Raw genomic sequence first — 61283 nt, 5'->3', positions numbered from 1 at the left:
CCCTGGACGGGTCCCTACAGTGCCCTGGGCCTTGGATGCGTCTGCCAGAAAATGAGACATTTGGACTAAATGTCTAAGACCCTTTCTGTTCTTTGGGTTAGGAAGGGAGTTAGCCTCCTTTGGCCATGGGGGAGGCACAGGTGGGCAGCTGGGCGTTAAGGAGTTTGAAGCTCACTCATTTTCAGGTTATAAGAAATGCATGAAGATAACAAGCTCAAAGCACCACCTTTGTCAAACCCCTTCTGAGGAAACAACATACTCGGCTCTCACTTCCTGTGGGAGAGGAAACTGGCTGGACCTCGTCGTGAGCTCTCTTCTGCAGGGGCAGAGAGGCTGCAGTCTACACTGGGCCCTGGGACTGACGGGTGGGGAGTTGAAGCCTTAGCACAAGAAGCCCCTTTTCTTCAGGAACTGCTCACACCAATAGAGGCAGCGATGCCGTGGAGCGTCAAGGCCCTTGTGAACTGCTGGACTTCAGTCCTGGTCAAGCCAAGCTCTCAGGGCATAGCCACCCAAAGGGAGAAACGCCGATAACTCCCAGTCACTAAGGAACACACCGGTGGGCAGCGTGACCTTCACCCAGCACAGATGCAACTGCTCTAGCACAGCGCCTCTGCCCCCTTGGCCTCCACTGGCCCCCTCCTTCCTTTCCAGGCAAGTGGGACAGGCCGCTTGAGTGGTGAGTTTGCAGAGGAGTCGTGTCCCCACTCCTGTTCTCTGTCTCCAGGAAGCACACACCATCTTGACTCCTCCATGCCCTACTTCCAATGAGGCAGGCCTGGGCTCCTGCATGAGACAGGTGTCTGTCAAATTTGGGATTCAGTATTAGAATCTGCCTGCAATGCAGGAGACCTGGATTCGATCCCTGGGTGGAGAAGATCCCCTGGGAAAGGAAATGACAGCCGAGTCCAGTATTCTTGCCTGGAGAATTCCATAGACAGAGGAGCCTGGCGGGCTACAGTCCGTGGGGTCGCAAAGAGTCGGACATGACTGAGAAGCTGACACATTAGGGAGCCCACTTGCCTTAGGCACAAGCCCAGATGAAGGTGATCTTGTGAGTTTCACCTGCTTACTATTTTGCTTTAATTCTCAGTTTCACTCATTGGTTTTACTTTCAACTTTATGAGCATCAGTATCATCTGGAGGGTTTGTGAAACCACAGATGTCCCCCCTACCCGCCCCCTTCCCCCCGGGCGTCTGATTCTTGGTCAGGGATGGGACCCAGGTCTGGGGACCACACATACAGGCTTGGCGGCACTGGACAGAGAGGAATTCTGTTTACTGGTTTTGTCAAACTCCAGAACTAAATGTTCTGGAGGCTGTCTGAGTCAGCTGGGTGCCCTTCACTCAGCTGGGGCCAGAAAACATTCTTGGTCTGTATGAGGAATTCTCCCAGATCAGTGTCCTCTTCTAGTCCACAGCCTTGGGCAGCAACAAATGGTTGTGGATTATGCTCATTTCTGTTCTGAGTAAAACATGAGAGGAATCAATTCTAGCCATACAGCAGCCTGAAGTACTGATTTAAAAACAGAATCCAAGACATGTATGGTTCTCCTTTGATAAAAGAAGGGAAAAAAAGTTGCTGCTGTGCCCGCCACCCCAGAACCACACCGTCTCCCACAGGCTGTCTGTTCCCCTGGCCAGAGAGAGGCTGGGCCCTCCACTGCCTTGGCCACTGGTTCCCTCCACCCAGCTCTCCTTGCTGTTGGGTCTCTGCTTTGCCCCAGGCCCTTGGCAGAGTATTACTGTGAACAAGGTTTTGCTTTACAATCTGAAAGAGCCGATGCCTCTCAAAACCATTTCTTTTCCCCTGGGATGATACAGTTAGCCCCCCAAAATGATGGATCGATCAGAGAGGAGGGCTGTGTGGGCAGAGCTTGCCCGTGGTGACAGGGGGAGGTGGTGCACTTTGACCCCACGCAGAGACGGGGAAATTGTGCTTATGCTTCCCATTCAGCAAAGAAGGCTCAGGAAGGCAGTCTGGTGACACTGCTACCTGTTTCAAAGGACACAGAGACCTGCAAGATGGGCTGCAAGTTAGGAACCACACCCCTGGTGGGTCTCCTCCCCCACCCCCGAAGCCCCCGGGCACTGAGGCCACTAGAGGTCGATCCTGAAATGACTGTGTATCTTAACCACCAAACAAGAGCCTGTGGCTGGATTCAAAGGTTCCGTGAACCTCTGCTTTAACCACTTGGCATTTCCCACTCCCAATCTGGGAAGCGGATTCAAAGGCTATAAATTGTTAGAAAGATGGGGGGAATCTCTGGAAGCCTGTCGCTGTCTTCTTCCCCACAGTCTCAGCCGCGGGCGGACTCTGGCTGGGGTGGTGAAGAGGCGGAGCTGAGACAGCGCCTCGGCAGCGAGACTCGGAAGCGGGAAGAAAGGCTGGGGTGGGGGGCGGCGCGGTGTGAAGCTCTGCGCCCTGACAGGGAGGAGCCTGGGCCCCTCGGGCCCCTCCTGCAGCTCCCCACCTCGCGAGCTCCGCTCAGCCCATGCCGCTGAGCGTGGACTGGGACCCTCACTTCCCTCCGATCGCCTCCCATGTGCCGCCTTTACAACTGCGAAAGGTCCTTTATCCTGAATTTGTTAATCTGGTAACAGACATGGCAAACGGATAAATCTCCTCTGGAGTTTACTCAATAGTATTTCATGTAGTCATAAATTGTATTTGCCATCTCCCTTAATCTTTCCAAAGGCATGTCTGAAAGAATTATTCAAATGAATGAGAATTACATCTTTAGAGTGGAGGGGGAGAGGAGAGCTTTGAAGGCTGAGGTGGCGACAAGGCCAGTTTCCTGGACCCCACTGTCCGGTGCTCGCGGCCCGAGGGCGGAGGCCGCCCGGCGCTCCCAGCCCCGCCGCCCAGACCCGAGGCCGCGGGATGGGAGGGCCGGAAGGCCATCGCAACGTTTTATTTACCTTCTTTCAGCACCGTATTTGGTCCCTCATCCGGCTCTCCTGGGAATTTGTTCGACAACGAATTTAACTTTTCTATTTCTAATCTCATGCTGAATTTGTGCAAATGGAAAATGCAAATGACAGCTGCCTCACACAGAAGCTGCTGTGTGCTCGGAAGGCCTTGAAGGAATCTGAAAGCTAAATGGGGCTTTGAAAAAGACGCCTGAGGGGGACTCTGCGTGTGACAGGAAACATTAGAAATGAGTGAACTGCCTTTTCCTCTCGAGGCCTACAAAGAGCGCCACGGAGTGGAGATGGGAGTCCAGACTGTAAAACCACCTCCATCCACCACAGAACCATTTTGCTCGTCGGAAGGGCTGCGGCCTGGGCCCTGGGCCTAGCAGCTGGGCCAGGGCCTGTCCTCACAGGCCTCCCAACCAGCAGCTCTCTGGGGAAACGTTCCACCCACACAAGAGACGGGCTCCTCATGACTCCACAGGAACCAGCCTGGACGGTGTGCCTCTAGTGAAGTTTTGGTGAAGTTTTCCAGGTCTTGCCCTGTCCCCATGTAAGTTAGCATGTCTAAGAATGTACAGTGGCTACACAATGCCACAGGTGTAGCATTCCTCAGAACTAGACTTTAATAAAATAACACACCTAGGATGATCATGGGTTCATTCCTATTACTGTCTTGCAGCAGAGTAATAAGAAAAAAGGGAGTTTGGAAGCATGTAGAGAGGCGTTTGCTTTTCAGCAAGTGCTTTAAAGTCAGTCTTCTTATTTCTAAAATAAGGATAATGCCTGTTTCATGTGGTTATACTTTACCTATTGTACCAGACCTTCACATGTGAGTGGTCTCCCCACAGCCCTCTCTCTCCAACTGGAGTGGGTAGCCTGTCCCCTTCTCCAGGGGATCTTCCCAACCCAGGGATTGAACCCCCCAGGTCTCCCACATTGCAGGCGGATTCTTTACTGTTTGAGCCACCAGGGAAGCCCTTAAGAGCAGCAGTTAGTTATAAACCACGAAGCACCAGCTCCTCTGTCCAGACTGGCTTTGTAGGTTTTGATGGGTGAAGGGCCAATATCCCCTTCCTACAGGTCAGTGGGGGAGGGGCAGACAGGTCTGCCCAGCCTCATGTTCTGGAATGAAACTGGCGCTCAGCCCACAGCCTACTGAACTATAGCTTCTGGAAGGCTTTCTGTTTTATTACTGTTATTTTTGTTATTCCATCTATTTCCTCATTAAAGTACTATACAAAATCTGTAAGCCAAGAAGGGCCACCCACAGGGATAGCAAGGACATGGGGTGCCAAGAACTCTTCAAAGGGGAAAGTGTCCCTTCTGAAAGGCACATGGGCATGGAATACTCATTACACTAATGACAAGAGTCCAGCTCTTCTGCAACAGAATGGATAGACAGGAAGGCTCTCATAAAAACATCTGAAACAACTGTTTTTAAGCACCTCGCATTCACCTAACAATAGTTGTCATTACATGCACACTATGGATCATCGTGTTCAGAGGGTTTAACTCATTTACTCTAAACAAGCCTAGGGTTTGGGACATTATTACCTCTCTAATGTGCCCGTCTCTATCTGTAGGATATATGCGGCAAGATATTGCCCCCAAAGGCTGTACTCTTAACACAGAAATGCATTTTTAAAAAGGTTAAAGATCTTAGAAGAAAACCTTTAAAACACTGAAAGACTAAAAAAAAAAAAATGCTTGTAACAAGGCTTAAAACACCAAATGAACATCATTAATTTAAAAACAGCATCTGAGGCTGAGGATAAATGATGTTAAGTACATACCCTAACTAATGAGAGGGCCAACTGGAGGTATTTTGTTTAGAATAAGCTACAGTTTCTTTTTACAGTCGCCTCTTCTGGAACATTAATTGATTCATCAGTGTGTGTGAATCTTTTCTCTTTAGACAAAAGTTCTAGGTGGAGGAGAAATGAACTATTAGCCCCAGCCAGCAGTGTAGTCTAACACTCTCTGAGATCCTCAGCTCAGACTCTCCCACCTAATACTGTGGATTTGCTGAGTTCTCTGTCAACCATAGTTTACCATGAAAAATCAACTTTGCTGACAAAGCTGAGACAAGTTACCTAAATACATAAGATCCTAGTTAAAAAGTTTAAGTGGGGTGGGGGGAAAAAAAGAGTATACTTAACAATGGCAAATAGCAACTTAAGGAAAAAAAATAAGAAAAGCAAAAGTCTGAAAAGCAATGATGGGTAAAAGAAATCTGCTATCTGAAATGAAAAATTCCTAGGAGGTCACAAAAGAAGTGAAGTGAACCTACCGGGGGCAGCATTGCTGCTAAGTCGCTTCAGTCGTGTCCGACTCTGTGCGACCCCATAGATGGCAGCCCACCAGGCTCCGCCGTCCCTGGGATTCTCCAGGCAAGAACACTGGAGTGGGTTGCCATTTTCTTCTCCAATGCATGAAAGTGAAAAGTGAAAGTGAAAGTGAAGTCGTGTCCAACTCTGTGCCACCCCATGGACTGCAGCCGACAAGGCTCCTCCATCCATGGGAGTTTCCAGGCAAGAGTACTGGAATGGGGTGCCATTGGGGGCAGCATTAGTAAGGTACTAAACTTGATTCATGCAAACAGAGATGCAGAAAGACCTTTACAGCAAAGATTCACAAGAGGTGATAAGCCTCAAGGCAAAGCCACAAACAGCCTAAGTTAATCAATGATGGAACATTATTAGAACCATAAGGTAGGCCTGACTAGTTGTCTTTGGCATTTAATTCTGATTGTCATATGAATTAATCACAGCTCTAACACACACTGATACTGAATGTGTGCTGACGCTAGAGGACGTGTCTCCTCGGTGCGGCAGGCAGGCAGGCGGGCGGGCCGTGGGGTGAGGGGAGGACGCCTGTACTTAGAGGGCTGCTGTGCTGCTGCATGTCAGTTTCTTCATGAAACAGAAACAAACCACCGTAAGAAAACTGAGTTTTTTAATATATTTTTTTTCTCAGTGGCAGAATCACATAGCTGTTTTGATATGGATTTCCGGTAGGTCTAAAATACTGCCTTTTTTGGAGCTGTCAAAATCCCATTACACAAACACACAGAACAGACACAGAATAAACAGAATCACATGAATTCATCAGATGGTTATTCTAAACATATTTTTTGCCTTGTTTTCTTATAAGTTTGAAGGATCAAATTGGAATTTCTACTCTCAGCAAACGACTCTGATCTGGAAGGATAAAACCTAGAAGGAAAAGGTAAAGTCAGTATCTGGGTTCACTGGCAATGCCATATCCGCACGTTTGTGGAAGTGTGCATGTTGACAGGTGTTCCGTATTAGATGAAATGTTTATAATTTCCCCAAACTGAAGAAAAATCTTCATATTTTTAAAACACTTCATATTTAAAACCATTGTTCTTCAATGTTCTCTTCCCTTGAGGCACAAGTTGCTTCAAGAATGGGGTCAAAAGCTTTAAATGAACAATTTGTTATTCATCTGAAATACCTAGACAGAAAATTGGCAAATTCGGTATATGGTTTAAAAAATGAAATTTTACACTATCTATAAAACTGAATTGAAACATGCACAGAATTTCCTTTTTTACTGCCAAACTGTCAAGTGGTCAAAACCTTAAACTGCTTTTCAATCTGAAAGACTAAGAGCTTTAGGGAAAAAGCCACTCCCAACATAACAAAGTATTATTGTAACAGAAGCAAAAAGCAGGTTAACAGAGGGCATTAAAGAAAAAAAAGAAAAAAAACATTTAAAACAGTAAACACCCGTTAAAACTAGAGTTATATTCCAATCTTAAAAGAAAGTATAGCAACCTAAGGGGATGACAACATTCGAAACTACAGTTCCAACAGATGTGATTTTATGATGTTAACATCATTTACAAAGCACTGTGAATGAACACGCTCAGTGGTGTACTCCAGTGAATTTAAAACCATACATGATCCTGTTAAGAGTATTTCACTGAGGACAGTCCTAAGGTGTCTTAAATCTATACTAAAGGTTTGGATAGAGAAAGCAGGTATACATTTTGTTTCTTATAAAGAGATTCACAATACAACATGTGCACTTACAATTATACTAGTCACAGTTTTTAATTTTACAGAATAAAGTTTACAGCATGTAAACTTACAATATATTGATCTTCTTTAAACCCATTTTTAAAGAAGGGCCAATCTGTCATTTTTTTAGAAATCAAAAACCAGCAGAAAAATGTAACTGATAAATGCAGTCTTTAAAATATTTTATGGCTAATTATATGCTAATTTTCAAAATACCACAGAATTTTTGGTCCATGAGGCCCTTAAAAAACCAAAAGGTAGGTAAGGATTCCCATTTATCAGTACAAAGTTCATGAAAAAATTCCAATATTTATTAAAACATCTTTTTACAGAATGCTTTTTTTGGATGGTTAAACACAGGAAGTTATCTCTACTAAATAATGGGTGTGACCAGGCAGAAAACATAAGTGAATTAAGATGCTTTTAATATGTGACTATCTGAGAAATCTTTTTAAGGTCATCAATAGTGGATTTTCTTTGAATGCGAACTGAAATGTAAGTATGATTTCTTAATGTATATCAGTATTTGCTGCTTAATATGCCTGTTTTTCTCCCTCTAGGGTAGGAATCAGCAAACTATGGCCCCTGGGCCAAATCTGGCCTGCAGCCCCTTTCTGTGAGAGTTTTACTGACATACAGCCACACCCATTCATGTCTGTATTTTCTGTGGCTGCTTCTTTCACTTTAAGGGATGAGGGGAATGGTTTACAGAGACCATATGATTCTCAAAGCCTGGATTATTTACTATCCTATCCTTTACAGAAAGAGTTCGTCAGCCCTTGCCCTGCAGGGTTTCCCAGACCAACATAAAGTAATGCATTTACCTCTCTACTGTTACTGACATTCTGCTTTCTCGGTGTATAACAAGGAAGCTCAGCATACTAGCTGAATTTCTGTGTTTAACATATTTGGAACACAACTGATCTCTCCAGCCATAATCTGTTTGATTTTAGGTCACTCAGAACTTCTCCAGGAGCTGGATGATAATAAAATGCATGAGCCACATCTAAAAGAATGGCCAGGAAACTGTACATCCTATTTATCTTGAATAAGGAAGCCGAGTAGCAACAAGAATAATGAAAAGCAAATATCCCTTAGGGTAATTGCCATTAAGTCAGGGGAAAAACAGCTCGAAAGTTTTCAAAACACACACAGACATATCCAGAGCCATCCATCCTCCCATCTATTATAACAACTACAACATAAAGTATATTTGTTTTATAAATATATTACTGTCTATATACATATAGATACATCCATAAAAGACATGTTAAATAATTATCTGTATAAGCAATACTACTTTAAGTTTCTTGTGTGTTTTAAAATTACACATTCTATTAAATTATTAAAATAATTCTTTAAAAATATCAGGAATAAAGCCAGTAAAGGGTTGCTTTCCATTCAAATGGTTCTAAATCTTATCATTGGTCATCCAGACTCCAGACTTGGTCGTCCACAACTCAAAGAAACAGTTCAATTAAGGAAAAGTTAGCCATCAAAAGCGTAACATTTTTCCATTTTTAATACTTCTTAACAAATGTGTATGCGTGTATGTATATATATATATAACACTCTTTTAGTTATATTACATATTCTCATTAATGAATTTTCATAAAAACACAAAGTTCAAGTTTCTACCAGTATCAAATATTTTATACTGGTGTGCATTTCTTTCAAATGTTTAGGTCAATGACACACTCTATCAGGATACAGGGATCATATAAAGGAGACTGAAAACTTAGGTATCGCATGCAAGAAAGGAGGAAATACTAAGGGCCAGAATTTGGCCAGTTGAATACAACTCCCTCTGTACTAAGACACAGAGACAACAAACCGGCTAGTTACTGTGTAAAGTCCAGTCAACTGTCAATTACTCAGGGCAGAATATTCCAGTCTGAATCCCTCTTCTTCTGTCAGCTGACCACCCCGGCAGTTTCACTACTTACTAGCACACCTCTCTCCGGTTATTTGTTAGTGAGTCTGAAGATATGATTCAAGTGAAAGCTTTGGCTAAAATGAAGTTCTGAGATGAGCTCTGAATTTAATTTAATGATGGATCTTTTTACTTATTGCTTTAGATAATTAAGAAATTGCTGTATCTAAAGTCAGCCAAATTGCTGTATCTCATTCTTAAGCTCCGAAAGCAACATCAGTGCTTCCAAAAAAGGGAGAGGAGTACAGATTGCCTCGACATAAGAAAACTGCTACTTCTTAACTTGCAGTCGATTACACTGAAGGATTTCAGTGTGGCTGCTCAGAGCTATTCACGTCAGGACATGCAGCGGCAAGCTCCACGGTTTTGCCATAGTCTAAAATCCAGGAAGCAATGACAGATGGTTAGCTACAGACATTAGGAGGTCAAATTAAAGGGTGTTCTATACATTTCACCTAAGAGCTCATTTAAAGAAAAGTAATAAAGTTTGGCAAAATCTTCAAACAATTCAAATGCAAAAACTTAAGAAAATGGAAGCAAAACCTACATGTATAATTTAAAAATGATTTCATACTTAAAAAAAAAAAAGCAAGCTTAGAAGAAGACTGAAATGAAAGGTACTCCACGTTTGTAACCCTACTTTTGGCACTGGGTTAGCGTCTACATTAAACTTGTTTACAGAGAGTGACCGAGAAAATCAGGAGAACGATTTCACAAGTGAGCAGGTCGCTCAGAGGACGCTGCAGCAGGTGTGTGCGGCAGCGCCCATATCCTCTGCAGGCGCAGCGAGGGGCACCTCACCTCGCAGGCGGCAGCAGCGACTTGAACCCCACTTTCCTGAATTAGGTTTGCTGAACACGGTTCAGATTATTGGATATGTCAATATGCACAATGCCTTTTAGAAGCATTTACTGTAACCCAAATCCTACTTCATGCGACACACAGTGTCACACGAGTAGTGAAAATGTTGTACTAGTCAAAGGTGCTTGGACGTTATTTTCAGGCAGCATTTTACCTTTATTTTAAGTTCACGCTAGATAAGTTTTAGGAGAAAGAAAATGCCAATAAATCCATTTAATATATTTTAATATATAAAACTATAAGACAGACACTTTTATTTACCTAAATTGTTACTTTTATTTTCTACCCTATTCTAGACTTCAATTTTACTTTAAAAATTTGTATTTAAATAAGGGATAAAATGTTGCCCAAAAGTCTAATCAGAGTTACACATTTGTGTTTTAACTAGATCTACAAATCAAAATAGTTCTTATAGTTAAAAAGATACAATTTGTATCAACAGTAAAAGGTACTTTCTGGTTTTTCAGGGCTTTACTTCAAACTGTAGCACGTAGAATAATCAGGATAACCATGGCATCTAGGCAGACTCCAGAAACAGCTCAGAATGAGTCTGTTAAACTAAGCAAAATTCAAAAACTGGAGGCAACAGTGAAGTCCTCATGTCAGTCACACAACTATCTGCCACGGATTGCAACATCTCTCTTCTAACCAACAACAGAAACGAATCCACACTCAGCAAAACCCATGACTTTGAAACCAGAAATATCCCTTACTAATACAAGAACAGACTTCAGTCTGTATCTAAACTACACTATTTGTGGCAAGAATCTGGCCTTAATAATATGACAGGCCCCCCAAAAAAATTACCTTCAGGAAAATGGAAAATATACAGTATCTTACAAAAATTTTAAGTTGCCATTTACAACTCCTCCATCACCATTTCTATAGTGCAGTATCAACAAATGTTGCATATCCTCAACACATAAAACCACCTTAGGCCAGCCTTGATAAATAGCAGGACAGCTAAAGAGTATGTTAAATATAAAAGTTGCATTGAGAATAATTAGATTCATTAAAAACAGGCAAGTACTGCAAAAGGGTTATTTTATCCAGTATTGTTGTGCCCCCAAACAAAAAGACAAACACATTAAAAAATACAGGTTAATGGAAGTCTAGGAATTCAATTCCATTTCTACTGTCTAGAAGCACATCATAGCTGGATAACAAAGCTCTATACTGTAACAGTTAACGGCTTTTGCCTTTTTTATATAAAAAAATGGAAACAATTTTTTCCATTGATTGCATCTGCTTTCCTTTAAGTCAACCATATTAAATTAACTAATTACTTAACACAAAAAATCCAAACGAAAATAAAACAATGAAAAGTGCCATATTGTAAGTCATTCTAATACATACTGTTACCCATTTCAACATAAACTTGTAACTTACATTTTGTTTAAAATATAAAGTCAGTGCTGTAGTATATCTTTGTTTCTATAAATAATGATTATAGCACAAAGAAGCCCACTTTCCCCAAATAAAAATAACTTAAAAAGCTGTAAAAGATTCCAATTAAGCTTGGCTTGAAAAAATAGTTTGCTAGGTCTAGTCAAATGTTCAACATTCTGAAGGTATTGTTAATTGCTTGCAGTTGATAGACAAACACCAAGTTAATAAAACATGAAACAAAGATAAAAAGTGCTGCATATAAACCCCTGATGCACCAAAGATTAATATCAAAGATCACAGACACATCTAATAAACTGGAAAAATTTCCAGCCAAGGATATATAGCTTTAAAAAGGAAATGTTTAAAAAAAAAAGTTTGAATGTAAAGCAATCCCGTGATACTTCCACTATGTGGGGCTATACATACAGATTCCATGATACAGTATTTCACATAAATGGATACTATATAACCTCCTTGCTGAGAAGGAGATCACATGTGCTATTGTAGCAAACCTCCCTCAGCGTTTAAGCTGAACAAAAAAAAACTACTAAACACCACAAAGATGCATCATCTTTCAATAGCCCAGCTGTGATTTCTCCACTAGAATGGCTGCAGCCAGCTGCTGGGCGTCTGTCATGTGAGGGTTCCTCTTCATGACAAGTCTCACCAGGTCGGGCGGGAAGATGTTGCACAGGTTGACGAAGATCTTTTCTCGGCTGTCCTGGTACCTGGGGGGGTCCGGCGGCGGCGCGCCGCAGTACGGGACGCGCCAGGTGGGCTCGGGCTGCTCGGGGAGGCTCTGGAAGGTGAACTGCTCGTAGCACGGCTGCGTGGGGTTATCGGGCAGGGAGTATGTCTGCCGGTAGCCGTACGCGTCCATCCCGTAGCCCTGCCGGTCCCAGCCGCCCAGGCCTTCCTGGCGGGCGTGGGGCTTCCGCGGCCTGGACGGAGAGCCGTCGTAGAGCCGCGAGTCGGAGATGCTGTCTATCCTTGTGGCCACCAGGGAGCGCCCGAGGTGCGGCGCCTTGGCGTGCGCCGAGCCGGGCGGGGACGGGTAGTCGCCGGGACAGCTGGACCGCGCGCCCACGGCCGGGTGCTGCAGGCGCACGGCCAGGTGCGGGAGCGGAGGCTTGTGATGGTACTTTGGTTCTTCGTGACTGTAACTCTGCACTCTGGTTAAGGGGTCGTGGAAACTCTGCAGGAAGGGCTGGGAGTTAAGGCGGCCGTGAGGGTGCATGTGCGGACACTTGAGGTTCTCTTCCAGCTGCGGGTCGGGGGAGCTGACGTAGGGGCGGTCGTTGTACCCCACGTACGAGTCACTGCTCCCGCAGCTCAGGCTCCCTTCGCTGCTGCAGTCAGAGGCGACAGAGCTGATCCTGTAATCTGTGTCTAAGGAGAAACGCCTTTCAGGGCTCCGTGGGCCTGAGATGCTCAGATTTGAATATGCATTCAACATGGAGTAATATCCAATGTCGACGGGCGAGTCACATTTTGGATACTGTTCATAAGGCATTGGCGTTCCATGATTTTTGGTTGCCATCATCATCGGAGGATATTGCCCCTGTGGTCTTTGATCCTGAGGTGGGAAGTGAACTCCAGATGGTAGGCCATTGCTTAAAGATGTAGTGCTTTGGGGTTTGGCGGTAGAAGTAGCCGGTATACTAACTAAGGAAGGTACAGACCTGGTTTCCAGTTTGTTTTTGGTGGGAAGCTTTTCCTCTAGGTCCTGGTAGACTTGAGTCCTTATGCTTGGGTCTGATTGCCTCTTTGGAGCACCTCGCTTGACATCAGAAGTGCTGTCGGCCTTAGTGCTGCAGGGGACGCTGTTGCTTTTCACCAGTCCTCCTTCATTCGCAGTTTTGACTGCTGTGTTTCTGGACATGGCACGCAGCTCATCAGCCACTGACCGCTGAGGCTGACTGCCCCTTTCCGGATGATAATATTTGCACTTGTGTCCATAGGTACACTTCTTTCCTATGAAGAGTAAAATCAATTAGGCAAAGGAACATTCCGCCAGATCCTGAACACTCACTGTGGCACTTTTAAGAAAGAAGCAAGTGCAGGAATGGGAGCTGTGCTCAGGGCCACTCTGCTCCCTGCTTCTGAGAAATGCCACCTTTCAGTCTTCCCACGTCAGTGCTATCAAGAGCAATAAGCAAGTCAGCTGACTGAGTAATAATTCCTTCCATGTCCTCAACTCCTACCTGCCTCTCCTCTTCCAGTACAACTCTGCAGTCAGGTAGGACATTCTGTTCTGCAGAGCAAAATGTGCTGCTGTGATGTGATAAAGCCACTCTAATCTAACGTGCAGCTAGATGGAAGAACTCCAAGTTTTTATCTACCTGAAAACTAACTTCATGTAGAATTAATCTGAGTTTTTAGAACAGTGCTTTAATTCAGGGGAAATGCATATACACTGAACCCAACTAGGTAAAAAGAATTATTATTTTTTAAGTTTAATTACTTTCAAAAGAACCGCATACTATATGCCATCCAAAATTTTAAATGTTTATTTTAATAACAAACATTTAATATTGTGCTCTAAAGTGAAAAAAAACTGAAAGTGTAGTTACTCAGTTTGTCGGACTCTTTGTGACCCCATAGACTGTAGCCCACTAGGCTCCTTTGTCCATGGCATTCTCCAGGCAAGAATACTGGAGTGGGTGGCCATTCCTTTCTCTGGGAGATCTTCCTGATCCAGGGATTGAACCCGGGTCTCCTGCACTGCAGGCAGATACTTTACCGTTTGAGCTATGAAAGGCATTTATTAGATACTATAAAGAAAGTTACCATACGGACAAGGCTGCTTTTTGTGTTCAGGAACAATAGGTTTCTTCCTTAGAAAATTATCCAGGCTTGGGCCATGTCTGCCAAGAGGGTCATCTGGAGGCATGAACCTGTCATGGACATAATACAAAATTATATCTAAAGTAAAAGGTTGACAATTTAGTTCTAAAGACAGAGTGTAAAGAATATTCACCCTAAGGTATTTATTTTGAGATTTTAATCCAAGTATTTTGATTCAACATTTATAGGATAAAAAAAAATCAGTACAAAAAGTTTTCTTAATGAAAACAAAATTAAAATGTTTCAAGCTGAACTTGCATTTGTTTTAATTCAAACAAGTTTTGGGCCTAGCATGTTCTAATTAAGTCTTCCTTTTCTCATGGGATTTTGTAAGGACTTAAGAAAATGATCACAGTGGCATTTTAGGACAGGCTTTAAGAACATTAATCTTGTGAAACACTATGAGGCAGGTGGGAGTCAGGAAAAGCAGCTGAAGGACAGAAGGGAGAGGTGGGAGAGAGTATCGGGCAGACTGAAACGACCCAGACCCCAGCATGCGTCAGATGCCCTGCACACATGGCTGCATCTCATCCCAGCAATAATCCCTTGAAGAATTAGTTCCATTTCACAGGTGAGTACACTTTTCTAACTTAGGCTTAGATGAACTAAGTACTTTTATCTCAGTTCACATGTTATAACCAAGATTCAATTTTTCCAACTCCACATTCATTCTCTTCCCTCTATAACAAGGTTACTTATTAGCTGAGATAGAAAAGATCTTAAGGAAATAAACTTATTATTTTAGATTGACTGTCCAATGGAAGCAAGAATTCATGGCATGAATACTGTTAAGAGGTTATGACTGAGGAGTTCTATTACTAGTTATGTTATTGAACATGAAATAAACCACGTTTACCTGTAAAATGTGAATAATGTGTCAACTCCTAAGGGAGTGTTAACATGCCTGAGCAATACCATTGAGCAACTATGATGTTTACTATTATTATACGCACAATATGGTAATATTAAAAGGTTAAAAATTGAAGACAAACTCACTCAATCCCACAATCTTAATTATTTTCCATTATGTGTTGCATTTTAGTTATTTTTCTCTACGCACACGGCACTTTACAAGCACAAATGCAATTTTATACTTTGCTTTTTAACAAATATTTTCCCATGTTTCTGAATAGCTGAATAATATTTCACTAGGAGATGTACCGCAATGTAACTGATTTCTGTATTGTACCTTTAGTTGTTTTTGAATTTTTGCAATTATAAATATACAGAAGTGAACATTTTTGATCTTCCTTTTTCCCTCATTATATATTCCAAGAAATGAGACCATTGCTTTGAGAAGGTATTTTTAAGACTTCTGCTAAACCATACCCAAATTTATCAGTTTCATTATGTCTTTAATAGCATAGTGAAGTGAAGTGAAGAGGCTCAGTCATGTCCAACTTTTTGTGACCCTATGGACTGTAGCCTACCAGGCTCCTTTGTCCATGGGATTTTCCAGGCAAGAATACTGGAGTGGGTTGCCATTTCCTTCTCCAGTGATAATAGCATAAGGCATATACAAAAATATGTTTTTTAATTTTGTGAATTAACTGAGTGAAAAATATACTCTTTGTAGATTTAATTTTCATTTTTGATTATCAGCAGGTGAGCTTTTCCCACATATTGGTAAATACAGTTAACCTGACATCTTTGTGCATGTCACGTGTCCATTATCAATTTAATCATGAATAGTCTTACACTGCTACAATATTTTAAAAAAATCATATATTTAAATAAGCTCTCAATGCTCTAAAGTAGATTTTGAAAGGCAGTGTTCTGGTGGTCAGTGTGTTCTGCATTAGCATCCTCCGAAGGTGGCCAGCCTCCGTATGTCAGTCACTCAGGGCAGCGTGCATCTCACACAGGGCCTCCTAAGGCAGGACTCTGCCATTTTCTGACTCCCACTGAGGATGAGTGGGGACATCAATGGTTGGAAGAAACCATTGTCTTATGTCTGGTCAGTGGCAAAAAGACAAGTCTGTAGCCTGCTGCCAGATATACTCAGATTTGCAGGGAAGCAGTGTTACTGTAAGTGGTTTTACTTACTTGTCATTGACAAATGAGTACATTAATAATCGCTCATCTATGAATTTTTTCCATTCTGGTTTCTCATTTGCCAAATCCCTGTAGTTATCATTGGACACAATTATACCATCCGACTCAAAGGCCAGTTTCACGATGAACCTGTCATCATAGCACACCACTCGCCTCCCCTGCACTCGCCGCGAAGGTGTGAACACCAGGATTTTTTCCTTCTCTAATTTACGTAGGATTTCTTGATCTGCAAGAATAATCAGGGTAGGATTTTTAGTAATAAATACATACAAAACACATCTCACAACGTTCATACAAAGTCAGTTTTTATAACATGAACGGGGTGCATGCACCCATTTAATTAGGGATTATGATTTATAGTTTGTAGATGGAGCAAATTTGTAGCTCCCAGTAACAGTTTTCCTTCAGGATTTTCAATTAAAAAAAGGTTTAAAAAAAGCCAAAAAAAGTGAACCTGAAAAACACGAAAAGTAAAACTTAAAAAAAAGCATAAAACTGAAACATGACTGACCAAAGTCTGATTTTCATCACATAAAGCTTTTCTTTGATAGCTGGAGCCACCAGCTCTACACAGTGAACTAGCTTCTCACACCTCCCTAGCACGACACTGTCCTAACAAAGCAGCTGTGGTGGGTTTACGTCTGAGCAACAGATTGTTTCCCCCATGTTTATTTTGTGCTGCTGTTTTTCTAACTAGCGGATGTGATGATGGTGGCGGAGTTTGAGAACTAAAGACATCGAGGTAGCAAAGGGAAGGGTCTTCAGATGCAAAAGTTTCAAAGAGTAAGCAGGCAGTGAAGTCACAAGTGCTGTCCTGGACGAGGCCGTTCTGTGCTCTGTGTCTTTCCTGTTGAGACAGCTACTAACAAAGACCAGCCGTCTTGTGGGGCTGGACTGAGTAAGAAATTAGAAGCGATGACGTGGGGAAAACAGCCATTGATTAAAAATGGACAGGCAGGGGAATGCTCATTTTCTCTTTGGTTAGCACATTCTTTCAGCACTTTCTAACTCTACTGACTGATTAGTGTTTTGGGTTTTTTTTGTTTTTGTTTTTTTAAAGGTAGCAGAGCTCATATTTTGATTAATGATAAAATTGTCTCCTCACCCATGCCTTCTTCCTACTTTAGTTCTTTCAATCCCGGACTTCCTACCATGGTAAGTGCTAGCACAAAGTGCTGGGTATGAGCTGACAGATATCATATATTTTTTAAAAAAGGCTCACTTCTCCTCAGTGCTTACTAACTGGAGTTAGTGATTTCTGAAAAATTTCTCTTCTCAGTGGATAATCACTACATGCCTAATCTGTGGTATGTGCTGTGCTAAGTGTCAATGACGTCCAAAATGAAGAACATTCCCTCCTCAAGGAGGCCTCTGTTACTGGGTTGGGCAAGCATGTAGACTGCGCAAGCCAGGTTTGTAATTGCCACAATGGAAGTATGAGCAGAGTATAGGGGATGGAGAGGTGACATGGGTCAACTTGGCATGTAGATTTCATGATGTCCCAGACAAAATGAGTTCAGGACCAGAACTTTGGTTTAGAAAAGTGGTAGAGAAGTAGAAGTATGAGTGTTCAGAGTTCGGAACTCATGATACATCTCAGGTTCTGCCACTCTATCTAGCAACTGTAGTCTTACTGAGCCTGCTTCTTTACGTTCTCAAATGCTGTTTATAGGCTGTGAGGAATCAATGAGTTATCAGGTGTGAAAGCACCTAGCACAGTGTTTAGCAAGCTCTCACTAAACACTCTGTCCTTCAACTAATCAGTTCAGTTCAGTTCAGTCGCTCAGTAGTATCCGACTCTTTGTGACCCTATGGAATGCAGCACTCCAGGCCTCCCTGTCCATCACCAACTCTTGGAGTTTACTCAAACTCATGTCTACTGAGTCAGTGATGTCATCCAAACATCTCATCCTCTGTCGTCCCCTTCTCTTCCTGCCCCCAATCCCTCCCAGCATCAGAGTCTTTTCCAATAAGTCAACTCTTCGCATGAGGTGGCCAAAGTACTGGAGTTTCAGCTTTAGCATCATTCTTTCCAAAGAACACCCAGGACTGATCTCCTTTAGAATGGACTGGTTGGATTTCCTTGCAGTCCAAGGGACTCTCAAGAGTCTTCTCCAACACCACAGTTCAAAATCATCAATTCTTCGGCGCTCAGCTTTCTTCATAGTCCAACTCTCACATCCATACATGACCACTGGAAAAACCATAGCCTTGACTAGATGGACCTTTGTTGGTAATGTCTCTGCTTTTGAATATGCTGTCTAGGTTGGTCATAACTTTCCTTCCAAGGAGTAAGCGTCTTTTAAATTCATGGCTGCAATCACCATCTGCAGTGATTTTGGGCACTGTTTCTACTGTTTCCCCATCTATTTGCCTGAAGTGATGGGACCGGATGCCATGATCTTAGTTTTCTGAATGTTGAGCTTTAAACCAACTTTTTCACTCTCCTGTTTCACTTTCATTAAGAGGCTCTTTAGTTGTTCTTCACTTTCTGCCGGAAGGGTGGTGTCATCTGACTATCTGAAGTTATTGATGTTTCTCCCGGCAATCTTGATTCCAGCTTGTGCTTCTTCCAGCCCAGAGTTTCTCATAATGTACTCTGCAGATAAGTTAAATAAGCAGGGTGACAATATACAGCCTTGATGTACTCCTTTTCCTATTTGGAACCAGTCTGTTGTTCCATGTCCGGTTCTAACTGTTCCTTCCTGACCTGCACATAGGTTTCTCAAGAGGCAGGTCAGGTGGTCTGGTATTCCCATCTCTTTCAGAATTTTCCAGTTTATTGTGATCCACACAGTCAAAGGCTTTGGCATAGTCAATCAAGCAGAAGTAGATGATTTTCTGGAACTCTCTTGCTTTTTTGATGATCCAGCAGATGGTGGCAATTTGATCTCTGGTTCTTCTGCTTTCTAAATATTCAGCTTGAACATCTGGAAGTTCAGGGTTCACGTATTACTGAAGCCTGGCTGGAGAATTTTAAGCATTACTAGTGTGTGAGATGAGTGCAACTGTGCAATAGTTTGAGCATTCTTTGGCATTGCCTTTCTTTGGGACTAGAATGAAAATTGACCTTTTCCAGTCCTGTGGCCACTACTGAGTTTTCCAAATTTGCTGGCATATTGAGTGCAGCACCTTCACAGCATCATCTTTCAGGATTTGAAATAGCTCAACTGGAATTCTATCACCTCCACTAGCTTTGTTCATAGTTATGCTTCCCAAGGCCCACTTGACTTCACATTCCAGGATGTCTGGCTCTAGGTGAGTGATCACACCATCGTGATGATCTGGGTCGTGAAGATCTTTTTTGTACAGTTCTTCTGTGTATTCCTGCCACCTCTTCTCAATATCTTCTGCTTCTGTTAGGTCCCTCATTTCTGCCCTTTATTGAGTCCATCTTTGCATGAAATGTTCCCTTGATATCTCTAATTTTCTTGACAGATCTCTAGTCTTTCCATTCTATTCTTTTCCTCTATTTCTTAGCACTAATCACTGAGGAAGGCTTTCTTATCTCTCCTTGCTGTTCTTTGGAACTCTGCGTTCAGGTGGGTGTATCTTTCTTTTTCTCCTTTGCTTTTTGCTTCCCTTCTTTTCACAGCTATTTGTAAGGCCTCCTCAGACAGCCATTTTGCTTTTCTGCATTTCTTTTTCTTGGGGATGGTCTTGCTCCCTGTCTCCTATACAACGTCATGAATCTCCATCCATAGTTCATCAGGCACTCTTGTCTATCAGATCTAGTCCTTAATAGATGCATGTAATTTTTGATTTCTTTTGAAAATCATAGAAAACCAAAACAAGATAAAAAGCCCAGCCTCAGCCACAGGATTTGCCATATTATAGTTACTGTGTGTGCCCTCTACAAATATTTTGAGATGCCCCTTGACATCTCGTTTATCAGTGTACCCATCATCAGGACTCAGGTAAGAATACTCAATAAATGACTGTGAAAGGAATATGGAAGCTAGTTAAAGATGTGTATTCTGAAGTCTTCCAGTTTATTCACTGTCCAGTTTATGCACTGTTCATGCATAATCCGTGGCCCTTTATCTGTGGGAGTGTTTACTCATGTACGATATGCCTGGATCCTGGAAGTGACTGGAGGAGTAAGACGGTAGCCTAAAAGTCATCACCATCGTGCTTAATTTGAATTTCTTTACCAGCTAAGATTAAAAGGACACTAATTAGGAAGATAATTAGTGATAATTAATTAGGATAAATAGTCCTAACTGAAATAAATATGAATTCAGTCTAGCTGGTAAATTAATTTAATCTCTAGTTCCTAGCACAGTACTTGATAACAGTCTTGTGCTCATTTGTTTAATATTTGTTCAATCAGTGGAAGCCCAGCTAAAGAGCAAGCTTCAATCTGTATCTGAAAACTTCACAATATTTCTTGCTGTTGTTTCAGCCAGTAAGTCCTGTCCAGTTATTTGTGACCACAGGGACTGCAGCATGCCAGGCTTCCCTCTCCTTCACTTTCTCCCAGAATTTGCTCAAAATCATGTCCATTGAGTCAGTGATGCCATTCAACTATCTCATCCTCTGTCCCCCGCAACTTCTCCCACTGCCCTCAATCTTTCCCACCATCAGGGTCTTTTTCAATGAGTTGGCTCTTTGCAACAGGGGGCCAAAGTATTGGAGCTGCAGCATCAGTCATTCCAATGCATATTCAGGGTTGATTTCCTTTAGGATTGACTAATTTGATCTCCTTTCTGTCTAAGGGACTCTCAGTCGTATTCTCTAGCACCACAATTTGAAAGCATCAATTTTCAGCGCTCAGCCTTCTTTATGGTCTAACTTTCACATCTGTACATGACTACTGGAAAAACTATAGCTTTGACTATATGGACCTTTGTTGGCAAAGTGATGTCTCTGCTTTTTAATACGTTGTCCAGGTTTGTCATAGCTTTTCTTCCAAGGAGCAAGCATCTTTTAATGTCATGGCTGCAGTTACCACCTGCAGTGATTTTGGAGCCCAAGAAAATAAAGTCTGTCACTGTTTCCACTTTTTCCCCATCTTTTTGCCATGAAGTGATAGGACTGGATGCCATGATCTTCGTTTTTTGAATACTGAGTTTTAAGCCAGCTTTTTCACTCTCCTCTTTCACTTTCATCAAGAGGCTCTTCAGTTCCTCTTTGCTTTCTGCCATTAGAGTGGTATCATATGCATATCTGAAGTTGTTGATATTTCCCCTAGAAATCTTTATTCCAGCTTGTGAGTCATCCAACCTGGCATAAATATTTCTTATCAAGTTTCTTATTTTGGTATAGTGAAAAAAGACTGGACTATTCAACTTACCAGTTATTACCTTGTTGACAGTTTTAGTCAAGAGAATTATTACCTGGAGGAGAAAACACCTAACAGCCTCTGACAATAGTGGTACACATTTCACAAAGTAAACTGCATACTGATGAGTTCCAGAGAACTGATGTGCTAGTATCTTAAAGATTAAACTTAGCCACATCTCACACTGAGCATTACAATTTTCCTTTCTTTTGGATCTCATATTCCTTTCACACTCAAGAAGCTTTCATTTACATGTTTAAATATTGCTTTTTCTTTTTCAGTTTATCTTCCCCCTGATTATTAATGCATTATAGTTTCCTGTCAAAAATTGGGAAAGAAAAAGTACTAAGAAGCAGGGAGAAAATAAGACTTCATAAGACATGACCCAGAGGCAATTACTGTTAATATTTTGGTTTATTTCCTTCTAATCATTTTCTATGTATTTTTTCCTTCTATATGTGTGTATTATGTATGTACATATATGTGCACACACCCATAAAATAACAAAACCTGCCTTAAAGTAAAAGAGCATTCCCTGAGATCATTAAAATTTCTGCCTAAATATTCTAATACTACATATTCTATCATATAGATATATATTTATTTACTAAGCCATTTTTCTAATTAATGTATGGTTTATTTCCATTTTTTTTTCTATTATATGTAATATTGCACTGGATGTCTTTGTGGTCAAAAATTCCCCCCGTACCTTTGTTTATTTTCTGGGGCATTATTCCTAGAAGGGGGACTAGTAGATTCAAGTATTAACGTTTTAAGACCAAACTTTTCCAGAAAGGTTGTAACATCTATGTTTCCATAGCAGTGTACAAGTAACTCCCTCCAGGCACTGAGTATTATCAAGTTTTTAATCTCTGCTAATTTGATGGGTTAAAAAAAAAGTCATTTAAATTTGCATTTCTTTATTTACTAATGAGGTTGAACATTTTTCCCCCTCTTATTTGGCATTTGCATTCTTCCAAATATACCGTTTTTAATCAATGTGTACTGTTTTTATCAATGTGTAAGAGTTCTTTTTATGTTATGGATGTGGATTCTTTATTTGTTGTATTTTTCTTGCTTATTTTCAAGAAAATTTCCTGAAATACAGAAGTTTGATCCAATTAAATCTATCTTTCCCATCATAATTTCTTCTAAAACTTTTAAATTTAGGAAGGTCTTACCCAGCCATTCAAAGACTATTTATAATCTCTGATGGAGATTTTTGACAATTAATTCTTCAACCATCTGCAATTTATTGTTATATGGTGTAAGATAAGGATCTAAATATGCATATTTTTTCCAAAGAGTTATCCAGTGTCTTGGTACTGCTGACTGAATTATCCCCAACCTTCCCACTTTACAGTTTACATAGGCTAGGGTCCGATTCCATGACTCTGGGCTCCATCATAACTTGTCTTCAGGTTCTTATTCTAATTTAATAATTATAGAGAAAAATAAAGTCTTAAACTTCCCTTGGAGTATGTGGTGGGTGGTCACTCCACTGGTTTCTTATTTGAACAGTGTAGCTTCCTTCACACGGGTTCCTCAGTTTTGTTAATGTTAGGTGCAGAAAGGGGCAGGAGGGGTTGATGAACCACTGACCTGAGCAAAATGTTGAGCAGCAATAATTAACAGTTACAGGGACACCTCTGCCTGAAACTCATACATTTAAAAATTACAAGATAATGCAAAACATGGATATTTTATTGGGATTGAATCATTTCCTCTACTTGACACCAGACAGCATGACCCTAGGGGTTTTTTTGCTCTGTAGTCACGGCTGTTATTCAGTCGCTAAGTTGTGACCCCATGGACTGCAGCATGCCGGGCTTCCCTATCCTTCACTATTTCCTGGAGTTCAAACTCGTGTCCATTGAGTCGGTGATGCCATCCAACCATCTCATCCTCTGTTGTCCCCGTCTCTTCCGGCCTTCAATCTTTCCCAGCACCAGGGTCTTTCGATTATTGCCTAGTTTCATACAGCAGATGAGAAAACTGGAGCCCAGAAGGGTCAGTGCGCTGCTCAAAGTGCCAGGAATTTGAATCTAGGCCTCCTGACTCCTAACATGTCTCTAAAGGTCAGAATTTTTACAAAATTTGAAATAAAAAGTTGGAAAGTAAGAAAAAAAATGGCTTAACTAGCAAGAATTACTGTTTAGTTAACATAACCAGATAGTTTTTAAACTAGAAAATAATGTCCCACCAGGGACTGAGTAAACTGTGGCAGACACATGGATTATTCACTGAGACACTGGCTCAGGTGTGCGCGGAAGTTCACGGGCTCACCTGTAATAAGCGCATCAGGCCGGGACTGCTCTTTCCTCCAAGCAGGAACAAAGACGGTGACATCCTTGTGGCCTCTTTCCAAAAACCAATCCACTGCTAATTTTATTCCTCGGCAGGAAAAGACTTCTTTGTTTCCATGGCTGAAATGTTATTTTAGAACACTTAAAACACAACGAAACCTAAATTTGACTTCATTAATTCAAATTTGTAAACAGACATGATAACATAATTAAAACAGTTAAAAGAAATTCAAGTTTAAGATGGAGTTTTATGGCTCAGAGAAACAATGAAAAAACTAAGGAATGGAAAATTGTAAGGAACAAAAAGAAAATTAGGATTATTGTGTGGAGAATAAAGAAAAGTGAGTTTTCAAATAAGAAGTTGTAAAGGTAAACTAGTTAGAAAGAGAAGGCTCTTTTTGATAGGAGAGGGAAAGCTGGGCCTGAGTACAGTGAGAATAATTTCAGTCAATGTAAAGAAAGAAATCACATAGAAAAAAAAAATCTGTAAAAAGAGTGGAAACAGAATACTTAATAAGAGTTTCTAAAAACTTTTCCTTCTCAAGAGTTCTAATGTATATATTTCAATCCAATGATTAAGCAATGCACAAAATTTATTAGGTGACTAACGTAAAACACATTCACACATGCACTCAAATGAAAAATTCAATGCTTAATCTCATACAAGAAACACTTTCTATGTCCTTCAGTGAAAAGACACCTGGTTTCTTTTTAACAATATTGTGTTGGACAAGGATTAATGACAAAAGGGCATTCAAAACTGGATTAGCAGTTTTAGTATCTAAAAGAAAATGCCCAACTAACAGTGTGGTCATTCAATAAATATTTATCTTAGCACTGGGCTCTGCTTGTGCACTTAAACCTAATAATTCAAAGTAAGACTATTCTAATGTTTTAAAAGAAACAGTCTCCTGCTTTCACTGAAATAATTACATTCTTATTATAGTTTCAGCCCTGAAGGCTCCATTCTTATCTAAGGGGCAGAAATTCTTTAATTCTTGGGCTAAGGAGGGCTGAATGGAATAAGGTAAGTAAATGCTCTGTTAACCTTTAACACAATCAAACATTAGGTATATAAATATATTGTTCTGGTGGTTCTCTGGGAAGCACTAGAACTGTCTAAATACAGTTAATCATATTTGAAGGACAAAACAGAAATAGACTAACTTGCTTTGTAGGTGCTGGAGGCTATAATGCAAACCACAGGAACTCTGTGTTCCATAGACCTGTCCTAATGGTTTGGGACAAGATTAGAGGTGAAATCAGATGCACTGAAAGTTTCAGAGGAAGGGATAAAGGAAGGAGTCTGAAGTACATTTGCTAGGAAAGAAGGGATACCTGATGGCTTCTACAAAAACGCCCCAGCAAATGGTACAGAGTGATGTTAAATTTCCTAGAAAATACTGAAATGTAAGCAGTCTTCTGAAAACTATAAAAAATGATGGCATTTTCTTGTGAGGATATACATACTAATTATTCCTCAATACAAACTCAACTTGCTGAGAGCCAAGTATAAATACACTTTGCATTAATGCTTTGAGATTTGAGTGTATTGTGCTTTGCTAGTCACTGTGACATTTGCTGTGCTGAGACTTGAGCGTTTCACTGCCTCTGGCTCTAAAGAGAGGACCATAAGCATTTTGTGTCAGGTGACTTCGGCTGGTAAAGGCAACCATCAGTTGCACTGTAGAAAGATTTCCTCTTGTAAGTAAATAACTTTCATAAAATGTGTATAAATAGCAAACCACTTACAAACACAGAACATAGATTTTATAGATTCTAACCCAGGTATTATACTGTATGCAACACTTACCACAAAGATTGTTCCCATTATCCGCTCCCTCCCCTGCGCCCACAGCCCTGCCTCCCATCCTGCAAACCCTCACAGGGGGAGCGCCAAGCAAGAGGATGAGTTCCATTGCCACACTATGAACTGCAATAGGACGGATCCATTGTTGCTGGATCTTGCTTCTAATGATCCAATGCTGTAAAGAGCAATATTGCATAGGAACCTGGAATGTCAGGTCCATGAATCAAGGCAAATTGGAAGTGGTCAAGGAGGAGATGACAAGGGTTAATGTCGACATTCTAGGACTCAGCGAACTAAAATGGACTGGAATGGGTGAATTTAACTCAGATGACCATTATATCTACTACTGTGGGCAGGAATCCCTCAGAAGAAATGGAGTAGCCATCATGGTCAACAAGAGTCTGAAATGCAGTACTTGGATGCAATCTCAAAAACGACAGAATGATATCTGTTCGTCTCCAAGGCAAACCATTCAACATCACAGTTATCCAAGTCTATGCCCCAACCAGTAATGCTGAAGAAACTGAAGTTGAACGGTTTTATGAAGACCTACAAGACCTTTTAGAACTAACACCCAAAAAAGATGTCCTTTTCATTATAGGGGACTGGAATGCAAAAGTAGGAAGTCAAGAAACACCTGGAGTAACAGGCAAATTTGGCCTTGGAATGCGGAATGAAGCAGGGCAAAGACTAATAGAGTTTTGCCAAGAAAATGCACTGGTCATAGTAAACACCCTCTTCCAACATCACAAGAGAAGACTCTACACATGCACATCACCAGATGGTCAACACCAAAATCAGATTGATTATATTCTTTGCAGTCAAAGATGGAGAAGCTCTATACAGTCAACAAAAACAAGACCGGGAGCTGACTGTGGCTCAGATCATGAACTCCTTAGTACCAAATTCAGACTTAAATTGAAGGAAGTAGGGAAAACCGCTAGACCATTCAGGTATGACCTAAATCAAATCCCTTATGATTATACAGTGGAAGTGAGAAATAGATTTAAGGGCCTAGATCTGATAGATAGAGTGCCTGATGAACTATGAAATGAGGTTCGTGACATTGTACAGGAGACAGGAATCAAGACCATCCCCATGGAAAAGAAATGCAAAAAAGCAAAATGGCTGTCTGGGGAGGGCTTACAAATAGCTGTGAAAAGAAGAGAGGTGAAAAGCAAAGGAGAAAAGGAAAGATATAAGCATCTGAATGCAGAATACCAAAGAATAGCAAGAAGAGATAAGAAAGCCTTCTTCAGCAATCAATGCAAAGGAATAGAGGAAAACAACAGAATGGGAAAGACTAGAGATCTCTTCCAAAAAATTAGAGCTACCAAGGGAACATTTCATGCAAAGATGGGCTCGATAAAGGACACAAATGGTATAGACCTAACAGAAGCAGAAGATATTAAGAAGAGGTGGCAAGAATACATGGAAGAACTGTACAAAAAAGATCTTCACGACCAAGATAATCATGATGATGAGATCACTAATCTAGAGCCAGACATCTTGGAAAGTGAAGTCAAGTGGGCCTTAGAAAGCATCACTATGAACAAAGCTAGTGGAGGTGATGGAATTCCAGTTGAGCTGTTTCAAATCCTGAAAGATGATGCTGTGAAAGTGCTGCACTCAGTATGCCAGCAAATTTGGAAAACTCAGCAGTGGCCACAGGACTGGAAAAGGTCAGTTTTCATTCCAATCCCAAAGAAAGGCAATGCCAAAGAATGCTCAAACTACCACACAATTGCACTCATCTCACACGCTAGTAAAGTAATGCTCAAAATTCTCCAAGCCAGGCTTCAGCAACACGTGAACTGTGAACTCCCTGATGTTCAAGCTGGTTTTAGAAAAGGCAGAGGAACCAGAGATCAAATTGCCAACATCTGCTGGATCATGGAAAAAGCAAGAGAGTTCCAGAAAAACATCTATTTCTGCTTTATTGACTATGCAAAGCCTTTGACTGTGTGGATCACAATAAACTGTGGAAAATTCTGAAAGAGATGGGAATACCAAACCACCTAACCTGCCTCTTGAGAAACCTGTATGCAAGTCAGGAAGCAACAGTTAGAACTGGACATGGAACAACAGACTGGTTCCAAATAGGAAAAGGAGTACGTCAAGGCTGTATATTGTCTCCCTGCTTATTTAACTTCTATGCAGAGTACATCATGAGAAACGCTGGACTAGAAGAAACACAAGCTGGAATCAAGATTGCCGGGAGAAATATCAGTAACCTCAGATATGCAGATGACACCACCCTTATGGCAGAAAGTGAAGAGGAGTGAAAGTGATGAAAGTGAAAGAGGAGAACGAAAATGTTGGCTTAAAGCTCAACATTCAGAAAACAAAGATTATGGCATATGGTCCCATCACTTCATGGGAAATAGATGGCGAAACAGTAGAAACAGCGTCAGACTTTATTTTTTGGGGCTCCTAAATCACTGCAGATGGTGACTGCAGCCATGAAATTAAAAGACGCTTACTCCTTGGAAGAAAAGTTATGACCAACCTAGATAGTATATTCAAAAGCAGAGATATTACTTTGCTGACTAAGGTCCATCTAGTCAAGGCTATGGTTTTTCCTGTGGTCAGGTATGGATGTGAGAGTTGGACTGTGAAGAAGGCTGAGCGCCGAAGAATTGATGCTTTTGAACTGTGGTGTTGGAGAAGACTCTTGAGAGTCCCTTGGACTGCAAAGAGATCCAACCAGTCCATTCTAAAGGAGATCAACCCTGGGATTTCTTTGGAAAGAATGATGCTAAAGCTGAAACTCCAGTACTTTGGCCACTCATGAGAAGAGCTGACTCATTGGAAAAGACTCTGATGCTGGGAGGGATTGGGGGCAGGAGGAGAAGGGAATGACCGAGGATGAGATGGCTGGATGGCATCACAGACTCGATGGACGTGAGTCTGTGTGAACTCCGGGAGATGGTAATGGACAGGGAGGCCTGGCATGCTGTGATTCATGGGGTCCAAAGAGTCGGACACGACTGAGCAACTGAACTGAACTGTTGCTGGACCCACTTCTCTCCCTGATTTTGTTATTTGATAACAAACAGCTCCCTAACATTTGTTTAAGAAACTAGTTGCAGCTAAACACATCCTTAACTGCTATGTTATTTATACCATAAACCAACAGGAAACTGGCAAAACTCTATTAATATCAGAAAAAATATATTTAAGGCAAAACATTACTAGGAATAAAAAAGTTACTACATAAGAGTAAAAAAGGAGCAATTCACAAGGAAGCTGTAATAATTGTGAACTCAGTCTCCATACGAGTAATGAAAAAGATCATGGGATGATGTGAAGAAATAAATTCACAGTCATACTACGAGACAGGTAAAGCAGAATACATTTAGTAAGAATCCAGACAAGTGAATAACTAATTACAAGCTTGACCTACTAGACAAATGCAAAACCTTGCACAGAGTTAAAGAGAAAATCTTTTCAAGAACACACGAAGAGTTATAAAATTGGCTGTGCACTAGGCCACAGAATAGATTTCAACAGACATCATGTATCTATCATACAATGTTCTTTGACAATGTTATTAAAGATTAATATTGCTATATACCATAAACCAATTTAAAATTTTAATTTAAAAATGACCCTATTTGTAACAGTAACAAAAACCAAACAAATATAAAGAAGATATTATAAGAGCTTTATAGAGAAAATGAAAATTGAAAACCTGTATTAAAGAGCATAAGAGAAGACCTAGATGAAAAGAACACTATCCCATTTTCATGGATGGTAAGACTCAATGTATGATGATAGTAATTCTCAAATTAATGTTAGTGCACTGAAATCCCAATATCAAAGGGTTTTTTTGTGAAACTTGAGAAGTTGATCCTGAAGTTCATTTGAAAAAACAAGAGGCCGAGGATAGTTAAGTAATCCTGAAGAACGAAAAAGGAGGAACTTCCCCACTAGCTGTCAGTATTTTTGCATAAAACTACAGAAATCCAATCAGTGTTATATTAGCAACGATTAAAAAACAGAAAATAAACAACAGAAAAGTGAACCTAAGATCGATCTCTCTCTCGCACACATATATCAGTTCAGCTCAGTGCAGTCGCTCAGTTGTGTCCGACTCTTTGTGACCCCATGAATTGCAGCACGCCAGGCCTCCCTGTACATCACCAACTCCCGGAGTTCACTCAGACTCATGTCCATCGAGTCGGTGATGCCATCGAGCCATCTCATCCTCTGTCGTCCCCTTCTCCTCCTGCCCCCAATCCCTCCCAGCGTTACAGTCTTTTCCAATGAGTCAGCTCTCCACATCAGGTGGCAGAAATATTGGAGTTTCAGTTATACATGTGTATAAATGATAAAAGTGACATTACAGATAGATGAAGAAAAATATGGATCATTTAACAAATGGTACTAGGGCAATCAATTATTTGTGTGGAGAAAATAAAATTGTAATTTTACCTAATATCACACATAAAAATAAATTGTATATAGATCAAAAATTTAAATATGAAAATACTATAAAACATTTAGAAGAAATTACAGGAAACATTCATATCAAGTTGGAGAAATTCTTTTTACTATCAAGGAAAAGAATGATACATTTGAGCACATAAAACTTCTTTGTGAAAAGGATTCCATAGACAAAATAAAAATGCCATAGTCTGGGAGAAGGTATTTGCATAGGACTGATAAAAAGACTAGTTCTCAGAATACATAAAGTATTCCTGTACATTGAGAAGGGTAATCCTCCCCTATTATTTTTTTTAAGGTAATAGATATAAACAGTGAATTCACAAGAGAGGAAACCCAAATGACCAACAAACAAATGAAAAAAAGCTCAACAGTGAAGAAATGCAAATTAAAGCCAAAGTGAGACACCACTTCACACCCATCATATGGGAAGAAATAAAGTCTGCAAACACCAGATGTTGCCACGGATGTGTGACAGAAGTAACTCATACATTACGGGTGGGAGTACAAATTGGTATGACTATTCAGGAGGGCAATTTGGGAATACATTATTATCAAGTTGAAAGCCATGTTTTCTCTCAAACACAGTAATTGTAACATCCAGTCGTACCTTGAAATCAGATTGAAAGCACTCAGCAGTTGGCCAGCCTGAGATCTCACATGGGGGCAGGCTAACGTCTTCTTTCTCTTTTATGGTTGGGGTGGGGAAACGGACAGGCACCTGGGGACATGTAGGGTTGGTCCTGGGTATCCAATATTTCCCCAGCCAGTCCTTTCCTGAACAGGCCAAAGAAATGAATGCTAACTAGGAAACTCCTGGAATGGCTGCTGTTGTCTTGGAAGTCCCTGCCAGCTGCCAAGGCCCAGAACCATTCCTAGTAACAGGAAAATGAGCAGCTACCTGGGTGATTCCAAACTGCAGATGGGACTTCCACAGACTGGGAGAGGCTGGGGGAGACTGACCTGGACCTAACTTCATGAGGCGTGTTGAAGGATGTGCTGGTTATAACATAAGGAGCAACTGAAGGAGGCTCTGATAAAGAATTATAAAAACAGAGGGATCTTGATTTAAAAAATTATGAAAAACAGGATGTCAGAGTGAACACAGTGTAGCTACCAGTACAAATTAACTGTTGAGTGTTGGGTGTTTACTAAAAACGTAGGATGATGTTTACAAACTGTAGTTTTGCTACTGCTAAGTCGCTTCAGTCATGTCCGACTTTGTGAGACCCCATAGACAGCAGCCCACCAGGCCCCGCCGTCCCTGGGATCTTCCAGGCAAGAATACTGGAGTGGGTTGCCATTTCCTTCTCCAACGCATGAAAGTGAAAAGTGAAAGGGAAGTCGCTCAGTCATGCCCGACTCTTAGCGACCCCATGGACTGCAGCCCACCAGGCTCCTCCGTCCATGGGATTTTCCAGGCAAGAGTACTGGAGTGGGGTGCTATCACCTTCTCCAGTAGTTCTAGTGCCATATAAATAGAGAAGAAAATTCATTACGGTTCTGTAGTCACTTACAGGCTATATGTGTATGCATTTGGGGTTTTTTGCTTAGTAGTAGAAATAGCTAATTCTATATTTATGAATTGGCATGATCCTATGGGCCTCCGTTTGTTATTTCAACAATTTGGCAACAGGATGGTATACCGCAAGCAAGTCCTGTTGGTGACTCAGAAGATTTGTGGCCACTTTTGATTAGGAAAGAGACCCTGGATGTTTGCTACAAAGTATCCTTTCAACTACTTTGCTCAGTGGGATTGGTTTCCCAGGGAAAATGCCAAAGTCATTGCTAATTCTAAGTTCCTGGTGAGCAAAATGGGTAATACAGCTTGAAGGTTGTGTGTGATTAAACCTGGCCTTTAATGCAGAAAAATATAAGGAGCCTGCCAGTAGGTCTCTTTCTTAAAGGGCTTATTTTACTCTGTCATGTTTGGAATAGGCATGTTTATAATATCTTGCTTTGCAGTGGCCAGAGGAAGGCTCACTTGAAGCAGACAAATTGGTATATTTACACCAAATTTTAGAAAAACCCTACTTAAAATAGAAGGATTATTAGCGTCTCTGGATCTCAGGAAATAAATGAAGAATGAACTGGACAGCCAGTAAGAATGAATTTAAAAACGGAAAGAAGAGATTATGAAATGGAAAGCACCTATCTCTTTCTCCAGGTTCTCAACCCTTCTCTGCGGCTGCTCCCTTCCACCCACCCTCAGTCTTCCTTGCTCATCTGGGACCTGGGAGGAGATGATGGCTTCTTGGACAGATGGTTCCCAAGGGCTTTAGGATTTGGGGATAACTTACTTGAATGTTCTGGTATGGATTCCACCTCCAAGACTCCCCCTACATTCAACATGCAAAACATAGCTAGGGAGGCAGAAATGATCAAGAGAAAGTAACAAGGAGTCTGAGAATGTGGATAAGAAACTGTCCTAGAATTAAGGCATCAGGTTGGCAAATGGTTGCCCTGATAACTTGGAAGGAAGGGGAAACAAAAGGAGTCAGGCTGCAAAACAGCAGCATGAGCCTGAAACTACAGGGCTATACGCGCTAACTTTTGTCTAAATGCTGTTCATCTGTTGGGAAGAGATCTCCTGGATAAACGAAAGGCTATCACATTCTGTACTCCAAGTAGAAGATTTTTGAAAATCCTGGGAGATGGTTAGTATGTGCTTATTGATACTGAGAGTAAATATGTGCTAGGGGTGTGCAAGGCTATGGGCCCAAATTTTGAATGAGAGGTTTTCTAGCACATGGGCAACTAATATTCCACATGGAAAATGAACTGCTCATTTATTAGTCATTGCAACTTCCCCAGCAGATTTCTGTCATTCATTGTAGAGCTTATTCCAGACAATAAGATGAAATTAATTTGTAGACCAGGCTGTGAAAAGTGCTACGAAGGTCTGGGACTTGGCTAATTGAAGCCTCATTGCGTGTATCCAGGGCCTCCCACTCAGTTTCAGACGTATGTACCTACTAGTGAACTAGAAACTGGAAACCATGGGGAGCTGAAATGAACACAAATTATCTTGACAAACATATTCTTTATATGATTTCCACTATCATAACTTTTCATTATTTTGTAGATTCACTTTATCTCATATCTAATGGGATTATCTTTAAGTTATTCACATATACTATGGTAACAAATCTGAAAAGCCCATCAATTCTACTTTTCCGTCTTCAATAGAAGGGCAATTTCATAAACACTCAAACTAATATGATATTTGTTATATCATAAAAATATCATATATACTTTCCACTAGAGAACTGAAGTATACTTGCTTATTATGTGCCATTAAATTAGTCACCTGTGATGGTTAATAGATAACAAAGATATATTTTGTGACACAGAGAAAAATTCAGGGAACCACACATTTTAATGTAGCTTGCCTCAATACAGGACCTAGAAGAGAGGGAAAATGGGTGAACCACTCCATCTGGTGTATTTAGGAAACATAGTTTCGTGTATTACACTGATAAGTTATATATACACATATCATTACTAGGTTAACCACAGGATAAGGAAGGGTAATTTTAGAATTATAACTGTTATCTTCCCATAGCAGACATGAGGAGCAATCGAAAAACATGGAGAAGCCTAACAAGGGAATGAAAGCGACTATTAGAAGGGACAGCTTCTTTATAATTCTTTCCATGGCATTAAAAAAGAAAAATAAGCAACCTTTTTCCAATTATCTGTTATTTCTTCAAATTTGATTTTGCTTTAGTTTGAGTACTTGGTTTGAATTAACTTACTACTTACAAGCTTCCCAGGTGGCGCTAGTGGTAAAGAATCTGCCTGCCAATGCAGGAGATGGTAAGAAACACGGTTTACATCTCTGGGTTGGGAAGATCCCCTGGAGGAGGAAATGGCAACCCACTCCAGTATTCTTGCCAGGAGAATCCCATGGATAGAGGAGCATAGCTGGCTACAGTCCATAGGGCTGCAAAGAGTCAGACATGACTCAGCATCTAAGCACACACACAAAACTTGTTCCTTATAATGCTTGTAAAGAACCTTGGAAATCATAGGTGGTTTTTATTTTCTTATTTTCTAAAATTTATGTAATAAGTGTATCCCTTATACACTTGTATATGATCAAAGGACTTTTTTGTAAAAGTCACTGTTTTGAGCACATTTCTTTGAAAAATGTTGATGGTTTTGTAATTGTTTATTTTCTTAGATTTCTTTTGCACTATAGTTTTTAGGATCCTTTTGGAAATAGTGTGACTACTGCATTTTGCAGCATGAATGATAGTAAATGGTCTTAAGTTCTTAACAACAAATGGATTTCTCTAAAGAGACCAAAATGGTGACTTATCAGTTTTTCTTATGCCCCCTAAAAAGTGGCTCTGTTTCAGCAGATACTTGCCAGTTTTTAATTTATCCATGACTTCTCACCCTATCCCACTCCCATATACCTAACATCAGCTGTCTTGTTTCATCACTTCTCCAGGGTTCAGTGTGCAGTGAGCAATTTTTGTGTCAGAAATCCCTTGTCATAACAAATAGATTTAACAAACTCAACTTACATAAAGCTACCTGTGTTCTCTTCATATGTCTGTAAAAAGATGTCCCTAATTGATTATGTAGTGTAAGAATAGTTGAAGATAGACCAGAAAGACTATCTGTGAATTATCCTGCCTATGTAGAAGAACAGTCATCACTGAAGAAAACTAATTAGTTGTTATTAGCCAGTTTAACTTATTCAAAGCTTCTGTTATTTTATTGCGTACTAAACTAGTGAATTAGTTGGAGAAGGCAATGGCACCCCACTCCAGTATTCTTGCCTGGAAAATCCCACGGACGAAGGAGCCTGGTAGGCTGCAGTCCATGGGGTCGCGAAGAGTCGGACACGACTGAGCGACTTCACTTCACTTTATGATCAAAGGAAAGCCATTCTTAAAAGGTTTTCCTTAACTCATCTAAAATCTAACTGTAAAAATCATACCTAGAAGGGCATGTTTAGTACTACTGCTAATAGTAAATTGAAAGTATTAGAAAAGAAAGTGCTAGTCGCTCAGTCGTGTCTGACTTCGCGATCCCATGGACTGTAGCACACCAGGCTCCTCTGTCCATGGGATTTTCCATACAAGAACAATGGAGTGGGTTGCCATTTCCTCCTCCAGGGGATATTCCTGACCCAGGGATTGAACCTGGGTCCCCTGAATTGCAAGCAGATTCTTTACCATCTGAGCCACCAGGAAAGCAATAGTAAATTAGGACTACTAATTACCAGGATAGTATTAGTACTACTAATACTATGACTAACTAGCATTACTATTAAATAGAGATGGCTTTTCATGAATAGGTCAACTCAGTGAAAATAACAACGTTTGGAATTAGACATGAATTTAAGTATTTTCTTTAGTACATTTCTGTGTGACCTTGGCAAGTTACTTATTCTGAACCTCACTTTTCTCATATTTAAAATGGAGGTAATCCCACCTACATTACAGGATTGTGAGAACTGAAGAAGTGAAGTGACTCAGTCGTGTCCGACTCTTTGCAACCCCATGGACTGTAGCCTACCAGGCTCCTCCCTCCGTGGGATTCTCCAGGCAAGAGTACTAGAGTGGGCTGCCATTTCCTTCGCCAGGGGATCTTCCCGACCCAGGGATCGAACCTGGGTCTCCCGCATTCCAGGCAGATGCTTTAACCTCTGAGCCACCAGGGAAGCTCGTGAGAGCTAAACAAGGTAACATCCACAGAGCACTGCCTGCACACAGAAGGTTTCAACAAATACTAGTTTCTCACTTTCTCATATCCTTTTGGTCCTAATTTTTAGAAAATGGTAAAAAAGCCTGCTTTGGAATGAAAATGAAACCAGTAAATTTGTAATAGCTTTAATCTCACTGCTGAAAGTAAATTGTGATTTTTTTTTTTAGATCAATGTGTTTGATATGTGGAGATCACTAAGTGAAAGTCGCGTAGTCGTGTCCGACTCTTTGCAACCCCATGGACTACATAGTCCATGGAATTCTCCAGGCCAGAATACTGGAGTGGGTAGCCTTTCCCTTCTCCAGGGGATCTTCCCAACCCAGGGATCAAACCCAGGTCTCCTGCATTGCAGGCGGATTCTTTACCAGCTGAGCCACAAGGGAAACAAACAAAAATGAGATCAAGCTAATCAGGGGACTCAAAAAAAAAAAATTCAAAAAAACCCTAAAAGATAATCCATCAGTTTTTTATAAGCTTCTATATATCAATTTTTAAAATTTAAATCAAAACCTTGACCTATAAGTTTGCTATACTCTCCACTGGAATATTCAAATATGATCATAAAACTTTCGTGACTTTAATGGGTCATTATGAGCGAGTGAGTGAAGTCACTCAGTTGTGTCAACCCCATGGACTGTAGCCCACCAGGCTCCTCCATCCATGGAATTTTCTAGGCAAGCATACTGGAGTGGGTTGCCATTTCCTTCTCCAGGGGATCTTCTCAACCCAGGGATCAAACCCAGGTCTCCCACATCGCGGGCAGATGCTTTACCATCTGAGTCACCAGGGAATCAGCTACATATAATGATAAAGATACAAGTTTGTCAGTGAAGTACTTACAATGAAAAATATAAGTAAAATGTATCCTTTTAAACTAGAAAACCATATTTGAATCTTTAGTACTGAAAGTCCTAAGTCCTTCAAGTTTAGATATAGTTAGCTTAATTATATTAATATAATAATAATAAATATTTATTGAATACTAAATTATTAACATACTTAGGTGCTCTTCAAATATTTGATGACTTCAATTTTTCAACTTTTTGGCCTTATTGCACATAAATCATGTTGAATATGTGAAAATAGATTTTAATTTTAAGCCACCCTTTCAAATACTAATGCATTATCAGTGTTAAATGATCGTTAAGAAGAAATTCTCCAACATTTACCCCATTTCCCTTAAATAGGGAGAAAGGAGTGCAGCTGGATATCATCTTCAATATGCAAACAAGAGAATATTTTCCTTCCTATCACTGTAGTCTAATTAAATTTCATATTGTATTTAAATATGTATAATTGCATATGCTGACTCACGGGCATCTAGAACTTTTTATATTCAAGGCTCATAAGGAGCAATTTATGCTGATTTTGTCACTCTTAAAGCTACTCAACTTTCATTCTCTGATCTCTCTCCCACTACATCAAGATCACTTTGAACCTAAACCTAGTGGTCAGGAGGCAATACACCCAGAAAATGCTCCCTTGTTGCAGATAACTTGATCAAGTTTATCAAGTTATGTCCTAAATAGAAATCCCAGTGTGGCTCAGAGGCCTCTGTAGGGAGCAATGAATGGAATTTTTAATTCCCACTTCTACCTTTGTTCGTTTTAAATAGTGGGCTTCCTTTTAAGATTTGCAGGATTGTACTGCTTTAAAGGAAAATAAAAGTCTGAAAAATCACTGATTTAGGACAATGAAAATTTCAACACCAAAATTACAATGGAAGTCTTAACATGAAATAGTTTACTCTTACCTTCCAGTTGATACAGACAGAGCGGTGTGGCCAAAGTTTTGAGAATGGAAAAGGATTAGGAAAAAGGGAAGTAGAAAGATTTCTTCACTTTATAAGGTCCACAATTTGAAGCCAGAATTAATAATAGGAAGCACATCTAGCTAATCTAGATCCAAGTGGATCATTAGTCTAAAGATGCTGAAGAGAACGTGTCTGTTAAGTAGATGCAGAAATGTTAAAACCTGAATCACTTTTTCCTATTATAATTGGGTGACTTCCCATTTCTTATAATCACTAGTTAGGTGATTTATAATTATCAATAACTTTATTCATATGTAATGGGATTATTAACATTGCTATTTCCTAGGTTAAGGTTTAAATAAGCACATATGAGATAACAGGAAAGTTTACTGACCATTTACTGACCATCTATTAAAATTCATGACTGATGACATGTAGAAGACACACTTAGGATTATAAAGAGATGCAGTGGAATAGAACTAGTATCTGTCTTTGTCAGACTCCACCCTGATATAATCAAACAACAGAAAAAACTAGTTCTGATTCTCTGATTCTTTTTGTAGTATCTAGGATTTTCTCTAAAACAATAAGAGAAACAGGACACTGCCAACTAACCTTAGGTAGAACCTACGATGCTGACAGTCATCTAGAGGGAAATTAAGCTGTCCTTTAATTGATGTTAAGCCCTTACTAAGTTGGGACTTAGAAAACATTTCACTGAGAAGTCCAATAGAAGTATGATGTGAACCACATATATAATTTAAAATTACCTTTTAACAAGTAAAAAGTAAAAGTAGAAGACTTTCGGACTCTGTGGGAGAGGGAGAGGGTGGGAATGATTTGGGAGAATGGCACTGAAACATGTATAATATCATGTAATAAACGAATCGCCAGTCTAGGTTTGATGCAGGATACAAGATGCTTGGGGCTGGTGCACTGGGATGACCCAGAGAGATGGTATGGGGTGGGGGAGGTGGGAGGGGGGGTTTAGGATTGGGAACTCATGTACACCCATGGCGGATACATGTTGATGTATGGCAAAACCAATACAGTATTGTAAAGTAAAAAGTAGGTGAAATTAATTTTAGTAATATATTTCATTTAACTCAATGTATCAAAAAATATCATTTTTATACACATTCAGCATGAAAATTGTTGATATATTTCACATATTTTTGTAGTAGGTTTTCAAAATCTGGTATGTGTTTACAGACTATCTCAATTTGGATTAGGCGCATTTCAAAAGCTCAACATGTAGCCAGTAGTCACCATACTGGACTATGCAGGTCCACTGCACTTAATTTTGAGACATTTTGTTGAGAACCAAAATCAACTTTGATTGAACCCTGGCAATTTGCAGTCTCACATCTGTAATCTAAACCAAAAACTTGGATTAGGTGTCCAGGAGGATTTAGTATATCTCTGTATACTAAAATGGTAAACAGGGCTATAATAAAATGGTAAACAGGCAACAGGATGGCAATGCCACCCAACAATTGAAGGCAAATTTTGGAGCCTAGACAAGATAGACTTCAATCTTCAAATTCACACTGAAAAGAGTTCTCAAGTCCATATAACTTTCACAAATCAGATTAGATACATAAAAGCCTTTGTGCCATTTGAAAGATTAATCTATATAAATAAATCCTATTTATAAACACTGCTAAATTTTGCTGTATTTTATAAATATGTAGGCTTAGTCCACTATTCTTGATATAAAGAAAAGTTAACACAACTTGGACATTTTTCTGTTCATATTCTGACTCTGTATCTGTCTAGACTTTAAGAAAATGACTTCAATGACTCACCTGGAGTGCTTTTCTACACGCCAGGTAAGGTTCAGATATATGCCACACCAGCTGGTTTCTAAGCAAGTCTTTTTGATGGGTAGGGATCAAGCAGATGGTTGTTTTATGTCTGTATTCTCTGCCATTAGATTGGTATACAAAAGCAATATTCTTAGTTCTTTTGCCAGAAGTTGTCCACAATTTAACTTCTGCATATATTTTCAAATATAAATAGGTGTCTTTGTCGGCAGTCTTAGTGCTCAAATCCTTCTCTTAATTTCTCTATAGAGTGAACTTTCTTAAAGGTAAATATAAACATAGAGGCAATACAGGAAGGGATCCTATCGGTCAAAAATGGCCCACCTAAGATTTTTAGCAAAGAAAATATCTTCCTAATATTCATTATAGGGGACTGGAATGCAAAAGTAGGAAATCAAGAAACAGCTGGAGTAACAGGCAAATTTGGCCTTGGAATGCGGAATGAAGCAGGGCAAAGGCTAATAGAGATTTGCCAAGAAAATGCACTGGTCATAGCAAACACCCTCTTCCAACAACACAAGAGAAGACTCTACACATGCACATCACCAGATGGTCAACACCAAAATCAGATTGATTATATTCGTTGCAGCCAAAGATGGAGAAGCTCTATACAGTCAACAAAAACAAGACCGGGAGCTGACTGTGGCTCAGATCATGAACTCCTTAGTACCAAATTCAGACTTAAATTGAAGGAAGTAGGGAAAACCGCTAGACCATTCAGGTATGACCTAAATCAAATCCCTTATGATTATACAGTGGAAGTGAGAAATAGATTTAAGGGCCTAGATCTGATAGATAGAGTGCCTGATGAACTATGCAATGAGGTTCGTGACATTGTACAGGAGACAGGGATCAAGACCATCCCCATGGAAAAGAAATGAAAAAAAGCAAAATGGCTGTCTGGGGAGGCCTTACAAATAGCTGTGAAAAGAAGAGAGGTGAAAAGCAAAGGAGAAAAGGAAAGATATAAGCATCTGAATGCAGAGTTCCAAAGAAGAGCAAGAAGAGATAAGAAAGCCTTCTTCAGCAATCAATGCAAAGAAATAAAGGAAAACAACAGAATGGGAAAGACTAGAGATCTCTTCCAAAAAATTAGAGATACCAAGGGAACATTTCATGCAAAGAGGGGCTCAATAAAGGACAGAAATAATCTGGACCTAACAGAAGCAGAAGATATTAAGAAGAGGTGGCAAGAATACACGGAAGAACTGTACAAAAAAGATCTTCACGACCCAGATAATCATGATGATGTGATCACTAATCTAGAGCCAGACATCTTGGAAAGTGAATTCAAGTGGGCCTTAAAAAGCATCACTATGAACAAAGCTAGTGGAGGTGATGGAATTCCAGTTGAGCTGTTTCAAATCCTGAAAGATGATACTGTGAAAGTGCTGCACTCAAATGCCAGCAAATTTGGAAAACTCAGCAGTGGCCACAGGACTGGAAAAGGTCAGTTTTCATTCCAATTTCAAAGAAAGGCAATGCCAAAGAATGCTCAAACTACTGCACAATTGCACTCATCTCACACGCTAGTAAAGTAATGCTCAAAATTCTCCAAGCCAGGCTTCAGCAATACGTGAACTGTGAACTCCCTGATGTTCAAGCTGGTTTTAGAAAAGGCAGAGGAACCAGAGATCAAATTGCCAACATCTGCTGGATCATGGAAAAAGCAAGAGAGTTCCAGAGAAACATCTATTTCTGTTTTATTGACTATGCCAAAGCCTTTGACTGTGTGGATCACAATAAACTGTGGAAAATTCTGAAAGAGATGGGAATACCAGACCACCTAACCTGCCTCTTGAGAAATCTGTATGCAGGTCAGGAAGCAACAGTTAGAACTGGACATGGAACAACAGACTGGTTCCAAATAGGAAAAGGAGTACGTCAAGGCTGTATATTGTCACCCTGCTTATTTAACTTCTATGCAGAGTACATCATGAGAAACGCTGGACTGGAAGAAACACAAGCTGGAATCAAGATTGCTGGGAGAAATATCAATAACCTCAGATATGCAGATGACACCACCCTTATGGCAGAAAGTGAAGAGGAGCTAAAAAGCCTCTTGATGAAAGTGAAAGAGGAGAGCGAAAAAGTTGGCTTAAAGCTCAACATTCAGAAAACGAAGATTATGGCATATGGTCCCATCACTTCATGGGAAATAGATGGGGAAACAGTGTCAGACTTTATTTTTGGGGGCTCCAAAATCACTGCAGATGGTGATTGCAGCCATGAAATTAAAAGACGCTTACTCCTTGGAAGAAAAGTTATGACCAACCTAGATAGTATATTCAAAAGCAGAGACATTACTTTGCCGACTAAGGTCCATCTAGTCAAGGCTATGGTTTTTCCTGTGGTCAGGTATGGATGTGAGAGTTGGACTGTGAAGAAGGCTGAGCACCAAAGAATTGATGCTTTTGAACTGTGGTGTTGGAGAAGACTCTTGAGAGTCCCTTGGACTGCAAAGAGATCCAACCAGTCCATTCTGAAGGAGATCAACCCTGGGATTTCTTTGGAAGGAATGATGCTTTGGCCACCTCATGCGAAGAGTTGACTCATTGGAAAAGACTCTGATGCTGGGAGGGATTGGGGGCAGGAGGAGAAGGGGACGACAGAGGATGAAATGGCTGGATGGCATCACGGACTCGATGGACGCGACTCTTGAGTGAACTCCGGGAGATGGTGATGGACAGGGAGGCCTGGTGTGCTGCGATTCATGGGGTCGCAAAGAGTTGGACATGACTGAGCAACTGAACTGAACTGAACTGAACTGAATATTCTACACAAACATGCAGCAATAAGGCCTACCCACCAGTTAGGAGATTCACTCTGAAACCAAAAGGCTGGATTTACTGACGAAGAGAGAGGAATTGCAATAATAGGGGAGTAGTGGTAAGGAGGAGTTTCAACAGTTTGTTCATATCAGATAGAGAAGGCTGCTGCGCCTAGCTTCTATTCCATGAAACAGAAGAATTTGTGCTGCACACGGCATAGAGGAAGTAATGAGGCTCTGGGTTTTTTTTCTTGTTCATCACTCTTATTTCATATATTTGGTAGAAGCTAAAGGAGAATATGGAGATATAATTTTAATGAAGTCCAGTGACTTGTTATGAAAGCGTACTGAAGAAATAAAAAACTTTTAGGAATCTAAGAGCACTAACATCCAACTTACACTCCCTTCCCTGATGGTTCACAACATGGTAGTGTTAATGGCAGCAAACGTCATCTGAACCTAAAACCACAGGCAAATAAAAACACTGGACTCATTTAAGGAAAAACTAAACTATCGGATACATGTGGATAAAGAATAATTCTGTACTCCACTGCTGAACTACTGCAGGTTTAACAGAATCAGAATTTGAAGAATGGTAAAGCTACATGGAGGAAATAAAAATCACAGTATCATTTAGAATTTCATTTTAGCAATATGATAAATATTGCTTATGCTTTATTTCTGTGTCTATATGTGGAGTATACACTTCACTCATTGGAAAAGACTCTGATGCTGGGAAAGATTGAAGGCAGGAGAAGGGGACGACAGAGGATGAGACAGTTGGATGGAACCGACATGAGTTTGAGTAAACTCCAGCAGTTGGTGATGGACAGGGAGGCCTGGCGTGCTGCAGTCCATGGGGTCGCAAAGAGTTGGCCATGACTGAGCAACTGAACTGAACTGATACACTTCATGGTACACTTATCAAAGTATCTGCCCTACTATGGAAAGAGGCCTATTTGCTCAATGACCAATTTGCAAAATTATTGAGAAGTTTTTGGGTTTCTTTTAGCTTTTTGAAGAATTAACTGCACCTTTTTGTCAGTAATTGCTAGTTAGTCCAGCTTCACTAAATATTAATTTTATTCTATTTTATATTTCAGAAATCAAGTACTTTGGCACAAAAGTTTAGGGCTTTTGCTAAATTTATTAGTTTACTCTATTTTTGAATATTTGTCAATTTTGGGTGAATTGCTTATTTAAGAAACTTACCCAGAACTTCTATCAGTGTGGCACATTTTTAAGAGGATATTAATAAGCTGAAAGAAGTATGCTTCCTGCAAAGCAACACAGGATCCCTCTAATTTTGGGAACTATGCTGTATATTACAGTTATAGGGCTTATCCTTGGGCAATTTTGGGTTCACCCAGATCTAAGAGCCCAAGTCTCCTTTATGAAACAAATAGAAATCATTGAAAACAATTGATGATATAAATATGAAGAATTAAAATATACCTATAGGTTCATAAGAACAAGATGAACTGATAAATTGCTATGGGTTAAACACTGAATTAACACATAATTCCACACAATTCTGTGGTGTTGGAGAAGACTCTTGAGAGTCCCTTGGACTGCAAGGAGATTCAACTAGTCAATCCTAAAGGAAATTAATCCTGAATATTCATTGGAAGGACTGATGCTGAAGCTGAAGCTCCAATACTTTGGCCATCTGATGTGAAGAACTGACTCAGAGAAAAGATGCTGATGCTGGGAAAGATTGAAGGCGGGAGGAGAAGGGGACGACAGAGGATGAGATGGTTGGATGGCATCACTGAGACTTGATGGACTGAGTTTGAGCAGGGTCCGGGAGTTGGTGATGGACAGGGAGGCCTGGCATCTGCAGTCCATGGGGTCACAAAGAGTCAGACATGACTGAACGACTTAACTGAACTGAAACATTGAATAAAAAAACTGAAACAACTAAGTTTTCATTACATTAGTTACTATATTCTGGATTAAAATGTAGAATCTAGCTTTTTAATGTAATAATAATTGTAATTTACTGAGCACCTATTACATGCCAGGCCCTCAGTACTGATCATCTTTAATTCTAATAACAAGCCTGCAAGATAAGAGTTCCCCCCTTTTTAGAATCCTGAAAACTGAGATTGGACAGTTTAAACAAGTTCCGCAGAATCACAAACATAGTGTGTAGAGAACTAACTTTTTTAACAGCCCATTTTGGTAATTTTAATCAAGTGCCTTTCTTTCCTTTTAATTTACATCTAAAGAGTCATTTGTATCAGTTCTATTACTAGCATTTAAGTGAAATTAAAATATATTCATCTTATGTATGGAATATACCTGCTTGAGAAATCAGAAAGGAAATAAAATAATACTCTATTCTTAACTTACCCTCACATTTACCTTTTATAATTTACTATGCGTATAAATTTATTATATAACAGTACCATGAGTAGGATGTTAGGTTAAAAAGTAAAAGCATGTTTGTTATATTTTATACAACAGGAAATGGGTAAAATCTCTCTGCATTTTTGTTAAAATTAAGATTTTGCATCTGAAGTAGATATGCATTTCTAAATGACTTTTTTACTTTATGTAGATCTCATAAGTGGCAGAATGTAAATGTTTACTGTAAATTTCCGTAAGTTCTGGCACTTTCAAAGTTATGGGCGTGGTACAACATTTCACTGTGACTTACAGTATAATCCTGCTAGAATAAAAATTTGCTGTCAAGTTGTTCTCTCCTGAAATGCCTGAAGCATCTCAGTTTACGTGACAGAATAAAATAAATGATGGAGGTGAGAACTGAATCTGCATTGTTCCATCTTTATAGTAAAAGGAACAGAATGGGGCCCAAATAAGGTGGGGGTACAAGTGTGTTTTCAATAATTATGTTGAAGGCCATGGCACCCCACTCTAATAATCTTGCCTGGGTGGGCTGCAGTCCATGGGGTCACTAAGAGTCGGACACGACTGAGCGACTTCATTTTCACTTTTCCCTTTCATGCACTGGAGAAGGCAATGGCAACCCACTCCAGTGTTCTTGCCTGGAGAATCCCAGGGACAGGGGAGCCTGGTGGGCTGCCACCTATGAGGTCGCATGGAGTCGGACACGACTGAAGCGACTTAGCAGCAGCAGCACAAGTGTGTTTTCAATAATTATATATAATAGATTGTTTGAAATGCCTCCATTATGCCATTTATTTTTGCATCTCATCATCTGGGATACAGAAAGTTTAGAGTTTTATGCAGATTTTCAGTTATCAAAGTACTTTTTAATTGCCGCTGGGAACTAGATTTCAATCATGTGAGTTGATTCAGCTGTGACATCATTTATCTAAAAGACATCCACTTAAAAGAATTCACGTCTATGGGTTTTGATGCTGTTCCTCCCTTCTAGGTTGCTCTTCTGACAACCCCAGAATGCCTTTACCTCCAATGCCAAATTCTCCACTTCTGTCTTTCCTGTCTCCTCCTTCAGAGAACTCTGCTTCAAAAATTGAACTCTCATATTATTGCTGTTGTGAAGACTTTCTCCCAAGCCCCTCAGCTGATATAGTTTCATTTTATGTAAAACTAAAATGTCCTTTCCCAACTCCTCCTCTTCCTTCCCTTCCTCTGCCAACTTTCTAGAATAACAGCTTAGCTCTGTTTCTTCATTTCTTGACATATTGTAACTGGGTTTCTTTTTTTTTTTTAACTATTGTTTATTAATTTTTTTTTCAACTCTACCAGTTAGTCTTTCTTTTCTTTTTTTCTTTTGGCTGTGTTAGGTCTTCCTTGCTGCACAAGGGCTTTCTCTGGTTGCCGTGAGTTGTGGCTACTCTCTTGTTACCATGCACAGCCTTCTCATTGTGGTAGCTTCTCTTGTTGCAGCCCAAGGGCTCTAGGGCGTGGATTTCAGTAGTTGCAGCTCACAGACTTTGCGTAACTGGGTTTCTATCTTTAATACCATATGGCTCTTGAAGACAGTGACTTCCTGGCTGTCATGTCCTTGATCTTTTTTCAGATCTACCCACAGGATATTCTCTCCTTAAAGCCTCTTCCTTGATGGCATTTGTGTGTCTCTTGGTTTTACTAGCACTACTAAGACTGGTATTTTCTAAACTACTCTTTCCCTGGATCATCAGTTTTTTCCACCTCCCAACCTATTGCTATCCACACTTTTCATGATGAATGGTTCTCAACACTGACTATGCATCAGAAATACCTGGGCACTTTAAACATACTGTAGAGTTATTTGAGCTCTATCATACACTCTGAGTCAAAGTTGAGCCCTGGAATATGTATTTTGTTAAAAACCCCTCTGCTGCTTTGGCTGCATATGGCTATGGCGGCAGGTGTTTCTCTAGGCTGTCTTCTTTCATTACTCGCTTGTTTGGCAATTCCATGGTGTTTCGGCTTTACACAGTATCACTCTGTTAAGGTACTTGTTCAATAGTTCTGGATTGTTTGTAAGAAAAAAACTCATTTCATGGCCAAGAGTGGGAAAGATTAAACAACAGGGAGATTATTTTGCTGAAGGACTTCTCAAAGTTGTATGTACACTTCATACCTTTATGATACTTAAGGCCCTTTTTACTCCATTAGAAAGTGTTGTTTGCATCCAACTTGATTGCCTGCCTCCTATAATCCACTATAAATATCATGGCCAGATTATCAGTTTAAGGCACAGCTCTACTCTTGACATTTCCCTCCTCAAAAATTGTCAGTTACCTGTGGCTCAGAGCAAAGTTTAAATTCTCTAGCTTGGTATTTGAGGTTTTGGAAAATCTGACTTGAACATTTTTAACTTGCTTTTTACCTTTCATTAGATGATGAAAAATGTATAGACCCTGAAGTCAGACATATTTGGATGTGAATTACGTTTTACCCTGGGCAAGTTTGCTTATAAATGAAAGATCACCTTTCCCTTTCCATCATGAGGAAGCAGTATTATTTTGAGGATTACAAGTTAGTCCTTCTCATACCCTATGCAGAAATTCTTGCTAACACCTAGAAAACAGTGGTTCTCAAATTTTAGTAGGCACCATTATCAATGGGGCTATTTGTTAGAAAAGGAGATGGCTGGGCTATACCTTGATCTAGACTTGGTAGGTCTATGCATGTACTTGGCAGTTTCTAGAACTACACTGTCTAATATGCAGACACAGGCTACAAATTAAGCACCTGTAGTATGGTCAAGTCTGAACTGAGATGTGCTATAAGTGTAAGATACCCAATTTTAATACTTTATATGAAAGAAAGAATGTCAAAATATCTCTAACAAGTTTTTTATTGGACATACATTGAAATAATAATATTTTGTCTCTATTAGCCTAGCTAAAATGTTTTTTATATTAATTTTACTTGTTTAATTTTTGATTGTGCCATTGAACAGCACTGCTCTAGAATGCACACAAATTATCGCCAATGATTCTTTGGTAGTTATTCTCAGATCACTTTGAGGAACAATACATGAAATGTTAAGCTTTCTGAAAGAAGAACCAATACCTTTATATATCTTTATATCCCCATAGTATTCTGAACATTGTGGGCAGTTAACTATATACAAATTGAATTTAGACTCACTTTACATTTTAAGCCAACAAAATCCTAAAAAATTATTTTTGAATTACATTTCTTAAGTGGAACAATAATAACAACAACAACAAAAAACCCAAACACCTGAAATTATGGCTTTGTTCCCAAATTAAAAAAAAAAAAATCTTCTCAAAGAACTGGGATTTTATCCTATGGTTATTTGACTTTGTAGAGAAATAGGCCATTTATCCCTCTAGGTTCCAAAATTGTTCAATATGATCATACTCAAGTTCTTCAATTAAAACGAATATTTAACTTTATACTGGGATATGTGCTAATTTTTATACCATAGTAAAGTTAGCCAGATGAGTGGGGGGAAACATATCTGGGGAAAAGGAGGTCTTTTATTTAGGGACAAATGAGGTGAGAATGGCTGACCACTCTGGAAGTAAGAGCAAGAACTAAGAAAGACACAATTAGAAATACTGAAACTAATGCTGGGATGAAGAACAAATTTGACATTAAGAGAAAGGGTCACAAAATTAGAAATATGTTTTGAAGATTGTTCAGTAATAATGAGTGAAGAGTTTCCACTTACCTCATTGCCACATTGCTGCCATCGATAACTATTGGTCTCAGATTCTCCCCATCATCTGCGATAATCTCTTGCATTGGAGATTCAGACCTCTGAGATTCCAGGGAAGATGTTTCCCGCATTATAATATTAAGTGTACTCACTGTTTGTTCAGCCTCACTTTTATTTCCAAGTTTGACAAGTTCTCCCAGAATATCATTAATTAAAGCATCAGTACCAAGTTTGTTTAGCACAAGTTGAACCTGTTCTTCAGAATAACCTAACTTCAGTGCAAACTCCAGTTTTGTTTGGTATTCTCGCACCACATCAGGGGGTTTTTTCATTTCCTTGGATGGCTGGGACTCTTCAGGTTTAAAGTCTTGCAAAATTTCACTGCATTTGAGTATGTGAGGCTCTAAACAGGGAGACCTACATAGCTGTCTGTGAGTCTTGGTTAATAAGCATGGCTCTACTGAAATGCTACTCAATTGTTCTGACTCATTATCAGAATTTGTGCTTTCTTCAGAGTCACCAGAGCTCGCATTCTCTTCAGACACCTCTTTTTCTTCCTTGCCAGAATTAACTTTATCCATTGTTGGTTTTTCTACCATTGACCAAGGTACAGATGTACTTAAATGTGGGTCAGTGCTCTCCACATAAAGGTGGCCTGGGTCATGCCCCAGATGATCCTTCAAGCCCATGAAGCTGTTATGTGTACTTGACTCCACTTTGCTGGTTTTTCTGTATTCTTGAATGCAAAGCACCCCGTATTCCTAGAGAAAAATGTAGAATATTTAGAATTTCATATTTACTGGTTCATTTCTGGTTCGATAAAGAAGTTGGGAGTTATCAAACTACTGAATATCAACTTTGTTTTGTCTACGTCCTCTCATTACTCATAACACCCTTCCAAGACAGTATCATGTCTTTTTCAGACAATGAAGTTAGGAGTTAGAAAGGTTAAGTATTCCCTCCAAGGCAGCAAAGTAAATAAGTGGAGGAACTGGATTTTTTTTACCCAGTTTTGTCTGGTTTCCAAACCCATGGTTTCCCCATAGTATCATGCTGCTTCTCAATCTACGTGGAAGATTTTCCAAGATAGAAAGGCTTGTTTCTATAGTGACACACAGAATATTATTTTTTTTTAAAGCATGTTTTAGATGTGCTATGACAGGTTATATGCATTTTCTCTAAAATAATTCATAAAAATTTGCAAAAATTCTTTTAAAGAGAAAGTCATGTGAAAAGGAAAACATTAACTTACTATAATTTAAAAGCTGTTAATCTGGATTAATCTAAAGACTTTCAAAAATAATTTAGGTACTGTAATAAAAGAGCATAGATTCTACAAGAGCCAACAAGGAATGAAATAATTACAAAGTGAATTATAGTCCACTTAAGAAGTGAATATTTTTGCCCTAATAATCTTTATTTTGTGAATCCTGAACACAGTAACAGAATACAACTCTCAACACTGTGCTACCCTTATTAAGTGCCAAAGACTAGTCTCTTTCATTCCAGGGGGAAAAGCTCTCATTCTAGCACAATTATAGAAAGTATAGGAATATATTTCATTAGCAGCAGATAATTAAATACATTGAATAAGTGAATAAAATTTATTCAAAATAAAATTGAATAAATGTTATCTTAATTTCTTGAATTTGATGGCAGAAAATACTTCTGTATCACATTAGATAATTACCTAACTGCTATCTGCATTTGGTTAAAGTCATCTTTTCTTCTGCTTTCCTCATGCAGGAATGCTTTTACGTTTAAAATGCTTCTGTCATTTTTCTAGTTTCTTTAGAGTCTATTGAGATTAATCATTATTTCTCTACCAGGAACAGGTTAGCAAAATAAAATTATTTTCTCTTGTGCTTCATTGTAGGGACTATATGCACATCAGTAGTTTACTTATTAAGGCAATTTCAGTGTTCTATCCATGATTAACATTAGTAAGCCAGTGGCAGCTGAATTGGAAACTGTCATAAAACACCTATTTATATAACCTAAAAAAGAAAATTGGAAAAACATTTTATTCTACAGTTCCTCAACATCTTATTTACAGTAGAAAGAAGCTATTATATAAATGCTAAGAGAAAATGCTAAGTGGTTTTCTAAGAAGCTGCACATTTGAATTGCATTTGATGAACTTATTACAGAGTGAAGTATTTCCACATAATGAAATAAATTATATTAACTATGGTAAATACTAGAGAAGAGACCATGGAATCTTTAGCTTGATAACAGTACACTTAAAATCCCTCCAGTGTAGAACTCCTACACATTTCCACAGGAGTTTCTTCAGGTTTTATCCCTTGAGAAGACAGATAACTTTAACATCATTGTTCTAATATGGCATTCATTAGTTTTTAAAGAAACATCACCCTCTCTTTGCTTCTGATTGCACAAATGATAAAAAAAGAAATTTTCCTTGGGAGACCTCTATATACATCTGCTCTATTATGAAGCTGTATCCATTTCAATTTTTTTCTATTAATATGGATGTGCATGAGCCCAATTATTAGAATTAAAGGAAGGGATTTTGAAAGCAAATCTTTATACTCAGTGATTTATTAACTACTGTAATATACTGACACCATAATGCAAGCAACAAATCACAACAGCATTCTAATAAAGGGATACAGTTAAAAAGAAAAATCTGTATTGTGGCCTTGGTAGAGCTTCTACCAAAAGTATCTTAAACAAGGAAAACCTATTGGAAGCTGGGCTGCCTGGCAACCAGAGCTGGTTGCTAAGCGGCACTCTTTTAACGTGCCATCATGAATGCTAGCACAGTGGAAGAATAATTTGGTATGAACAAAAGCCTATAAAAGAGACTGGGACTTAAGTGCGTCTGGTTTACCCTCTGAGAACAATGCAGCTGCCAAACCAATCTGGAAGCTCCGACATCATTGTTCTGTAAACCTCACAATCTGCTCTGACTGCAGGAAGTGTATTTAATGGGCAACATTTTTGATCTCCCCTAAAAAGTTTGGTTTTTGCATAAGTGCTGTTGTGAGATAATTCTTCAAGATAATGATTCACCGACCAAATCCCTGAATTGAACTAGGAAATATTATTTTAATATTGAGCTGTAATGTTTTTCATTTGGACTGTTTTAAACAAAATGAACACTTTATGAAAAATACAGCCAGTGGGGAACATTAGAATGAAATATTATGTTTAAAGAATTTTCACATTTGTCAAAGAAGTAAAACCAGATATAAAGTTTTTAAACTGAAAATTAAACAGCCTAAAAACATATTCAAATCTTTTCTGTTATCACTTTCAGTCTCATATTAAAAGTGTTGGTAACAATATGTAAATCTGCTCTGTGTAATTTTATTATAGGACTACAATGATTAGATAGGGATAAAATTGTATTATCAGTTGTTTTCTTTTTATAATATTAAGCTGGATAAAACTCATTTGTACTGAGTGAATACCACACCTTTAGGCTGTGACAATTCATATAATTTATATGTACTATGAAACTAAAATGTTTCCAAGTAAGCTAACATGATTTTTAATATTAGGTATAAGTGTAAGCTTGATTTACACTACTTCAAAAAATTTATACCTAATTTTGTTAGGCAAAATAACTTTTCTTTTAAAATATTCTGGTTGGACTCTTTTTTCACACTGACAGGCCTTTCTTCATCGTCCAGATTTCACTGGTTACCTTAAAGAAAGTTATTCAATGTCATCTTGTACTAAGCAAGCAGTTAAATAATTTTTAGTTCCTATAAATCAACAGACTAAATATGAAATAGTACATATAATGACAAGTTTAATTATCAGACCTGTAAGATGCATATATTTTCTCCATTACATAATATAAATTTGAAATAACTTATTTTTACTGACCCAAATGGTAAAGATTTGGTTTTTAAAACTTGAATCTCTAAAATGCTTTCTTATTCACTTGTAATTAGTAAAAGATTGCCATGAATGAATATGGCACTAAGAAAAATTGGCAATATTTTGAAATCCAGTCAAGAAAAAATTAAATGCTATTCTTAAAATTTTAAAGCCAACAAAAATAGTTTCATAGACTGCAGTATTACTTAATGTAATGTGCAAAACTTTACAAGGAATTTTTATTATAAGACATCGTAGAACAAAGAATGGTATATGATCTAAATTTTTCTTCAGTGCCTTGAAAATGATCAATATAATTTTGAAAATATTTAGCAAAGACTCCAAAAACATCACAAAATTTACTATTACATGCAAGAAAGAAAACATTTTTCTCCTTAATTTTTAAACCATGAACTTTTAAGTTTTGCCATTTGAAATGCAAATGCATATAAATCATCTTTAATCATCTATTAACAAGAGTAAGTTTCCTCATTTCATGAAGAAGCAGCCTAGACAGTCTCATACACAAAGTAGGTCAGTGTTTATGTTCCTACAGTTATCAAAAAACTCCAAGAATACAGTTCACTCTTAGGCTCTATATCAGAGACCCGTTATAAGCGCCCTTTATATACTATATTCATGAACACAAAATGTACTAGGGAAACATTTAATGGTCTAAAAACAGATTTCTGCACTTACAGAGCTTTAGATTTCCTTCAAATATTGTATTGGAAATGAACAATTTTTCTTGCTGAAGGCCTAGTAAGTTAAAAAATAAAATAATATTATATGTTGAAAAAGAACTAAAATGTCATGCTAATTTTGTTGATGATAAAGTATAAACAATTGTTTTAATTGCCAAAAAGAAGTTTTATACTAGCTGAAAGCAGATTTATGATACAATGGCTATTTACTAAAAATCTGCTGCATACACAAAGATTCCCCCATTTAGTGAGCTTTTCTTTAAAGTTCTCATTAGATAACTGCGATATTCCTTTATCTCAAATCCAGTAAAAAAATTTTTTTATATTCTAAAGAGCATCATATTAATCAGGAATATTAGACCATAAACTTGTTAAATCAAATTGTTTGTTTGTAACATCGAGTTACAATGCCATAAAGTGGGTCCTGATTGTTATCCAAATGGTAATAGTAGGAGAACAATGAAAATAAAATAATGAATATGTAATAAATACCTACTGCTGTAGTCTCTGTGTATTTAATCACCATTGTATTTCAGTGAGTGCTGTTGTCTGCATCCCTCTAGCTAACAAAAGAAGGATGTCCCTTTGAGCAGATTGGTTAATGCTCTGGGGCAACAGATGTCTACTGGAACTGCAGGAGACCAGCAACTGGTGGCCTGCCCATCTTCTGAAAACTTTCAATAGACTTACGCATATGCTCACACAATAGGGCATGTGGTAGAAATGAAAACCTCTTTTTAACCCTTTATGCTCTTTCTTTTCCTCCCAACTGATAGATGAAAGTCTTTGTCTCCTCCCTTCCCCATTACAGATCTCTTGAAAGCAACAGTTCTCTAAGTGACATCTTCAATCTCATACCTAAAACTAATGCAAGCCCAAAAAAAAAAAAAAAAAAGTGGGAAGAAACTCATGAAACTATACATGAGTACTGAAACTGCTGACAAAGCAAATGAATGCTTAATCATCATAATTACAACAAGATGAAACATCAAATAGCAATCCATCTCCCCAAGCTAGATTTTTAAGACAATTGAAAAATCTATCAAATCTTACTATCATTTTGCAGCATCTAGGTCTGACAGTGACACCTTAAGGAAACTAGGAATGCGACAAGAAGATAAAATCTAAATTCACTGTTTATCAAAATATCATAACATTTTAACTTATCTTTAAGTACAAATGGTTACTTACATGCCTACTGTCTTGCAAATGTTTATGAAACTATAAGTAATCTTTTATATAACTGCAGAACATAAAAATGTAAAAAGTCTGCTTCACAGACACGTTTTACAGAAAGAATTACATTTTCTGGTATTTTGGCACTATGTAACAATTTGTAGCCTCTCAAATGTGTGCATTCTATCCTTAACAGAGTTCAAAATAATATTCTGAATATTTAGCAAAGTTTAACTTCTAAGGCATTAAGTAACACATATACTCACGTTCACAGGAAAATACAAAGACATTGGTTTCTGTAGCAGCTTCAGGAGTAACTCCTTAACACAATTTTAGCTGCAGACTTCCAGGCAGGCAAGAAGAACAATGAATGAGTGAACAGATGGAATGGCAATGTCTTTGCTTAACCTATTACTGAGTGGAGTAACAGCCAATCACAGGCCAGAAAGCTCACAATTAGTCGGCCAGGCAGATGCAAGCCAACCTCAGCACCCTGCGTCAGGTTCGCAGGTTTCTAAGATAAGCAAGTTGATGTCATTCTTGGGTCTGCCCGGGGCAGCCTGTGTATTAACGAGGGGGTGTGCAGCAACAATAGGCCATACAAAGCTGACTAGTAGGCAGCTGCTCTTTGAGAGCAGAGTCATTAGGGAGCAGGCTGCCAACAAGAAACACCTGGCTTGGGCAGACTTCAGCTTTTCCTCCTTGTTTTTAAACAAAACAAAGAAACCAATTATATTTTAAAGTAGTAAAAGTTGCATGTTTCCTAAAAGTTTAGGCTATCGTCTAGTCTTTTAGTTTTTTGTTTCTGAGAAAAAAAGAAAATGAGGTGTGTCAAAGTAGTAATTAACTACTGCAGTAACCCCTTTTCTTTAATAAATGATTTACAGGGGAAATGAGACAGAGGTTAGAGTAGAACTACTTCCCTAGAAATACTAGGAAATATAAAATATTTGTAAGTGTTGGTTGATTTGTTGCAAGACAATAAAACAGAGATGATGAAAGTTAGATTGCAAAAGAAAAAGGTTTAAGAGCTTATAAACAGAACTGATTTTTTAAAGTTCATTAGAAGTACAGTGCAGTAAGATAAAGCAACTTTGTGCCAAGTGAGTCATCTAAACTGAATTTAGACAAAACTATTTAATTTCAATCTAAAACCACTAAAATGACCCACTTTATGTCAAATAGTGTAAAATTATTTTATTATCGAAACTAATCACGTAATTAAAGAAAGATCTTTTGTTATGTTTTAATATACAACATGATGTTATGTGTTGTATTTGTATTCCATAAAATTTGTAAGATGTACAAATTTCAGTTCAGGAACAAGTAACAAAGAAGTTATTTACAAAGAAGAAACACTGAAATATTTTAAAAGGGCAACAAGTATACAAAAATCATCCCTGTCGTGAGGAAGCTTGTTATCCTGATTTATTTCAAAGATTGCCAGACTATTTATAATGTTATGGACTATCTGCTTTTGAGAGCTGCATAAATTATATCTTGAGTGGTCTCTGATTATGAAAATTCAATCAAAATTTAAACACCATGAGGTGTTGTGAGAATTATTTCCCTACTAAACAATATCTAGAGCTGTTCTACTACTTGCTTATGTGATGTAGAACACACACACACACACACACACACGCATGCACACACACACATCCTCTTTTATTCCAGTGCAAATTAGAAGAGTGAAGGCAAAAAGCTCCTCTTAAAATACAATTTTCTGATATAAGCTCATTTAAGCTGAGGTTAGGCTTTCCCATTACATAATCAAGCACTCTACAGGTATAAAATTTGGCTAAGGCACCCCAAACAATCTCAATTAATCTAAATCAATCTCTCTTCTCACATACAAATATAGACACTACTCACAGGACCATTTGAGAAAACTTAGAAAACAGTTAATATTGGTTGGGACTCTTGGGCGTGTCTTTATTGTGCTCAGCCAAATTTAAGTCAGATAGATGCTTTCTGTTTACAAAATAAGAGGAAAATATACGGTTAAAATTTTTCAGTTACCTCACTGAAAACATTCCGTATGCCTACTAAAAGCCTAAAAGTTATTGGTATTTCCAGAAATAAAACTAACATATGAAGTATGGTGTTTGTAGGTCATTGTTTGTCTACAGATATTTTTCCTCAAAAAGAACTTAATATTCCACGGAAGTATGTCATTCCAAAAATGTTAGAAAATTTTAAAATTTGTGGAAATATTTTTAAACTAAATGTAATGATTAGATTCTAAGTATCAAACTAATTTCTAAAGGAAGAATTATTTTTTTCTACCAAGGATTACAGCAATGTTTTTGCAACAGTTACACCCATGGCCTAATTTCATACAGCCACTAGAGATCAATATAAAGCATTTCTAATATTACCGTTTATTGAAAATTATAAAGTAAAGTTCATAGAGTTCAAATTTTATGCATATGAACATCACAGGAATCAAAAAAGTTAGAATTTTATCTTTTTTTTTGGTGATGTGCTGGTACTTAAAAAAAAAAACTCATGAGTAAAAAGTAAGAAAGATAAATCAAGGCCACTAGTATAGTTAATAAATAGACTTTTGGTAAAACTGAATTTGATTAAATAAGATCAAGATAAAAAATACATATTCATGCAAAGTTGTTAACTAAAACCAAATAAAACGTAAGCTACATGTACTGACTAGAGATAGTGAGGTCAATATTTATGAGTTTACATTGGACCCTTTTCCCTTTTGTATATAAAAAGGACACTCTTTAGTATGAACAGACTCCCTCTTTCCTTTGGACTTTCTTCTCTTTTTCCCCATTGCTACTATAGTTACTACTTTATAGCTTTAATTCAGGAGGAGGAGGAATCTTCTCACTAATTCCTGCCACTGTGAACACAAAGAATGAGAGAAAAGTACCCACAGGCTCAGCAGGAAGCCTGATCCCTAGGACTGGATTAAGCTTTTCTGCAAACAGCAAATAAAGGCAGTGATCTGAAAAAGCTAATCAGATCCTGCTGTGGTATTGAGACTATGTTGGTTGCTAGTACTGGATAACTTGATAAGCACATTAAAACATCTGTAGGTGAAAAGAGGCCCTCCCCCGCCTTTTTGAGTCCAATGGTCCTGGTCCACGCCCAGTTGCAGAGAAAATGCAAACAGCTGTATTAGGCTGTCTGGGTCTGGGCAATAACTGACTGAGCACAGGGCGCAGTGTGTGACTGTGGCTTCAGCAGCGATACTAAAGTCTGTCAGTGTCAAAGGCTTCCCTAACATTGGAGAATCCAACTGTTTGCTGAGGTATGAGTGTGAAACACGTGGGCTGTCATGCTGGTGTTGGCATCCATTCTCTTTGTCAGGGGAGATCCAACCTGGCTTCCTGGAACCTTTCTCTTAGTATGCATTAGTTCTCCTTCAATCTACAATCTCTTCTGATCCTCACAACACCACCATTGAAATAAGATTATTAATTCAAATCTTCCCAATTGTCCCCAGAAGTGTGAAAGATTAAATTTAACAAAAAACTCTTATTAATTTGATTAAACAACAACAACCAGCTAACCAAAAACCTAACTTAAGCACCCGGTGTAAAAGAATGGAGCAAAATCAATCAGGTACTACTCTCTAACCTATGAGAGTTATTATATGTGTAGTAAGTCAGAGGGGCATGAGAGACCCTTACTATATTTCATTTCCTTAGGCTTAGGTTACTTTTGTTTCTTAATTTATCTCCTTCCTGCAATACTCCCTAAGTACATCCCTGCCAAAGTAATTTTCACTGACACCACTCTTAGGTTTAAAAAACAAATCTCAGCAGGAGATCACATCTCTTGTCCTCTGCGTTGTTCTCAAGACTGCCCTTACAGTGGGGGCTGCTCTAAGCTCTGTCATCTGATTTCCCACTTCAATTTAGGTGAAGGCACAGATGCTGAAACAACGGCCCCTTCACTCATGTTCTCTTGCACAGCCTCACCTACCCAGATCATATTTATAGTTCTAATTCCAGCTCAAGGCTTACTTTTCCATAAAATCCTGGACCAGTCCAGTTTTTACTTAATTTCCATAACATGAATAGTCTGTATTGCATAATATAGCATTTACTTATGAACCAGGCTGTAAGCTCCTTGAGGGCAGATCCATTTAATCTTCCATAATCCATAGCAAAAAAAAAAAAAAAAAAAAATCTAAATGGTACCCAGCAGTGTGTTGCTATCTAGAAGACATCTGACTGAAAAATAGGACCAGTAAAGAAATGGGCTCCTGCAAATTTGAATGCAGGCATTCACATGAACAAAATGCTCCCTGCCAGCTTTTATTTCTCCTGGTGAACAGGGTGAGCTTATCAAAGAGCCCGCGGTGACCTGCCATGTTTCTATAGCCCTGCCTCTGCCATGGGGGCTGCTTTCCATATTCAGGGCAGCTGTGCAACTGAGTAATAAGCTCAGGCCTGGCAGGCACGAGAGGCCCCTTCATGGCCTCCTCCTCTGGCTCCAACTTCCTGACTAGAGAGGCATCCCTTGGAGTTACTCCCTGGCCTCCTCCTCCTCACCTGGGGAAGGGGTCTGTGTAAGCCAAGCGCCCCTCCCTCTACACATTTCTCTTGGGGTCCACCCTGGGGCAGACAGCACAGAGTTGCTTTGCTATCCAGTGCTGCCTGAGACTAAGTGATTAAATCTTTCTAATTTGGGGGTTCAGTGTTACTAAGCCCTTTATGCTGTGCTCTTAAGTCATGTTCTGCATTACCTTCATCAACAAGAATTGCTGTTTTTATGTCCATCTGCCTGGCTCCTTTGTCTGTTTCTCAGTTGGTTCAGAACTAAGGCAGGAAAAAACAATATTCAATAATGTTTTGTTATAAAGAGCTACTAAGGAAAAAAAAAAAGGTGATTAAAAAAACTCACATAAATTAACTCTGAACAGACCACTTGAAAAATACTGTGAAGGGATGAAGTTAAAAAAATAAAAAAAACCAATTCTGTAACAAAGAAAGATAATGCTTCCCCAAGTCAAAATTCTTAAGGTTTCACGATAAGAAAACTTCAGTGCCGTATCACTAAGAGAAGATAACTTTTGATTCTCTTTATGGTTCAGAGACCAATAGTAAATCCACAAAGTAGTATTTCTTCTCAATGATCTAAAAACAAAGAAACTTTTCTATAGTCACTTTAAGTGACAATATGACCCATATCCTAAGACTTCAAATATTTCCTAATGACTAGCTTTCCATTCAGTGTTTTTTTTTTTTTTTTTTGGCTGTGCAGCCTGACTTGTGGGATTGAAGTTCCCGGACCATAGATCAAACCTGGGCCCACAGCAGTGACAGCGCCATGTCCTAACCACTGGATGGCCAGGCAATTCTCTCCCCTAAGGCCCTGCAAGCTCCATTTCACATTTCTAAAAAATTCGAATAAACAAGCAAGTTTTTTAAAAAGGTAACCTTCAATTCCTATAAAACTTGCAAATACTCAAGGAATGAGCGATTTTAGTAGAGCTCAGGGAATATAAATGAACCCAAATGATGTACTAGGTTGCTAAAGCAGCTATGTGGGGAGCAGGAGAGAAAATTCATGAGAGAAAAGGGACCTGTATGATTTAAAAGAAGTATGAAGCACATGATATCATCCATGTTAACAGAACACACAGTTGTATTCAGCACCACTGAAAATGAGGGAAAGCTGACCCAAACTGTACAATTTTATACGAAACATACGCAAGACATATTCTCTGCATTATAACACAACCGGATGGTATATGTGGCACCTTATCTCTGACAGTAATGATAATCACATTTACAACATCCCTCTCAAAGCCTAGTCTCTCCTTCTGACCCCACAGCACGGTACCTCCCACTTCCCACCCACACATGCTCACTGATGCACATTCATTTCAGCTCAGAGTATGTATACAAGCTGAGGTTGGCACAGGTCTTTCTTTTTTAGGTGGTCAATAACTATTTAGCAAGCTAACTCAAAATTGCTTGACCAAAAGCTTAAACGTGAAATTGACAGACTCAGACCATAAGGAATAACCGTATCAGACAGAATTATAAGAGGACGCTATCATTAGCGGTCTCTGTTCTTGCTAATGATCTAGAAGATAGTATAACAGGACATTAAATATAAAGGGACCAGGAAAAGATAAAACAGCTTACAGCAAATGATAGCAAAGGAGCTGCAAACCAACTATAACCCAATTAAAGTTCTTTGCTAATTGTAAGTTTGATCTAAATATAAATTCTTACTAATGATCAAGACAGTTGTTTCTTATATACCAATTCCTATAAGAGAAGAGATGAAATGCTTGAGTTAGTACTTCCAATGGAACTAATGGTTTTAGCTAAGTGTCCTAGTGTGAGAGAAACTGGAAAACTCTTGAGAAGCTAACAAAATTAATGGTTGTATTAGAAAATGCTAAGACTAGCACAGAAGTTCACAACACAATTTTTTCTTTATGGAGTTCTATTCACATCAGAGGATGATATAGTAATTTACAATTAAATTTAGAATTCTGAGCATTTAGGACAAGATTCCTTCTAAATGCAAATCACCAAATACTGTAAGTTAAATCTAGACTAAGAATCATCCTAAACAGCTGCCAAAACAATTCAACCATAAACTCTTTAACAGACCAAAGATTCTTGTATTTCGTTATCTGCTGAATCTCCAGCACTAGCAGAGTGCCTACAGGTGCTTAATAAATATGTGCTAAATTACAGCATTTCAATAACTGGGCTGAAAATCTCTTTACCATATTTATTTGTTCTTTACTTCCCTTCACATATCCTGCACTCCAGCCAAACACGAGGATTTAAAGCAGTAGTTCTTTCAATTTGGTTGCACACTGGAATCATCTGGGGAGATTTAAAATATACTGGCATACGAGTTTCACCCCCAGATGTTTATTTTTTTTTGGTCTGAGTGAAGTATGGCCATAGGCCAGACGATTCTAATATACAGCCAAGTTGAAGAACTTAAAGATTCTTTTTCCTAAAATACCTTTCTCCATAGCTTCACAGGTTAAAATCTCACCTATTAGTACTGAAGATTCCCAACTCTGCCTTTAAACCTTTCCCAGAATACTGTTAAACTCATGTTTGGATTATCTGAGTATTGCACAGGGCCTGGCATACGGTTGGGACTTGATAAATGTCTGAGTGTCTGGGGGCATGGCACACAGTAGAAACACAGTAAATATTATTGGAAGAATGATGTATAGTTGGTCTTTGTTATTTGCAGATTCTGTTCTTGCAAACTCGCCTATTCACTGACATCTATTTACCCCAAATCAATCTTTGCAGTGCTTTACAGTCATTCCACAGCCATGTGCATGTGCAGAGAGGCGAAAAATCTGAGTTGCCAGAAGCACACATTCCAGCTGAGGCTGAACAAATCCCTCATGTTGAAACAAGTGTCCTAAAAAGGACTGGTTAGCTCTATGATTTTCGCATTTTTGTGCTTTCTGTTGGTGAATTTGCTGTTTAAATGGGCCTCAAGTCTAGTGCTGAAGTGCTAAGTGCAAGAAAGATGTGA

At 39.0% G+C, this 61283-nt stretch overlaps 1 protein-coding gene and 1 non-coding gene across 2 annotated transcripts; both read right to left on the bottom strand.

Moving 5' to 3' along the window:
• Positions 1-11722: 11722 nt before the first annotated feature.
• ZC3H12C (zinc finger CCCH-type containing 12C) lies at positions 11723-54067 on the bottom strand. The gene is made up of 6 exons (XM_052652986.1): positions 54044-54067; positions 48058-48806; positions 23621-23760; positions 16042-16276; positions 13939-14045; positions 11723-13122 (listed from the first exon to the last, which is right to left on the bottom strand). Exons 1-6 carry the CDS (start codon positions 54065-54067, stop codon positions 11723-11725), a joined length of 2655 nt encoding a protein of 884 aa, XP_052508946.1.
• Positions 35508-35579, bottom strand: TRNAS-GGA (transfer RNA serine (anticodon GGA)). Its single transcript has one exon. It is a non-coding gene; the product is annotated as a tRNA-Ser (tRNA).
• Positions 54068-61283: the final 7216 nt, after the last annotated feature.

Source organism: Budorcas taxicolor, chromosome 15 (genome assembly GCF_023091745.1).
Source record: "Budorcas taxicolor isolate Tak-1 chromosome 15, Takin1.1, whole genome shotgun sequence".
NCBI classification, from domain to species: Eukaryota; Metazoa; Chordata; class Mammalia; order Artiodactyla; family Bovidae; genus Budorcas; species Budorcas taxicolor.
Note: the sequence above shows the minus strand (reverse complement) of the source record. Positions and strands in the feature narration are given on the sequence as shown.

Bases quoted from the DNA above. Each gene is read 5' to 3' on its own strand.
- ZC3H12C (XM_052652986.1), bottom strand. From the start codon at position 54,067: ATGTCTTTGTATTTTCCTGTGAAC. The intron at 48,807-54,043 runs GTGAGTATATGT...ATTTTTCTCTAG, and splicing joins CTTTGTATTTTCCTGTGAAC to GAATACGGGGTGCTTTGCAT. The intron at 14,046-16,041 runs GTAAGTAAAACC...TGTCCATGACAG, and splicing joins TACTCATTTGTCAATGACAA to GTTCATGCCTCCAGATGACC.